This window comes from Phragmites australis, chromosome 16 (genome assembly GCF_958298935.1).
Source record: "Phragmites australis chromosome 16, lpPhrAust1.1, whole genome shotgun sequence".
NCBI classification, from domain to species: Eukaryota; Viridiplantae; Streptophyta; class Magnoliopsida; order Poales; family Poaceae; genus Phragmites; species Phragmites australis.
The window spans coordinates 26,794,390-26,862,664 of NC_084936.1; the positions used below are offsets into that span (position 1 = coordinate 26,794,390).

The 68,275-nt window shown below is 44.7% G+C and overlaps 9 protein-coding genes and 1 pseudogene across 10 annotated transcripts in view; 6 read left to right on the forward strand and 4 right to left on the reverse strand.

Annotated features, from left to right (window-relative positions):
- Positions 1-649, reverse strand: part of LOC133894815 (pentatricopeptide repeat-containing protein At2g03880, mitochondrial) — a 2,760-nt gene extending 2,111 nt beyond the window's left edge. The window contains exon 1 of the mRNA XM_062334985.1: positions 1-649. This exon is cut by the window's left edge and continues 2,111 nt beyond it. Within this exon, the coding sequence (XP_062190969.1) occupies positions 1-439 (439 nt within the window). The 5' untranslated portion in view covers positions 440-649.
- Positions 650-1,828: 1,179 nt separating this feature from the next.
- On the reverse strand, positions 1,829-5,594 carry LOC133895566 (uncharacterized). The gene is made up of 5 exons (XM_062335982.1): positions 5,101-5,594; positions 4,119-4,571; positions 3,221-3,358; positions 2,309-2,548; positions 1,829-2,196 (listed from the first exon to the last, which is right to left on the reverse strand). Exons 1-5 carry the CDS (start codon positions 5,533-5,535, stop codon positions 2,095-2,097), a joined length of 1,368 nt encoding a protein of 455 aa, XP_062191966.1. The 5' UTR covers positions 5,536-5,594; the 3' UTR covers positions 1,829-2,094.
- A 2,543-nt stretch (positions 5,595-8,137) lies between these two features.
- Positions 8,138-12,894, forward strand: LOC133894870 (DNA replication licensing factor MCM3-like). Its single transcript, XM_062335051.1, has 16 exons — positions 8,138-8,276; positions 8,357-8,469; positions 8,573-8,781; positions 9,258-9,388; positions 9,479-9,717; positions 9,813-10,049; positions 10,141-10,295; positions 10,370-10,578; positions 10,665-10,827; positions 10,915-11,114; positions 11,368-11,427; positions 11,511-11,603; positions 11,849-12,009; positions 12,178-12,246; positions 12,349-12,490; positions 12,587-12,894. Exons 1-16 carry the CDS (start codon positions 8,211-8,213, stop codon positions 12,641-12,643), a joined length of 2,304 nt encoding a protein of 767 aa, XP_062191035.1. The 5' UTR covers positions 8,138-8,210; the 3' UTR covers positions 12,644-12,894.
- A 631-nt stretch (positions 12,895-13,525) lies between these two features.
- On the reverse strand, positions 13,526-15,810 carry LOC133895184 (CBL-interacting protein kinase 28-like; annotated as a pseudogene).
- A 7,947-nt stretch (positions 15,811-23,757) lies between these two features.
- LOC133896320 (uncharacterized) lies at positions 23,758-26,759 on the forward strand. The gene is made up of 2 exons (XM_062336900.1): positions 23,758-24,300; positions 26,250-26,759. Exons 1-2 carry the CDS (start codon positions 23,906-23,908, stop codon positions 26,563-26,565), a joined length of 711 nt encoding a protein of 236 aa, XP_062192884.1. The 5' UTR covers positions 23,758-23,905; the 3' UTR covers positions 26,566-26,759.
- A 992-nt stretch (positions 26,760-27,751) lies between these two features.
- LOC133896341 (heavy metal-associated isoprenylated plant protein 44-like) lies at positions 27,752-29,228 on the forward strand. The gene is made up of 3 exons (XM_062336925.1): positions 27,752-27,880; positions 28,486-28,558; positions 28,766-29,228. The coding sequence occupies exons 1-3, from the start codon at positions 27,875-27,877 to the stop codon at positions 28,951-28,953; spliced, it is 267 nt and encodes an 88-aa protein (XP_062192909.1). The 5' UTR covers positions 27,752-27,874; the 3' UTR covers positions 28,954-29,228.
- Positions 29,229-42,272: 13,044 nt separating this feature from the next.
- On the forward strand, positions 42,273-44,827 carry LOC133896335 (geranylgeranyl transferase type-2 subunit beta 1). Its single transcript, XM_062336912.1, has 9 exons — positions 42,273-42,427; positions 42,525-42,678; positions 42,795-42,911; positions 43,124-43,190; positions 43,295-43,443; positions 43,787-43,920; positions 44,017-44,115; positions 44,214-44,289; positions 44,404-44,827. The coding sequence occupies exons 1-9, from the start codon at positions 42,365-42,367 to the stop codon at positions 44,496-44,498; spliced, it is 954 nt and encodes a 317-aa protein (XP_062192896.1). The 5' UTR covers positions 42,273-42,364; the 3' UTR covers positions 44,499-44,827.
- Positions 44,828-45,161: 334 nt separating this feature from the next.
- On the reverse strand, positions 45,162-49,180 carry LOC133895520 (AT-hook motif nuclear-localized protein 10-like). 2 transcript variants are annotated; one of them, XM_062335917.1, is made up of 6 exons: positions 48,961-49,180; positions 47,736-48,359; positions 47,213-47,265; positions 46,304-46,435; positions 45,935-46,096; positions 45,162-45,730 (listed from the first exon to the last, which is right to left on the reverse strand). In XM_062335917.1, the coding sequence occupies exons 2-6, from the start codon at positions 48,250-48,252 to the stop codon at positions 45,488-45,490; spliced, it is 1,107 nt and encodes a 368-aa protein (XP_062191901.1). In that variant the 5' UTR covers positions 48,253-48,359; positions 48,961-49,180; the 3' UTR covers positions 45,162-45,487. The 2 variants fall into 2 exon arrangements, with proteins under 2 accessions (XP_062191901.1, XP_062191902.1); XM_062335918.1 differs by having other exon boundaries at positions 48,914-49,180.
- A 9,001-nt stretch (positions 49,181-58,181) lies between these two features.
- LOC133896129 (psbP domain-containing protein 3, chloroplastic) lies at positions 58,182-60,510 on the forward strand. Its single transcript, XM_062336647.1, has 9 exons — positions 58,182-58,439; positions 58,537-58,646; positions 58,742-58,807; positions 58,946-59,026; positions 59,373-59,455; positions 59,720-59,795; positions 59,866-59,984; positions 60,066-60,110; positions 60,190-60,510. Exons 1-9 carry the CDS (start codon positions 58,309-58,311, stop codon positions 60,214-60,216), a joined length of 738 nt encoding a protein of 245 aa, XP_062192631.1. The 5' UTR covers positions 58,182-58,308; the 3' UTR covers positions 60,217-60,510.
- Positions 60,511-62,155: 1,645 nt separating this feature from the next.
- Positions 62,156-64,092, forward strand: LOC133896511 (cyclin-dependent kinase B2-1-like). Its single transcript, XM_062337141.1, has 6 exons — positions 62,156-62,747; positions 62,854-63,027; positions 63,120-63,213; positions 63,313-63,382; positions 63,484-63,622; positions 63,708-64,092. Exons 1-6 carry the CDS (start codon positions 62,331-62,333, stop codon positions 63,798-63,800), a joined length of 987 nt encoding a protein of 328 aa, XP_062193125.1. The 5' UTR covers positions 62,156-62,330; the 3' UTR covers positions 63,801-64,092.
- The last annotated feature ends 4,183 nt before the right edge of the window (positions 64,093-68,275 follow it).

Here is a 68,275-nt window from a genome sequence, read left to right on the forward strand (position 1 = left end):
CGCTGGCCAGCGCCGCGACGACGGTCGTCCACGAGACAACGTTCCTCTGGGACATTCCGTCGAACAGCCTGAGCGCGTCGTCGAGCAGGCCGAACTTGACGTACATGGAGACGAGGGAGTTGGAGACGAAGAGGCTGCCGCCGCCGTGCCCCAGAGCTCCATAGTCCCCGCGAGTGACGTGGCGATGGATGAGGCGGCCGTCGCTGGCCGTGCCGTGGCGCACACAGAGCTTGACGAGGCAGCAGAGGGAGACAGGGTCCGCACGGAGGCCCGCCGCGGCGAGGTCCAGGAGCAGCGACAGCGCGGCGGGGAAGGGCCCCTCGGCGCAGAGGCGGGAGAAGGTAGCGAGGAGAGGATGGGGGTGTGAGTGGAGGCGGCGGGTGCTCCGGCGAGTGGCGGCAAGACGGTTGCGAGGGAGACGTTTGAACAGGTAGTTCATTTGATGGCAGATGCTAAATGGGCAACCAGCAGGTGAGTGGAGTTAGCTTGAATACGAAATCCGCCGGGTCAGGGATTCTGCCAAAATTTCATGAGAAACTACACAAATTATGTTTGGATTATGTATCAAAGGGAGTATAACTCTCTCAATCAAAAGGCCCTGTTGGAAGAGGACTGTTCTACAAATTATGGAGAAAAGTCCATACTTCGTCTACACGGCTTTGACCCTAACTTTTGTTCATATCGATTTATGTATGACTCAACCCAGTTTCCTTCATCTCTCATTCTTTCCCTACTAAAAATAAAGTTTACCACACTTGATATGTTTTAGCCCTACCATCTTCATCTGAAGCCTCGACTCCTTTCTTCAATTTCCGGCTCTTCTCTTCTCTCGCTATTTCTCTCTTGTTGCTTGCCTCCATCCTGCCTACCTCCTCCCATCATTGGCAACATTCCCTCTACTGGATTTGTGACCACCACCCTACCGCACTAACCTGGCGTCGTCATTGCCTCCCTCACAGTCACTACCCAACCGTTGTTCCTTCGCCACCTGTAGCTAGCGACGTCCCAGCCGCCTCGCACCTCCACCCCACAAACACCACCAGGCCAACCCGCTCGAGCACATCTCGAGCCTGAAAAATAGCAAAAAAACCCTCTGAAACCATAATTTTGTCAACGAGAAATTCATCAAATGCAATAAATCAAAAAAACTGTTGTCAGTTCAATAGGAAATGCAGAATTTTTATTATTTGGTACAAATTTAAACTGATGATTTGAATTCCAGCCCCCCAAACCACAAACCCAAAATAGTCCGTCAATAGTTGCTACAATGTATAGAACCTATATTGGTTCTAAACTGAACACCGCATCTCGATTAAAAGATAAAAAATATCCCTATTATTGCTGTATTATGAGAGGGGAAGAGAGAAGAGAGAGTGTGCTTTTTTTTATTCCCTAGAACCAGATCTGATGTATGAGAGTAGTTTCTACATGAAACCAACTTTCAGTGTATGGGATCTGATCCTAAGCTGCATTAAATGCTTAGGATCAGTTTTCCTGTACATAAAAAAACGTCCTTCGACTATCTCTAACTATATTCTTTCATTTCGTTTACTTTCTGATTCCCCTCTTTATTCTCATTTGTTTTATTTTCTTTCATCCACAATAACTTCTTTTCGAAGATATTTGTGAAAGAAAATGAGAGATAATCTCATCATGAAGGAAATGACTTTGAGAATTTCCTCGTGACTGTAACCGTGAAATAAAACCATTGAAACGTTAAAAAGAACCCAAAAAATCCCTCCATAAAGGAATTCTAGGGTCTGACAGAAACCGATGGTCTTATAAGCAATGCAAGTGCGAAAAAGAACATAGCGCAGTGCAGAAAACAAGCTGAAAAATTCAGTGAATAACTGCAAGGTGTATACAGCAGTGACCCATCATGTAGCAATATCATGAATCCTGAAGCATGCAGAGGAACCGCAGCTGCAGTACAATTATTCTGAGCGTTAAAATTTATTGAAAATGTACAAGGAACGTGTTTGCTGTTTTGATTTCACCGTGGGAGCAGAAACATAAGCAGCAGCATTGCCTAAACATGATTTCGGCGCTCCAATCGAGTGGCAAGAATTGCAACAAGGCAAGGTCAAAGATTTCTCATAGCTCTGCCCTTGACTCCTCGTCTTTGTGAGTTGCCAGCGCCCTGATGATGGATTCGTATATCCCGATTCCTTTGAGGTACTCATCTTTGCTCAGAAACTGTGAAACACGAAAATGTTGACTCAACAAAGTTGGTAAAGAGAGCATTCACATCAAAGTAGTAACTTAATGACATTAATAAATCTCAAAAATGGGGATCAATGACACAAACCTCGTTATGATCGTGGAGCAGTATTGGTGTGTTTGCCATAGGAGAGAAACCGAATGCTGGTAATCCAATCTTCCGGAAGTAACGAGCATCAGTAGAGGCCGGAAATATCTCCGGCTTACCAAGTTTGCCGCCGGCACTCTTCACGGCTTCTTCAAACACCGGCCACCATGGATTCGAGCTGTCAGCAGGAGTCATGGATGGCTTCCCAAAGTTGTCGAGGACAGACATCTTCTGTTTAAACTGTCAAGCAGATGCCCAGAAGATATATCATTGGAGACCTTCTGAATTTCACACAACGAAGCCCACATATGGAACATGCAGTATTACTTGCAGAATCTAGACGTGCTCATTTGTTTGGGCATCAAATGCAACTATTATCTTTTGTAATTCTTGAATTCAACAAGATTTTTTTGTAAGACTCGTAAATTAACATGCCACATCAAAGATACACATGTCTCAATTGTTAACAAACTAAGTCCAAAGAATAACACTTCTAGCTGAAGCACACAATAAGATAAGTTAAAATTGATCTAGTAAACATCAATAGTTACCTTGGTTCATTAACAGAATGAAGAGTTCTGAAAAAAAAGACCCCCATTGAGAAACCCACATCCATTAAATTGGCAAGAGTTCTGAAATCCAGCATTCAAAGGTTTCATGAACTTTAGTATGAAGAAAAACTGCAAGATGGTTTTACACTCCTCTCCAATTATACTGAAAATCTTGTTGCCTTAAATGCTATGCCATTCTACTGTCCCGAAAAAGGTTGTCAGCGCAGTTATTTTTGTCAGCTGGGTTATCCCCCATGACAAGGAGCAAAACTCAACAAATATCTCAGAGGTATGCACTGAAACAGAGATGGGAATATGTATATACATGGCATCAATCATTGAACCATCAAGACCATCATACCTCGAAGGTCAAATTGCGTGAGGAAGGTGCCCATTCTTCAGTAAGACGCCTCTCTAGTGCTTCAACATGAGCGCTAGGAGGGATTCGGATGTCAAGACCCACCTCTGCTTCAGATGGTTGGAGATTCATGACAAAACCCTGAAAGAGTAAAAGCTACACTTATCAGCAGAAAACATTACAGCTCAAAACATGAGTCAACCTGGGTGCATTGAATGACAAACTATCCCCAATTTTACAAAAGGTATATGAGTAAGAAAAAAATTATTGTGCAGATCAAAGAATGTAAAGTACAAAAAACATCAGATTCTAGAAAAACGTGATTATCAACTCGTGAGTGTATTTATAAACAAAAATAATAATAACTTTGAGAACTGACTGAATTTATTGCTCCAAGAAAGGACTGTAAATTGTACTAAATAAAAAAAACGCTGAGAACTGTCGTTACTGAGAAACTACTCAAACTAGATAAGAAGAAAAAGAGCCAAAGTAGTTGAATTATGATGCTAATGCAAAATAAAAAGACCAGATAGCCCAAGCATATAATACTCCTTTTTTAAGCAGGTGTATAATTTCTGTATTGGTTATCTAGTCTGTAGGTTGAAACTGAACTCACAGTCCAGATTCTTAAATATCAAAAGCTACAAAATCAATGTGAACAACAGATATTAAGTAGTGAACAAGAATCCCTAATCGAATAAATTAATTGGTTAGTTCTAATAAATACCAAATAAGAAACCCATGCACCCTCTCAGTTTCAATCACAGTAGCAAACCCATGCGGGATCAGCTAATCAAGCTACCAATTTTTTTAATGGGATTCAGGCAAAGATCAAGCTGCAGTCCCTAAAAGACTAAACCTGCAACTTAGCACATCAGTAAAAGGGGAAAAATCAACTAACCGTTGGTGTCGCTGTGCCAGCCTTCAGGTATGCAAAATTCACTGACACAACATCTCCTTCAGCCTTCTCTCCGGACTTTACTAAATCAAACTGTGATGTCCTGAACATCCGAATAGCCTCCACGCTCTTCATCAAATTCTCCATAGCACTACCATCATACAATTTTGCACCATGCCCTGGTGCACCCCTTGCTTTTATAGTAAGCCACCAAGGGCTACGCTCCGCATAGAACACCCGGTACTCCTCCCTAGGAGATGCAAGACCCTCATCAAGAACCAACCCCACATTCATGTCTTTAAACTCCTTTGATGCAACAAATACCTCAACACCCTCATGCCCACCAACCTCTTCATCGGGAACAAATGTCATATAGATGTTTCGATCTGGGACAAAGCCTGCACCACGGAGATTGCGTATGGCTTCGAGATATTGCATCCCCACACACTTCATGTCCTACATGAGACACAAGGGAGTCCAAAGATCTATCAGATGAGATAAACATGTAAAAGCAGTGACTTTTTGCACAGCTTAGATGGTTTCAACGGATTCACAAAAGCATGGCTTAAAAGATTACCCAAAAGGATCATGCATATAGAGCTATAACAATGAATTGAGTGTAGCAAAATACTGGACAAGACATATAAAGATAATAAATTAGCATTTAGTAAGGGGAAAAGGACAGACTTCAGGAAGAGATGTACGAGGAACATGCACATACAATAAGTGGCTTCTTCAGATGTATCAGGTTACGAAGATCTCTTCTTAGTGAATTAAGTGTACTCAGGGAGTACAAAACTACAGATTTCTAGTATCCTCAACAACTCCAAAAAAATGATGTACCACAAAAGCATCTACAAGCAATTCTAGTCACAAAAGTGAACATCTGTGAGCAAATCCAGATTTAAGATCACCTCTTAACAATCACAAGAAACATGCTGGGCACATGTACACAGTTTACACGAGACAAGTAAATCGAACTCGCCTGAGAGCCGCGCGCGTAGATGCGACCGGATGCTTCGTCGAGGGCAGCGGAGAAGGGCGGGTGGTCCCACTTGTGCGGCTCCGACGGCACGACGTCGGTGTGGGAGTTGAGGAGTATAGAAGGGAGCGACGGCCGACGCCCGGGCCACCGCAGCAGCAGCAGGGGCTTCCCGGCGACGAGCTCCAGCGTCCGCGCCTCGAGCCCCGCGGCGGCGGCCTGGTCCCGCAGGAAGTTCACGGCCGCGGCGTAGTCTGGCGCCGGCTGCGCCGTGTCGATGCGGAGGTACTCCTGGAACCGGGAGATCGCCTCCGCGTCCGACGACGGCGAGGAGCCCGCGGCGGCGGAGGCGAGGAGAACGAGGGAGAGGGAGAGGAGCAGCCTGGTGGCTGGCGCCATGGGAGCGGGAGGTGCCTGCGTAGGGTTCTCGATTCCCATGGTGAGAAGTGGACTTGTGAATTTGTGATGCCGGGGGAGCGACGGATAGGGGTTGGAGTTGTTGGTGGCGACGGCCGGTAGTGGCAGGGTAATCGAAGTGACGTGGCGCACTCGTATTTTTCCTTTTCTTTTTCTGAATTGAGATATGTATTTTTGAACCGGAGCAAGTACGAGGCGTCTGAAAGTGGAACTTTAACTTTTCAGCTCTTTTCGAAAGTAATTTTTACAGATGGACACTTTAGAAAACTTTGTCCAGAATTTTTTAAAACAGTTTGGAGGGCGACAAGCATAAGAGTCTGTATTTACAATTTTTCAAAACAAATACTTATTTTTATCTTTTATTAAATATAAAAATAAAAAAGTTCGTGGGCAGTGGTTTGCTTAGGTAGTGTTTGTTTCGTAGGATGGGGTGGGACGGAGTGGATTTATTTTGTTTTTGAGTTGTTTGGTTGAAATTTAGTGGGATAGAATGGTTCTGAATTAAGAAATATTTTTTAAAAATCTGAGATAGAGTCATTAAAAAAAATAAACACAGTCATTCCACTTCGATTGTGATGCTGACGGTGGGTCCGAATACTAAAATAAACTCATTTTATTCCATCTACCAAACAAACATTTAATTCTAAATCATCACATCCTATCCTAAATATATAAATAAAATCATCACATCCTTCTCGCTCTTCATCCCTCTAGCAGCCCTAAGTGACGGGATGGCTCGCCACTACATTCGCCGTTGCTGTCGATCCGAGGAGCACTACGCTACTACTAGTAGCAGGGAGCAGGGAGTATGGAGTGGGCTGTGGCAGTGTAGTTAGCTTTGCTGGTTAGTAGTGGTTTATTTTTTAAGAACTCATAATAAATCGTACATGTGTAATTAGTTAGCTCTATGAAAAAATTGATAATCCATTTAGCAGCTACTCCTTGTTCTGGCCACAATTTTGGTGTTGAAGGGCCAGTGCCATGTCAAAAGATTCTTAATGTGACTGGAGAGTACATTCCATACCTGTGTGACTGTGGTGTATGTCAACAACTGCACGTAGGTGTGCCGCCGTGTCGTGGCGTGCTCCCAACATCAATCTATGGCCCGGATCATGTGTGCTCGGGGCCCTGGGTGTGGGGGTTGCTGCTGTTGACCGCGCCATTCGTGCAATAGTAGCCTACACCACGAGACAGGGATCTGATCAGCAATGAGCATGATGGTGTCCCTCGATCGTTGAAGCAATGATATCATTGATACGGGATCAATAGGTCCGAAGGAGATCCTATAACCTAATGTCACTAGTTGGAAGGAGATCCTCTGATATAATGTCACTGTGATGTAGTCGCTGATACATTAATCAATTCTCAATGGGTCTCGTGTGTTGTTATGTGAGAGTAACCCCTTCCCAATGAGTTATGGTCTCATGGTACATCGTTCCTTTGGAAGACTGCAAATATCTTCTGGATTCTAATTGTTTGGTGCCGGTGACCGGTGACCTGCTTCCATTATCATCTCTCCATTCTACTCCCACCACCGTCACAATCGCGAAATGTGCTGGGCACATTCGAAGGTGAGCCTACGCCGGGCAACACTCGCGTGCAAGATCGCAAGCCTCGTTCATCACATGCTCAACGTTTCGCCATCCTGTGTCCAATCCCTTGTCACCCGCACGTCATGCACGGTGGCGTCACAGGACACCTCACTGGCACACATCACTGGGAGTATGGGACTCTAGGCTTAGAGGAGCGCAAGTAAAACACGCGCATCGGTGGAGGCATGGCATCGACGCCACACAAGGTGGGGGAGCACAAGGCTCGTCGCACGGCACCAAGGTCATCTCTAAAGTTGGAACAACACGAAGGCCATGCTCCTTACTAGGCCGACTGTTGCGCGTGCTCGCCGATGGCTCACGTTAGTAGTGGGCCATGAAGGATGACCTTTCTTCCGGAGGATATCATTCACTTCATATTTGTTCGAACTTGCCTCTATTGACGTGGCCGAAGCTCATGAAATATGCAATCCACTGAGCTAAACTGTTTTGGGTGTATTGCCAGAATCTCCCCGTTTGTGGATGCGTATAATTTAAGAGAGACGGTAGATGCAAATATACGTCTTCATTCTGATCCAGCGAGCTTCACTTCGTAGCCTGGCCTGATGGATACATGCTTTGCATCCATTTATATAGGTAGACCCACTTATCAGTATTATAAAATTATTTTCATATAGATAATTAATCACAATTTCAATTCTTGCATCCGTTCATGTGGTTTCAGATTCAGTTAACCAAACAAAAATTCAGCTCAGTCTATCTAAACAAATACAAACAATCAAATATTTTTTTAAAAATATAGCTCTATCCAGCTTACTTACCTCAACATAATTATACAATAACACTATAAAATCTCGTGCGAGAAACCAACCACACCGTTTCTACTTCTGTTTGTCCCATACTCCACATAAGGCCCAAAATGACCCAGCAAAGACCAAGCAGCCCAACTAGCCCAGAGCCCGGAGCAACCGCGCGCGAAAACCGCCCGATTCCCGCCACACCGCACGCCTACTCTCGCCAAAACGCGCTCCCTTCGTCCCCGGCTTCACCCCCAAATCCAGAGCCACCCGCCCCATTCCCGCCCCCGCCCCCTCCTATCGCTCTCTCTTCCGGCCTCGCGCTCAGTCTCTGAAGCGACAGGCAGCCATGGACGTCAACGAGGAGGCCATGGCGGCGCACAAGCGCGCCTTCCTCGACTTCCTCGACCAGGACGTAAGTCCCCGCCGTTCCTTTGTACCCTGCCGCCGCCGGTTTGCCGGGTCCTTGGCTGACGTCCTTGCTTGCCTCCGCAGGTCGGGAAAGGGGTGTACATGCAGGCTATCCGCGACATGGTTCAGAACAAGCGCTGCCGCCTCATTATCGGCATGGACGACCTCCGCAACCACAACCTCGACCTCGCCCGCAGGTGCCCGCCGCCATCTTCCCTTTCTTGCTCGCTCGTTCGTTCGTTTCTGATCTTTTGCTGGGTTTATTCCTGGCTGATGCGGTCTCCCCTTGCGTGTGAATAGGGTGATACGGAGCCCAGGGGAGTACATGCAGCCGGCGTCGGATGCGGTGTCGGAGGTGGCCAGGAACCTGGATCCCAAGTTCTTGAAGGAAGGGGAACGCGTGATGGTGGGGTTCTCGGGACCGTTCGGCTTCCACACGGTCACGCCCAGGGATCTCATGTCCTCCTTCATCGGGACCATGGTCTGTGTTGAGGGCATCATCACCAAATGTAATGACACCCTCTTCCTTGCCATGATCTGGTCATACTGTTTATGGGTGGATTTGGTTGACATGGTATTAAATTGTGGTCGAGATATTTTGAACATGTTCCAATTGAATTCTTCTTGCTAGTGGAGAAAAGTTATGTGTCAGTTCAGTTCGTAAGTTGTGGTAAAGGAAAACAAGAAAACAGAAGGGGTAAAACATTGTCCTTGTCAGCTCTGTGTCAGTACACAAAAATTGATGAATGATAATGTCAAAATGGTCTGAGATACTTGATTATGTAATTGAACTTTAGTCTTGAACTTGTGTTAGGGCACCACTTATGCTATGCATATGGCATACTAATTAGTGCCAACTAGTTGGTCTATCAAATTTTTACTCTGCCAAGAGCTTACTAATACATAAGCACACATAGATATAAGAGATCTGTAGTGAAGTACCTTTTCACCTTTGAGGGCTAATGTTTTTTTAACTGGAAAACAGGCTCGTTGGTAAGGCCAAAAGTTGTAAAGAGTGTTCACTTCTGCCCTGCGACTGGGGGTTTTCTCACGCGTGAATACAGGGACATCACATCCTTTGTAGGCTTGCCTACTGGTTCTGTTTATCCAACAAGGGTACGCTCTTACTAATTGGTCTGCGCAGTTCCAGTCAATGGACCTCATTTGGTATTGTAGTTCTAATGCTGGTTAATCTGGAATGTTTAGGATGATAACGGTAACTTGTTGGTCACCGAGTACGGTATGTGTGATTACAAGGATCACCAGATATTGTCCATGCAAGAAGTGCCTGAAAATTCTGCACCTGGACAGCTCCCAAGAACTGTCGATGTTATTGTAGAAGACGATCTTGTAGATTGTTGCAAGCCAGGCGATCGTGTCTCAATTGTTGGTGTATACAAGGCTCTTCCAGGGAAAAGCAAGGGAAGTGTTAGTGGTGTGTTCAGGTTAGTTCAGCTATGACCCTCAGTCCCTCACCTAAGCTGGCTTAAATTTACCTGTTTCTGAAGTATGATGTAGTTTTGCATTACTATGCATGTAGAACTGTCCTTATCGCAAATAATGTGTCACTTCTGAACAAAGAGGCAAATGCACCTGTCTATACTCGGGAAGATCTGAAGCGTATGAAAGAAATATCAAGGAGAAATGACACATTTGACTTGCTGGGAAACTCACTTGCTCCATCCATATATGGTCATCTCTGGATAAAGAAGGCAGTAGTACTGTTAATGCTTGGTGGCGTTGAGAAGAATCTGAAAAATGGAACTCACTTGAGAGGGTTAGTGATACTTCCGATCATTGCTGCTGCTGCTACTTGATTTCATCGAGTGCAATGCATTTATGGATATCTATATTTCTTTGGCATGCAGAGATATAAACATGATGATGGTGGGAGATCCTTCAGTTGCCAAGTCTCAGCTCCTCAGAGCTGTCATGAACATTGCCCCTTTGGCTATCTCGACAACTGGTAGAGGTTCTTCTGGTGTTGGTTTGACTGCTGCTGTGACGTCTGATCAAGAGACCGGTAAATTATTCAGGACTGTTTCGTGCATTACTGTTGAGTTTCTGTAAAAGTATTGACCAAATTCCTTTGCTCAGGGGAAAGAAGGCTTGAGGCTGGTGCCATGGTTCTTGCTGATCGTGGTGTAGTCTGCATTGATGAGTTTGATAAGATGAATGATCAAGACCGAGTTGCTATCCATGAAGTTATGGAACAGCAAACTGTGACCATTGCGAAGGCAGGAATACATGCCTCGCTAAATGCGAGATGTAGTGTAATCGCCGCAGCAAATCCGATATATGGAACTGTTAGCTCTTAACGTTTCTTTCTCTCACAATAATCGCGTTTCATTGATGTTGCTGTTTCTGACAATAATTTCTCGCTGCATGACAGTATGATCGTTCATTGACACCAACAAAGAACATTGGGCTTCCGGATTCACTGCTCTCTCGTTTTGATCTGCTTTTTATTGTTCTTGATCAAATGGACCCTGAGATTGATCGTCAAATTTCAGAACATGTTGCACGGATGCATAGATATTGCACTGATGATGGAGGTAATTTTGTGTTTCACCGTAGCAGTGAGGTTTGTTCAGACCCTCAGTTCCCATTTTCTTAATAAAAGGCAAACTTGTGAATTGTAGGAGCAAGGTCTCTTGATAAAACAAGATATACTGAAGATGATGGTGATGCTAATCCAGCCATATTTGTTAAATATGATCGAATGCTCCATGGCCAGGATAGGAGAGGCAAGAAGGCCAAACAGGACAGACTAACTATCAAATTTCTGAAGAAATATATTCATTATGCGAAGAACCTAATTCAACCAAAGCTCACTGATGAGGTAATTTTTCCATACGAGATATTATTCTTCTAGTCCATCGGCTCAAATGGAATAATGCATTAGTACAGTTATTTACAAGAGCTGCTAATGAGTATCAAATTTACATTATGATGCTGTTGTAGCTGCTATCTTCAGAAGAAGAAAAAAATTGAATGCTTTCTGTATTTCACTTGTAGGAGGGAAAAAACTCTGCCTTTTAAAATATAAGAAAACTCGTTTCAGATTTAGCATTTAAACTCTTGTGCCCCTACAGGCATCTGATCATATTGCAACTTCATATGCTGAGCTCAGGGATGGTGGTGCAAATGCAAAGGTTTGATCTAAGTATGGCTCATCGTGCTTTCTTGTTAATGTTATATGTTCATAGTTCTCATTTGGTCACCTATTGTTTTACAGTCTGGTGGAGGTACACTTCCAATTACAGCAAGGACATTGGAAACCATAATTCGTCTGTCTACTGCTCATGCCAAGATGAAATTGAGACATGAGGTATGTCGTTCAACGCAGTTATCCAAGCAAGCTTACCCCTTGTCAAGAACTCTATGGATGAACCAGAGTTACTATTGCTTTACTATCCCCCCTCCCCCAAAAAAAAAGTTGACAAAATTCAAGCATTGCCACTCTTGACGTTCTGTTTTCGACAAACAGGTTGAATTTATTGTATAGGAGGATCGCTGGTGGTTATTTTCCTTTGACGAAAGAACTGATTTCATTGCCTGTATCTTGTGTTGCAGGTTCATCAAACTGATGTTGAGGCTGCATTGCAAGTTCTGAATTTTGCAATATACCATAAGGAATTGACTGAGATGGAAGAGCGTGAACAGAGAGAGATGGAGATGAAACAAGCTGATCATGATGCAGGGGCAAATGCTGGCACTGTGGATGGGCATGGAAGGTGATTTTATGACTATGCATAATGTTCTCTTGTCTCACTTTTTTTTAAAGTACTAAGTAGCTTCTCAGTTCACTATATTCCCCTGCAATATGTGCCCTTTTGTTGCTTTTAAGCTTTACCTTCTCTCCGTTCGTCTTCCCATAAAAATTCTGTCTCCACTCTTCACAGCTCTGGGAACGACCCGATGGATGTGGATGTAGGAAATGCATCAAATGATCAGGATGTTCCTGCGGAGAGGTTAATTCACAACCTTAAATTTGCAAAATCTGAATCTTCAGCTTTATTTTTTCTTTTGTTTGTGGCTGATTCTTTGCTCCCTTGTAATTCCGTAACCTGCAGAATTGAAGCATTTGAAGTGATTCTGGGTCAGCATGTGTTGGCAAACCATATTGATCAAATTTCAATTGATGAAATTGAGCAAACAGTAAATAGAGAGTCAGCTGCACCTTACACTAGACGTCAAGTTGAATTCATCTTGGAGGTATGAAAAAAAAAACTGGCTTTCTTTAAGGTTTGTCATGTAAAGCAGTCGTGATAATTTACTCTTGTATTAAATTTCATCTCCTTGTGCTTTCAGAGAATGCAAGATGCAAACAGGATAATGATGCGAGATGGCATTGTTCGAATCATCTAACTGCTACATTATTTGACATTGGAAAAGCTGATTGCGCTGTGCCGTAATGATTTAGTCATGTAGAACTTCTCTAGTTTGTCTGGGATCCCGCAGAAGCTCGACCTCTGTAACTTAGATATATTTCCTGATGCATTTGTTTCTTAATTTTTATGAGCAAGGATGATCAACAGTTCCCTTGTACTTTTAATTCATGTAATGTGATGTACGATATCTGACACAGTGATATTTAGTCCCTGCTCGTGTCTGGTTAATGTGCGGATTGCTTGCAACTTATTTTCTGTTGGAGTGTAACGAATAATGTTCACGGTGTGGTGACAGCCTAGGTTTATTGGTCACCCGGTTTTACTGAGCTCTATCAATGCTAACGAACGGGGATTTGGCTATTTGGAAGCAGCTGCTTATTGTTCATGGGCTCTAACGAGCAGAGAACGGTGCAAGCTTCATTAAGCGTACTCTGAATATCGTGAGCATGTTACTGAGATGGCGGGTGGCAAATTTTGAAATGAAAAGCAAATGGGCGGCAAATTCCTAAACTCTTATACAGGGGAAAGGAAGGACTTCCCCTTTAGTCTTTTCCCTAGCATAGCATTGATAATAATATTAAACTTATCAAACAATTTCTTGTTTAAGTGATGACAATTGCACAAAGCAGATAGCACTTCTGTACATACATGATTTACAATTTTAGAGAAAAAATATGAAGGAAAAAAGGAAAAATAGGCTTGCATTTCCAACAACGCTGAAAATCTATGCGAGGCCTACAGCTAATTACTAGTCTAAAAGCATGTTTACAGGTCACAGTGGCAATGGTGAGAAAAGCACTTGCAGCTAGTAATGTGGCTGCTGTGGTGGAAATGGCGACAGTTGTGGCAGTGTCGACTGCTATTGCTCTGCATGCCGGTGTAGATGTGAGTGCTGGTGATGGCCTTGCCATGCCCACACAACATCCTTAAGTGATGGCCTAATGTCATCTTTCATCAGCTTCTGATACTCCAATGTGTCGCCATTTGTCTTCTTCAACTCGACTAGTAGGAAGAAGGAGCAATCTCAAATATCTCCGCATCAAGCTCAAGAATACCAATTTTCCCTTCCTTGGTTGTGGCTGATTTCAACACTCCATTGCCTTTCTTTGTAACTTTAAGCTTCAAACGTCTGGCCAGCTCCTTCAGCTTCGCAAAGACAGCTGCTGCTGACTGTTTAGAAGTAAACCGTGCCTCCCTTCGGCCGTATCTTTCATCAAACAAACCGGATAGATCAAATCCTGTAGAGAGGGAGATGATGTCGAATGCGTTCAAGTTCGTCAGGCTCAATGGTCCTTGATTTCTCTGAGAACCAATGCCACCTGTCAAACCAGATGTAGTAGCTTCGCTTGTACAAGTCTTGCCGCCTGTTTCAGTTTTCAGTGTTGTTATCCCAATGGGCTTTCTGTACCAAGCAGTTCTCTTTATCCTTATCATGGGCATCCTGGAATTAGGATCTGGATCGAGGATTCCATAAAGGAGCTCCTTCAGCTCCGCAGAAAAATAACGAGGGCATCTGTACTCAACCTTTGAGATCTTCCTATACATCTCTACAATATTTCTATCATGGAAAGGAAGATAACTGACCGCAAGCACGAACATAATTACTCCACAAGACGATGCATCTGCTTTTGCCACTGTAGCCTTTTCTGCTGAACACTTCAGGAGTAACATAAGCGGGAGTTCCAAATGCAGTGTGGAGCAGACTAGGGATGAAAACAAAAACGATAAATTCTGTTTTACCGAAGCTCGTTTTCGAAGTCTTCCACCCGAAGCAGCCAGAAACGATATTCCGAGGAAACAGAAATAAAAATGATAAAAGTTCACGGAAACAATAACGGAAACAATTTTGGGCTCTTGCGATCATTTCCAACTTTTTCTGTTTTGGGGCAAAAATTATCGCCGACAATTACCATTTCTCTCCAGCACACGTATGTCAATTGCCAAGTGTCAACACACGAGGGCATAGGCTCAAGCGACCAAGCCCAACTGCTAGCCCATGTTGCACACTTCTTCGAGTCTTTTGTCTGCCGTCTCGGTCAACAGTCATAGCCCAAGGTTTTATTCTTTTGTGATGCTTTTTGGACTCACGGTGTAGACAAAACTCTTGTCTCTTAGTGACTTGAATGACACGTTATTTAATCTATGCATAATTTATGAGGCCTGTTGACTACTTTGTTAATATCTATGATGATGCATCTGCTACCTTGCTAAGATGCTAGTACTTTTTTAGCCGTTTATACTATATTTGTCATAGGAAGTTCATTTGCTACGGTTTGGTGCTTTCGGATTTGAATTATCGATTCCCGACTGATACCGATATGTTTCCGTCCCGACAATGCCATTTTCAGTTTTCTTGTATTATCGATGCCATATTCATTTCTGGTATTATTATTATCGACTTTGTTTTCAAGAAAAAGTATGAAACTAAAAATGGTTTAGGCCTTTTCCGATCGTTTTCATCCGTAGAGCAGACCATCTTGTCTCTTTGACTCAGCTAAGGCACTTAAACCAAAATCAGAGACCTTGAGGGTTTCATTCTCATCCAACAGTAGGTTTTGAGGCTTCAAGTCACGATGATAAACACCTCGACTGTGGCAATATTCCACAATGTTAGACAGGCATCCTGGTGCGCCCGTTTCGGACCAACGGCAGGATCGTTTTACACGGCAACAACTCCAACAGATATTTTTGCTTTCCATTTTTGTGCAAGCCAATCTTGGCATGTAATCTTCCTTTCTGTTTTTGCTGTTGCACCGTGTATATATGTCGATCCAGCCAATCAATCAAGTCAGCCTATACACTTTCATGGTTTCAATATTCTATAGTCCAATGACCTCCACCTTTCGTTAACCCACTTGGCAATCCATCTCCGCTGCTATCATGGATGCCACTGCCACCGCTACACGTGAGCGTGAGACTGCCGCTGCTCGGGAACAGGAGGCCGTCGCCACCTGCCAACATGAAGAAGCCGCGCATGCTGTGAGCGAAGAGGCTACTTGTGCTGAGGTCACGTGCGCCCTCGCCGAGGCAACCACGGTTGCACAGCTTCACGCCCAGGCTGTGAGTGTCCCGAACATCCACGCCCTCGTGTCGACCGTCCTCTACCCCCACTCCCCCAATTATACCAAGTGGCCACATGCTCATCACCCTCGGCAAGTTCTCCCTAACCAGCCACGTCCTCACCGATAAGGCTCATCCCGACGCACTCGACTAGCATCGCATGGACTACATCGTCATCTCTTGGCTATACGGTACTCTCTCCACCGAACTCCTCAAGATTGTGATGCAGCCAACCACCACCACCTGCATCATCTAGCTCGAGATCGAGCAACGATACATCAGCAACAAGGAAACTCATGCGCTGTTCCTCGATGTTGAGTTCCACAACTTCATGTAGGGCGAGCTCTTTGTTTCCGACTATTGTCGCAGGATGAAGGACATGGCCGATGCCCTCGGTGATGTGGACGAGCCCATCCACGATTGGACTCTCGTTCTGAACGTCCTACATGGTTTGAACGAGAAGTACGCTTACATGGCGGCCTTCTCAAGCGACAGCGGCCGTTCCCCATGTTCCTCGAGGTTCGCTTCAACCTTCTCCTTGAGGAATTGAAGATGGCACCCTCCACCGCCCTCATCACCACGACCCCCCTCCAACAACAATGTCTTGGGTGCCCCACCCACCAGCGATCCACCTCCCCACCAGCATGCGCTGGCAGCCGCCCACTTCCTAGCAACTTTCTCGTAGGTGCAGCACACAACTCACCCTGCGGCCTTGGGCGCGCCTCCTGGACCCCTATGTCTGGCCTTGGCTCCTAGGATCAACAGTCACTGGCAAACATCTTCAATACCATGACTCTAACTCCGCCTACAACCTCGAACTGGTACATGGATTCCGGTGCAACTTCGCACATGACATCCGACGCCGGTAACCTCTCCATGTCCCATCCGCCATGTTCCTTCACTCCTTCATCTATTATTGTCAGTAATAGACCGCTGTTACCCGTCACATCCACTGGCTCTCCAACTCTACATGGTTCTCTCTATCTTAATAATGTTCTTGTTGCTCCTAACATTATTAAGAATCTTATATTTGTTTGCCAGGTTACCATTGACTATAATTGTTCTATTTCATTTGACTCCACTGGCCTTTTCATGAAGGGTCTTCAGTCTAGGAATGTGATCGTTAGGTGCAATAGCTCCGGGCCCCTCCACCCTTTGCGCTTGCTGGCTTCCATTCCATCATTGTTTGCTCTTCTTGCCGGCACCCTCGCCTCCTTATGACATCGTCGACTCAGGCCCCTTGGTCATGAAGCTCTATCCTATTTAGACAGCATTTCTGCCATCTCTTGTAATAAAAGTGATATTGACACTATTTGTCACCCTTGCCAACTTGATCGCCATATTCGTTTACCTTTTGTTTCGTCTCATTCTCAAGCTCTCAAGAATTTTGAGTTAATGCATTATGATCTTTGGACATCGTCTGTCGTTAGTGTGTCTGGTTATAAATATTACTAAGTCATTCTTCATGATTGCTCGCATTTCCTTTGGACTTTTCCTCTACGTCTAAAGTCTAACACTTTCTACACCATCTTCAATTTTTCTCTTATGTGGCAACTCAGTTTGGCAGGAAGATCAAGAGTCTTAAGTGCGACAATGGCTGTGAGTTTGACAACTCCTCTACTCGTCACTTCTTCCTCACTCATGGGGTCATTCTTTGCATGTCATGCCCGTACACCTCTCAACAAAACGACAAGGTCGAATATGTTCTCTGCACTATAAACAATATCGTTCGCTCCATGCCTTTTTAGGCTGGCCTTCCCCCCTCCTTCTGGGTTAAGGCCCTCCACACCACAAACTACCTGCATAATCGCCTTCCCATTAAAACACTAAATGCCTCTACTCCTTTCTATAAGCTCTATGGCGTACATCCCACCAACTCCAACCTTTGGGCATTTGGCTGTAAGTGCTACCCTAATCTCTCGGCCACATCTCCCCCACAAACTTTCTCCTCACTCCACCATGTGTTTTTTCCTTGGCTACTCCTTGGACCACAAAGGCTATCAGTGTCCTAACCTTTCATCTAATTGGGTCATCATATTGTGTCATGTCATGTTCAACGAGGTCTCTTTCCCCTATGCTGAGATGACCTCCCCATCAGCCACCCATGAGTTTGATTTTTTATCTGACTTTGACACTGTGCCGGTTCCTATCAGATCGCCACATCTGTCTTTACATGCAGGTAACCTAGCTCATCCGCCCCCTGACATGGCTACCACCCTTAAGGATGGTGCGATGCCCACCGTGCCCCCGTGTGTGTCCCTCCTGATTAACGCCCGTGCTGCACACGTGGTGCCTGCACCCCCGCCCTCTTGTAGTTTGCGTGTGGTGCCTCCTGCACGCGTGGTGCCCGGAATGGCAAGCCCATCATCGCCCATGCCTTTCTCTCCCCTGCCCAGCATGTCATACTCATGAGATGCTTCACATGGTGTGGCGGGTCTGCCTTTGCCAGTGCCTGTGCCTGGCTCTCCCCTGCCTAGCACGCCAAGCTCGCGAGATGATTCGCCTGGTGTGGCGAGTCTACCTTTGCTCATTACTAGCTCGTCCCCGTGAGCCACCTCCGCTAGGGCGGTCTCTATCACGCAAGTCGACAACACACATGTGATGGTGACTAGAGGCAAGGAGGGATTTTGCCAACCAGTGCACCACATGAATCTTAATGCCACAACTTTGTCTCCCATTCCCAAGTCATACAACTTGGCACTCGTTGATCCAAATTGGTGGAGTGCCATAGAAGAGGAGTTCTCCGCTTTGTAGGCTAATCACACGTGGGATTTGGTTCCATGACCCTCCAATGCAAATATTGTCACCAGCAAGTGGATCTTTCAGCATAAAATCAACTTAGATGGCTCTCTCAACCGCTACAAGGCTCACTAGGATCTTCGGGGTTTTACACAATGTCTTGATATTGACTTTGATGAGGCTTTCAGTTCTGTTGTGAAGCCCACCACAATTCGCACTGTCCTGTCTCTTGCTGTGTCTTGGGATTGACCCATCCACCAGTTTGATGTCAAGAATGTGTTTCTTCATGGCACATTGACTAAGACAGTGTATCGCTCCCAGCCAACTAGTTTTATGGACTCCTCTTGCCCGGATTTTTTCTGTCGCCTCAACAAGTCGCTTTATGGCATGAAGCAAGCAACTCGCGCATGGTATAGTCATTTCACCTCCTACTTGCTATCTCTTGGGTTTGTGGAGGCCAAGTCAGACACCCCACTATTTGTCTGTCATTGCAACACTGAGATTGTTTATCTACTGCATTATGTGGATGACATCGTCCTTATAGCTTCTTCACCTTACAGTATCTGTCGGACTATTTCTACACTTCAGCAAGAATTTTCTATGAAGGATCTTAGGGAACTTCATCACTTTTTGGGTATGCTTGTACAACATCGTATCAGTGGTCTTTTTCTCTCATAGTGGCAGTGCATGTTGAACATCCTGGAATGCGCAAGCATGACAGATTGCAAACTGTGCAGCACTCCTGTTGACACTCAATCCAAGGTTTCAGCTTCTGCCGGTCCCCTAATGAGTGACACCACCCACTACCACAACCTTGCTAGTGCTCTACAATACCTCACCTTGACCAGGCCGAATATTGCATATGCAGTACAACAGGTCTGCCTCCATATGCATGATCCTCATGAGCCTCATCTTACAGCTATGAAGCGCATTCTCCAGTATCTACGTGTCACTCTAGACCATGACCTCCTCATTCGGCAGTCTGCCTTGACAGATCTCGTCGCCTACTCCGATGTTGACTGGGTGGGTTGCCTCGTACTGTTCGATTTGATACGAGTCGTGCAAACAACAGGAATCACATAGTTGGAATCAACTATTTCCCAAATTACACTTCCTTAACTTAGAAGATAAGTCTCCATACGCACCTTTCAGTACGAAAAATCTCGACCATCAAACAGAAGAATATTCCCACTTCTCTCCATTGTCACCTACGGATCACAAAGCCGGCAAAGCTCAACAAGTGATCAAACTAACTCTGATACCAATTTTAGGAATGAGATTGGCGACTAGAGAGGGATAAATAGACGTCTCAACAAATTTCTTACGAAATCGATGACCTTCTCCTATTTGGATCACCCAACACACCTCAAAACTCAACTGGAAGAAAAAAATAGAGAGAAGTTTTAACAAGCGAAAATCTAGACAACACGATTCCATAGATGATATATGAATCATAGGTTCCACTTAAGATCAATTCATGTGTCTTAGCACTCGAAAGATCACAACTTGCAAAGAAACAAGAAAAGATGAACACCGAGCAACGAAACTCTACAAGTTGATTCTCTAGAGACAAGAGAATTTAAGTCTCTATCACATAAGCGTGTGTATACGAATTTTATACCTTTAGCAACAAGAAGAATAACCTCACAAGGTGCTAAAATTTTAGCCCAAAAATCAAAACAAAAATCAAATCCGGAAACTGAAAAACTTGCAAACTTGCAAGGGAACCAATAGAGGGAAACTAGAAGGAGGTGAGCACAATAACATGAAGAAAAATAAACTTCATTACAGCAGAGATCAGTCCTATTTTAGGCAAATTATAAATATTTTTCTTCATAAAGCTCTCACTTAATACATAAACTAAGCACTACTCTTCCTCTCCTCTAAAACCCTAGCACAAGGCTCTTATATGGATGACACAAGGAGTTTAAAATAGCTGGTTCCACTCCTCCCATAGCCCTACCCCTCTATTTATAAGTCTAGGAAACTTGAACCCTATGCTTCTTAGCTTTTTCCCAAAATATCTCTTTTGTAGTACACTCCTATCTATCACCGAGTGTATTTTGGTTTGTTTTCTTCTCGATTCATCAGACGGCCACGGCTCCTTCACGACTTAGCTTCGTCTCGATGCAAGTTTCGCGATGGTGCCACGTACTCCTCCAGTCCTTCCACGGTTTTGAGGTCAAACCGTGAAACCCTAGAACACTTCTCAAAGCTTGACTTCCCACTTTCTTACACCTTAAGCAAGTGCTCCAATATCGTTGCGTGTACTCCGTCATGCGATCCTGGCCGCCAACAAGTCTCTCCCGCTCTCGATCCCTCGGGCTACCTTGTCACTTGTACTGGCATCCGCTTCGCTTGACTTTGTCAACACATCATGTTCATCCGTCTTTCATAGTTTGCTTGACTTTCACGTGTTCAGCTAGGATCACTCTTGATTTCGTTCAGCCTCCTTGATTGTCCGGCACCAAGCACTCCGTTTGGCCTCGATCATCCCGCTAAGTTACATCCATCACCTGTACACCATAAGACAAGCAAACACATATCTACAACTCTAATTCCAGGTAGTCCATAATCAATATGCTCAAATGAAATTCTAAATCAATTCAAATCACATCAAAACTCATGCAAAATCGAAGATCATCAAACCAAATAAATACCAATATTAATCACACATCACAAGTAAATCAAGATACATTTCAACTTGATTTCTCAGATAGCGGACGCCTTCACCAAACTATCTACTAAGTAGATGCTCAATCATCTTCGGTACAATCTCAATCTTGTGTCAGGTAGTTGAGATTGAAGGGATGTTAAACTAACCAATATGCATCTATTTGTGTTTGTTAAAATTGTATAGCTCCTGTATCTTATCCAGCAATAGGCCTTGATCCTAATCTCCTGCACAACAAAGTCATAATTGTATCTTATTTGTACATCAGTATATACAGCACCAAGTCTCGAAGTATTCCTCACTGTAATCCATCTATTCCAACTATTCTCGATAAACTGACACAAACATCACTAATAACCACTAAAATAAACAATAATTAATCTTATTAATTGTCACTTATGTTGAAACAAATAAAGAGAGAAATTGTTTCGAATTTGTTCAGAAGTATGCATCTTAATAAGTTAAATTCTAACAGGCACCACCAGCGACACGACACGCGGAAACACATGCGAGATGACACTGCGCGCGCACCGTCACGGGCGCACGTAGCCGAGCTCCCGAACCGATGATAACAGAAGGGCTCCCGGACACGGTTGGTTGGAGCAGCAGCCACGCTAGAGCGGCGCGGTACGGCGTGCCTTACCAAAGTAAACAAAACGCAAAACTGATTCAGTTCCACTGACGTGTGTTTGGCTGTGCATGCCTTCCAATCCATCCCCACCGCTGGGCCGCCCTGGAACAGCCTACGGCTAGGTACACACGCTGGGCAGTCTGCAAGAGATTATTGTTCAGGCTCCGCTGACAGGAAGCCCCACTTGTTTATTTACCGACACATGATTGAGTTTACATTTTAGAAGCTCCAGTCTAGAAATTGTCGGCTCGATGCTACATAGCATAAGATAGATCTTCCAATGTGACAGAGGACTAAGTAGTTACTACCGGATAAGCAGAAACGCAATTTCAGATCACTTCCTAGACATGGTCGCATTTACCATCTCAACGGAAACGCACGGGCATCAGCATTGAACTTTCGCTCTGATTAACAAAAACATTTTTCATCACTGGCGGACGACACTGGCATCATTGCCGCAGGTACCTCATCATCCTCGTCTGTTGAGAGATTTAGAAGGAGCGTAATACCCGTACCTTCAACAATGTAGAGCACTCTGTAACCTTTGTGGTCAACTGTATCGAAGATGAAGAGATGTGCCGGGATTTTGCAGGTGCGCAACACTTCATGAGGGGAGAGTAGTTGTGTGCTGACTGTTCTTTTTCTTTCTTTTCTTTTTTCTTCGCCTATCCGTCTTCACTCCTTACTTAATAGTAGCAACCATGTATATGTTTCATACATGTGAAATCTATAATATTATGATGAGACAAAAAATATATGAAAAAAATAATAATTAAAAAACAATAGCTGAGGATGCACCTCTATAGATAGAACGGAATAATGGTGTATTAATATTTTTTAATGTCGATTGCGTCTATTAATTGCATATTTCTAAATTGATTAGAAGTTCCTAAACAATTTAGAGAAGAGGAGATGGGTCGCTAACTTTAATTATGACCATTTAATCGTGTAAGATATAATGAAGATTTATCACAATATATTTATTTTATAAAAGTATAGATAATTCGATAGCTCTCCTGCTAATTTGGTTCAAAAACAAATACATTTTTTCCAGCTTCACGGTGACCGAGGAGAGGACTCGCTCCATCCCCCAAATGCCGATTGAAAGTAATTTGACGGTGGTGTTTCGCACGTGAGGTGAGCCCTGTATTGGAAGTAATTTGAGCTGCCAATTGTGTTTGCTTATTTGGCAAGCAGTACTGCTCTCTGAAACTCAAAATATCTTATATCTTTATAGGGCGTGGCTTGATACGACGAGCGCTGAATGCACTGGCGTCGTTCACCAAGCTTCCCGTTTCTGTGTGACTTGAAGCCTCTTCCGGGGAGGGCAGACACGGTCCATCGAGTACGTAGCTCACGCATGGTTGTTCCGGAGCCTAGAAAACACATCATAAGCTGCCATCCTTGATCAGGTCGGTAGTTCATGCGGTTTGCGGGAGGCCATTGCACATTCCCTATTGACATGACCTCTCACTTATTTACCTACACGAAGAATTTAAATTGTGGAAGGTCATACATGCTACGTGACTTAAAAAGTTAGATGTGGCTAAGCATTGGAAGTGATGGTTTGAAATTGCCTTGCTTGCTTATCTAGTAAGTATCGGTTCTCGATACCTTTAGAACATCTCACTCTTTTAATACAACAGCCTGCCGGTTCGATTCAGACACTTCTTCAAAGAAGTGGCATTGAAACGACGGGTCCTAGCATGGTAAGACATGTCGGCTCTGAACAGATGATACACTGACGTTGTTCATTGAGCTTCCGTTTCTTCCGTTACAAAGATGACACGATTCATCCCGTGTACAGCTCACTAACAGGTTACATTACACCAGACTCCAGATATTCTAACACAACACGAGAGGCCCCACCTGTCAGTGCCACTGTTTGCAAAGCGTTTGCACGGTGTGCTGGTGCGGGAAGCGTTTGTTCGTCCTTCAAAAATATTGCCATGCAAAGAGAATCCCAATGCATCGCCCCTCTATCTCGTCCAACGCCCCCACCCCTCCTCCTTCCTTTTAAACTTGGCATTTTCTCTCTCCTTTGATTCGAAACAATCTCTGTTTTGCACATAAACAACGCGAGGAGTCGTCTCCTTGTCCCTCTCCTTCCCCACCATAAACCCAAGAAAAGCCCCATGGCGTCGTCGGCCCGCGCCGGCGCGGGAGGCAGGGCCGAGAGGGGCGGCAGGGAGCTGCGGATGTCCATCGAGGAGGTGGCCAAGAAGCTGTCCCTGTGGCACACCGCCACGTTCCGGCCAATCCTGACCCACGACGAGCTGGAGCCCATCCTCGCCGCGGCCGGCTTCGTCGCGCTGCCGGCGCCCAAGGAGGAGCGCCCGCCGCCCGCCGTGGCGTGGCGGGAGTACGCGTTCCTCGGGGGCAATGCGGCGGCGCCGCGGTGGCTGGGCCCGCGGCCGCGGCTGCCGTACCCGCGCGTGGACGGGCTGCACCTCAAGACGTACGAGGCGTTCCTCGGCGCCGTCGAGGCCTACCTCGGCGCCGGCCGCGTCTCCAACCTCTTCCACGTCAGGTGCGTCCGTTGCATCACGCGCGCGCGGCCGAGCGATCTTTGCCTCCCCTTGGTTGGCCTCGCCTCTGCTCCGTTGTTTTGTTCGCTTCTTGTTCGGATAGGCTCAGGTTTGTTGCCAACGTTTAGCCTTTAGCTGTTGCACGTACGCTCGCTTGCACACATCGCCGTCGTCGTCGCTCCGCTCTTCTTGTCATTTCATCGCGTTCAAGCATGACCAAGGAATATCCGAACACGGGATTTTTATCAGAATTTTGCCAGCAGCGTCCAATTTTATTAGAATTAAAAAAAACGAATAGCGGGAGAGCTGACAATTATATTAATAGAAATCTGGTAAAATTCCCGCATTTCGAATTCAGGGCACCTAATTGGGTGAAATGGCAAGTTGTTGTGTTTTTTTTTTGGGCCTGTCTACCTCTCACCCAGGCAAATCTAGTCCAATTCTCACTCGAGTTATGGACCGTCCGATCTTACCAACCATTTTCTTTCTCCTCGAACCGCTTCCTTCCTCCTCCGACCGATCTCACCAGCCGTCCGCTCCCTTGCCCCCGCCCTGCCCTCCTGCCGCGTCTCTGGTGGCTCCCCACCGCTGGATCCACCTCCGCCGCCTGCTCCCTCACTAACCCCTCTTGTTTTGACTCCACTGCCACCAACCCTTCCCATCGGACGTCCTCCACCACCCCGACCAGCGGTGTCCTCACTGCCTCGCCGCACCGCCCACCAACCGCCTCCTCCGTCGGGCCGGCCTCCCTCCACAACAACTCTTTCTAAGCCCAGGGACCCCCAACCCCCAACTCCGGCCCCGAAACCCTAACCCTAAAGGCTCGTCGGAGTTCGCCGGAGCTACAGAAGAAGGGCTCGCCGGAGGCAGAGAAGGCGGCCGAGGCTCGCCGGAGAGGGAGAAAGCGGATGGAGAGTAGAGAGAGAAAAATCAGGTGAGAGATGACTCTGTTTTGCACGAGTAAAGTTTAGCAATAGCGTTTTTCTTTTGGAATTGATATGGAATTGAAAGATTAGGTAGACGTTAGTGAAGTCACATTTGGCTCTGACGCTTTTGGTTAGCTTTCTTGGTCGGCGTGTTTCGTTTTCAAGATTGACTAGCATAGCATGAGGATTTCTTTTCCCCGAAAAAAAAAAGGTTCAGTTCATGAGCTGCGATTATGATCGTGATCAAATTTGGTCTGTCCCATCAAACTTGCTGCTCGTTCGTAGTCACCAACGAAGATCGAGTCCGGTGTCACTGCATCGAAGCCTTGTTATCATCGAGGATGGATACTGCATGAACACTGAAATGTTACCGTCGTGTGTTTTATATATGGTTGAATTATTGGTCTGTTGCTTGTACTGTCCCGTTTTACCAGCTCAAAACCATGATAAATAACATGTATCCATGGAATTGAAAGATTACGTAAGTGTGAGTTTTAAATTTCTGTACAGTACATTTGTCGAAATCATTCAGAAAGTTCAAATAAGCGTTTTGCTGTGTGAAAATTGAACTATGATCGAGTAGCTCATAAGCATTTGTAACCGGAGGAGGATGTTCTTTCCCGTTTCCGCTTGGCATTCTTGCGTTGGGCTTTTTGGCAGGCCCGGCCCGGCCCAGACTCTGAGAAAGTAGACCCAACCTAAACAATGCCAAATCTTGTTGGGCCAGAGCCCAATTTGGCATTTTTTTGAACAAAAAATTGGCATGGTCATCTCATCGTTTACTTTCCCTTCTCTTTTTCTTTCTTTTCTTGTTTCTTGCATGATAATCGAGCATATGTTTTCTTTAGCATATAAAAAAAGATAAATTCATGATATGTCATCGAATAACTATCTAATCCCTAATACACCGTCAGTTAGACCCACCGGTCATTGATAAAACGATGGCATGTCAAGTTATTCAGTGGCACATCTGGAATTTCAAGTTCCTTATTGATCTTGCACTAAACATCTTCTTCCTCCCTCAGGCTGATGCCTGTGACCAACCCCGACCGGGTGTTCGACAAGTTGTTCCGGCCGATGCGGAACTTCAGCCCGGAGGAGGACGGGCTCATCGTGTACCGGGAGGGCACCATGGATGACCTCACCTTCGAGATGTGCAGCCACCACACCGCCATCGGGGACGACGGCTACCATGTCATCCCGGGCATCAGCTGCAGCGACCTCGGCTACCTGCGCAAGGTGGACGGCAACTGCCACCAGGAGGGCTGCTGCGCGGCCAGATACCCAGCCGCTGGCTACGACTTCTTCCCCGTCCCGCTCAAAGATCTCTTCCCTAACTGATTAGCTGAAACTTGTTGTCAGCTGAATTGGTGCAATCTTGAAAAGGTGATCAAGAGAGTAAGTATTAGTAGCTGAATTAGCAGCTAGTGAGGCGTCAGGTGCATGATTGCAGTGGACATTGTGTTGTTCAGGTTGTTCGTTCCTTTTTCTCCGAGTGTATAATCTGTTGCCAGTTGCCTGTATGCATGTTGATGAGTGAGTTTTGTCAGCAGCATAAAATTTGGAAAGGTGTCTGTAGCTGGGTCAGGAGGATAATCAAAATTAATGGTATGAAGAAATGGAATCATGTAGTGACAAGTTTCTTGGTTATCCCTTGGTGGTTGGTGCCAATTATGTGGAGTCTGGGCTCTGGATTTCATGCATGCATCAGTTCAGTAGCTCACCGTTTCATATTGATACAGTTTCTTTTACCTTTCGAATTAATTTGATTTAGTACTGTTAGATGCTCTCTCTTAAGTCAACTGAAGGTAGGCTGCATATGTTGCGTCATGGTCCGGACTCAGGAGCATGTTGTTCTTGAAGATTCATCGCTTCTGCTTATGCGTGTGGAGCCAGGGCAAGAATACAAAACTTGCGTCATGGTCCATTTGCTGTCTGATTGCCCTCTTTTCTTCCCCTCATGCCTTACTCTTTTACCTTTTGCGCTTTTGCTCTTTTTGTAACCATTATGTCCTGCAGATCTCCAGACAATCCAAACTGTATTCGAAGCCTCCGCCTGACTCTCTCTGCTTGACACCTCAAAAAGCATGCTTGGACTCGTCAATGGCGTCCATGTCATCGCAGGTCAGGAGATCCTCTACAACCAATCTCTCTCTACCACCTAGCCACCTACAACTGAGCCAGTGCATGACATAAGGCACAGTAGAAGCACATCTACATGCTGATTGCAATCGATCAAGACTCAATCAACCTCTCCTTTCGTGCCATGCATGAGCCTGCATGCACCATTGAGAACTGAGCTCAGGAAGTAATCAAACCAGTCAAGAGACTGATCAGGCCTCGGTGCGGTCACCTGTCGCTCTTCTCCATGTAGACCTAGGGCTCCCTTTGGGAAAGTAGAGGAGATCACTGTTCCATATAGGCAGGGCCTTAGGTCTTAGCTTAGCTTACGGTACACCAAGAATCTCTTGAACACCGTCGTCTTTAATCTTTTCCCTTCATCACATCCTGTCGGTGCTCTTTTCGCCTTTGCCGCCTCGTGGGTTGCTTGCCGCTATAAGAAGGCTGTACCGTTCTCATCTTATTCCCTTCTCCCCGTCTGGAAAGCCGGCGATCGACGGAATAAGATCATCCAACACCGGTTTCTTCCATGGAGGTATGGGATTGCTCTCATTGGAATTCATGGCATAAATGTGCTTCGTTAAGTTTGAGTGTCGTTCATGTAGAGATGATGATTCAGTGAGGTTCTTATGGGCTTGTTATTCCAAGTGGATGTCCTGCAAAACATAATATGAGTTTCAACTAATTTCTAATTAAGGTGCATTTTATTGGTCTCTAGCCTCTGCATTCACCTTTTGTTCATCAGTTTCTACTTGCTAGTACTAGCAGAGATTGAAAAACTGTCAATATAATGGAGATGCATTAGGATTGCAAACTAGAGCAATATTGATTCTTCGCTTTATCCTACTCCTACCTTGCCGTGGAACAACATAGCTAGAGAGATGACTCGATTGTTGTTGTTTGTGATGCATAGTCGATTAGAACTTCCCTGTGTCTGATCATGTTTTGTCAGCAACGAGAAGTCTAGCTTGCAAAAAAAAAAAAAAAAAAAAAAAGTGCATCGATCTCTTCAGATTGAGAGAAATAGGAAGTTATTACGTACGATCACGGATTCATGATAATACCTTTTGTTTGCATTAGCTAGCTAGCCATGCATGCATGCAAATCCTGTGCACATTTCCTCATTCCTGCCATTCGCAGAGCACCGAGCTGAAAGTAGAGATGGTGGCATTGCATGAGAAGAGGGTACGGAAATGCCTGTCCAAAGTGAAAGGTAAACTAAAGGCCGGCCGGCTTATTACAAGCCTTCCCCCACAGCAGCTCAGCCATGTAGCTAGATCTGATCCTTTCTTCTTTACCAAAGCCATGTCTTCCTTTTCCTTCCTCTTCATTGATGTCGCTAGCTAGCTAGATTTGCTTATGGCTGCAATGATTAACCATTAACGTAACCGGTGTGCATGCGTTTGTGCATGGCATGCAGGCATTGAGAGAGTTGAGGTGGAGGCGAGCATCCAGAAGGTGATCGTCACCGGGTGCGCGAACCGGAGCAAGATCCTGAAGGCGCTCAGGAGGGTGGGGCTCCGGGCGGAGCCGTGGTCGCCGCACAACGAGCTGCTCAGCGCCTACGCCGCCGGCAGCCTCATGTTCAACAACTACAGCTTCTTCTGAATCCTGATACCTTCGAGCACCTCTAGCCAGTCATCGATATGATATTTCTGCTGTTTGTTGGGGATTTGGGTGTTGCTAAATTACGTAGTTTTTTTTTCTTCTTCTCTTTCTTCATCTGACCGGGAACGGGATGGCGTCCCACATGTACACATGGTCGCGTTTCTCCTTCTTTTGGGGCCTTTGGGGATCGTGGAGTGGTGAGGGAGGCAGCAGGCAGATGTAAAATGTTCTGTTCTGCAGGCAAGAAAATTAAGCCGGTGTCATGAACCCATGATTCGTGATGATCGAAATGAAACAAACGTGCAATGTTACAGTCACGCATGAACGACGATCGGGTCGGGCCATGAGTGAATCTTCGCAAGACCAGCACAGGATGCTGCAGAAAACTCGCAGGATCGTTTCGAGCCTGATGTGTTTCATGGGTGTGTTGCTGGGAAAAAAAAATTCTATATAGTGTGCTGCAGTTATCTCCATTTGTAGCATTGTCCGGATGAACGGCATCTGTTCTCAATATAAATCACAAAGCGGTAGATCTTGTCTAAATATAAAATTATTCTATATGCTTATTATTTAACAAATATGATTAGCATTGAGTGGATCCCATCCACCACTTCGAATGACGTCATCGGTGCTACAGAAGAAGGTGTAGGACCGAGAATGGCGATTAGAGGGGGGTGAATAGGCGCCTCAACAAATTTCTTTCGAAATAGATTGACTTTTCCTATTTCTCACCCAACGCACCTCAAAACGCTCAAGCGGAAGCAAAAGAATCAGAGAGACAAAGCAATAAGACTAGTTCCATAGCAACATGACTCCACGGATGAAATATGAACCATAGGTTCTATTTAAGACCATTCTATATGTCTTTGTGCACAAAAACTCGCAACTTCCAAAGAAACTAGATAAGATGGACACCGGACAAGGTTATCCTCCAAAATGATAGTCTGATGGTAAGGGGACTCAAGACCCGCTCAAATACATGAGTATGTGAGTGTTTAAGCCACTAGTATCAAAAAAAATAACCCTACAAAGATGAAAAACTGCAGCTCAAAGAAAAGATCTACGAGCAACGAACCTCTCCAAGTTGATGATCTAGAGGCAAGGGTACTCAAGACCCATAAATATACACTCGTATGTGAGTTTTTATACCTCTAGCAACAAGAAGAATAATCTCACAAGATGCTGAAATTTCAGCCCAAAAACCAAAACGAAAATCAAAACCAAAAACTGAAAAACTTATGAACTTGCAAGGGAACCAATAGAGGGAAAATAGAAGAAGGGGAATTCAAGCATATGCAAAAATATAAACTTAATTACTCAAAGAGGTCAGCTCTATTTTAGACAGATTACAAAGATTTATCTCTTAAAACTCTCACCTATTACATAAGCTAAACATTCATCCTTCTCTCCTCTAAAAACCTAGCTCTAAGGCTTTCAAATGAGTGGCATAAGGGGGCTCAAGTGGCTGGTTCAAAGCTCTCTCTAGTCATACCCCTCTATTTATAGGCTTAGGAAACTTGGCCCTTAAATTTTCTAGCTTTCCCCCAAAATACCCATCTCTTGTAGTGCACTCTTACCTACTACCGAGTGTATTTTGGTCTATTTTCTTCTACATTCATCGGACGGCCGAGGCGCCTTCACGACTTAGCTTCGCCTCGACGCAAGCTTCGCGATGGTGCCACATACTCCTCCAGTCCTCCCACGGTTTTGAGGCCAAATCGCGAAACCGCCTGCACACTTCTCAAAACGTGACTCACCGCCTTGCTTACACCTTAAGCAAGCGCTTCGATGTCGACGCGTGTACTCCGTCATGCGATCTTGACCGCTGGCAAGTATATCCCGCTCCCGATCCCTCGAGCCGCCTTGTCATTTGCACCGGCATCCCCTTTGCTTGACTTTGTCAACACGCCGTCTTCATCCGCCTTCAATGCTTTGCTTGACCTCCACGTGTTCAGCTAGGATCACCCTTGATTCCGCCCGACCTCCTTGATCGTCTAGCACTAAGCACTCCGCTTGGCCCCGATCATCCTGCCATCGACCATCAAATTGCATCCATCACCTGCACACCATGAGACAAGCAAACACATATCTCCAACTCCAATTCTAATTAGTCCATAATCAATATGCTCAAATGAAATCTCAAATCAATTCGAATCACATCAAAGCTCATGCAAAACCGAAGATCATCAAACCAAATAAATGACAATATCAATTACTCATCACAAGAAAACCAATGCACATTACAACTTGGTTTCTCAGAAGGCATCTGTAACACCGCTACTTAGAATTTTCTTTCATGTTGATGAGCCTATTCTTGGTAGCACGGCACCACACAACTCAGCGAGGCACATGACCGGGTAGACTAGTTTGGTATGTTCGCGTGGCCTGTCCCGCTTCATGTGCGCAGCACCACTTTCTCGTGCCATTTCCAACCGACAGCCTCGCCTATCCGACACACCGCGGTTCCCAGCACCCCACGCACGAGCGACTGAGCCCTGATGGGCCTTCATGCTGATCCAAATGCCGTCTGTCAAGTTGCACCCGGGCGAGCCAATCAACATCGGGATCCTCGCCTGTCAGGGACGTGCAGCGCGTGAGGGGATGTTGGAGGGGTGACGGATTCCCTAGGACTTTGAGTTGTTGAAGCAGCATCCATCGTGGTGATGTGTGTCATGGCTGCGCACCAGCCTGACGATGAGGGCGCGAAGCCTGCCAATTCTGTGCTTCAAGGTGGGAAGGAGCTGACGGGCCGCAAGCGTGAAGCAAGGGAGTCTTGGCTCAATACTCTATACCTAAGGTCCGAATGGGCCATGTAATAGGCTAGAGGAAATCCAAAGTCTGAACCTGGCTCGTATAAAACCGGACAGACGCTTGAGAGACGGAGGCAAACAAGATAGAATAGAACTCTAAAACCTGTGAATACAATTCCTTCGTCCTCTAAAACCTCTCCATTCTTCCTCCTCTCCTATCCCAGTTCTCTCTGCCTCTTCCTTCTTCTCCGACGAGCCACTGGGATTGTGACATCTGGTATTAGAGCCAACATCCTGGAGCCATCGAACTACCTCAAGAAGCCGTAGTACCACATGTGTGAGCAGCGACGGGCCATGGAGTCGGACAAGCAACTGATGGAGATCTCAAAGACTCTTGCTGCTCTCCAGGAATCAAATCAGATCAACTCAAAGGCCCTGGTCACTCTCCAGGAATCGAACCAGACCATTATGGAATTGATTCGAGATTTGGTAGGCAGGAAGCCGAAGGTGGAAGCAGCGGTCGATGAGGTGCGGGATGAACTCAGAGTTCTACACATGCAAGTAGAGCAGATCGCCAAGAATCCAGCACTGAACGTGAAGCCCCCGCTGCTACCGGCTACGCCACCCCCTCTCACACCAATCAGGGGGGGAGGATGGCGATAGTATTTTCTACAGGGTGGATCAAGTGCCTGTGCCGGACAGCCACCGCTACAATCATGGGAATCGGGGGATGACAATTGGGGAAAATATTCCACAATTTTACCTCCGGAGAAGGGTACATGTTTCTTGCCAAAATCTCATCGCGGTTTTAATACTCGAGGGGATGGATTGCATCGATTTGGGCCTGGGTTTTCTCCAGTTACTCCTCCCTGTATGGATTTTCCCTAATTTGATGGAGACAATCTGCAAGCGTGGCAACTCAGATACAAATCTTATTTCCATGTGTTCGACATTCATGAGGATCTCTGGGTTAGTATCACAATTTTGTACTGTGGGGGTAGTGCTGCTCTTTGGATTCAGTCCAATCTGAGAGTTAAGAGCATGGAATGACGAGAGTTCATATTTGCTTTGTGTGAGAAATTTGGGAAGGGAGAGTTTCAGAGCATGCTGAGACAGTCTTCGCACCTCAAACAAGTGGGTAGCGTCACACGGTACACTGAGAGGTTTAATGATATGATGCATAGCTTAATAGCTCATCATTCATCATGGGATCCTCAATTTTTTGTGACTTAATTCTTGGATGGGCTTACAGAGGAAATTCATGCTCCATTTATTTTACATCGCCTTGGATATTTGGATGTTGCCGTGTCTCTCGCTTGCTTGCAAGAGGAAGTGGTGGACGCATCCAAGCAGAAGGATCATCACCGTTTTTATGCACTCACATCTAAGGCATCGATTCGAATGGAGTATCCATTACCACCGCCACAAAATAAGCCAAGAGCTCCATAGGCGGATGACCGTCGAGGAGTTGAATGAGCACGAACACTTACTAGAGAAGATCGATTGGCGGCACTACGCATTCACCGACGAGCGCAATGCCTCTACATGAAGTGTGGAGAAAAGTGGGCTCGCGATCACTGTTGGTCTCCAACCGTGCAGCTCCATGTGATTGAGGAGATGTTGGATTTCTGGAGTGGACAAGAACACTACAACCCAATTTCAGATGATGAACACTCGCAGACAACATAAGGTAATCTCATGTCTCTGTCGGCAGCAACTATTACTGGAATTGAAGGGCCCAGGACAATTCGCTTGAGGGGTATGGTCCAGAAGAAAGAAGTACTAATGTTGACTGACTCTAGGAGCTCACATAATTTTGTGAGTGCCAATTATGCTGATAACTTGTCAGGCATCAGAAGATGTGTGACATCTATGCCAGTTAGAATTGCTAATGGAGGCATTTTGTATTGTCAGCAAGAAATGGTGCGGTGTGAATGGTGGGTCCAAGGGATATCATTCTGCACAAATCTAAAAGTGTTGCCTATTGGAGGTTATGATGTGATCTAGGTATGGAATGGTTAGAGTCACACAGTCCTATGATGGTTCATTGGAAGCACAAGCTTCTTTCCTTTGAGCACAATGGTTCGTGGGTTACTCTACACGACAATCAGTCAGAACTTGGCACTTGCAATATGATCATAGCTGTGGAGCTGTCTCACATGATGAGAAGGGATGCGGTTGCTCATAGTACAACTCTGCAGCATAGAGTCATAGGAACAGTCTGATCTGCTTCCACCAGCTATTGCTGCATTGCTTCAACAATTTGCAGATCTGTTCATTGAACCCAAAGGGCTCCCTCCTCAGAGGGCTTATGATCATAAGATTCCCCTCATTCCAGGAGCACAACCTATCAACCTAAAACCTTATAGGTACAATCTAGCACAAAAAACTGAGATAGAAAGGCAAGTTGCGGAAATGTTGGAACAAGGAATAATCCAAAGAAGTAACAGCCCCTTTGCTTCACATGTTTTGCTGGTACAAAAGAAGGACAAGACTTGGATATTTTGTGTCGATTATAGGAGATTGAATGCAATAACAATCAAAATAGGTTTCCTTTCCCTATCATAGATGAGCTCCTTGATGAGTTAGCTGGGGCTTCCATGTTTTCTAACCTAGACATGAGGGCTGGATATCATCAATTTCGAATGGATCCAATGGATGAAGCCAAAATTGACTTTAAAACTCATCATGGCCATTATGAGTTTAAGGTAATACCATATGGTTTAACTAGAGCACCAGCTACTTTCCAAAGTATCATGAATATCCTACTTGCACCATTGCTTAGGAAAGGAGTTTTGGTGTTTATAGATGACTCATTAGTTTATAGCTTCTCTCTAGACACTCATTGTCAGCTATTGCATCAAGTTTTTCATATCCTGCAATCTCATAACCTGAAAAATCAAAAGGTCCAAGTGTGCTTTTGCTAAGGACAGCCTCACATACTTAGGACATGTGATTAGTGCAGTAGGTGTGAGTACCAACCCCAAAAATATTCAAGCTGTCACAGATTGGCTGGTACCTACTACTGTTAAAGAAGTAAGGGGAATTTTGGGATTAGCTGGGTGTTATCACAAGTTTGTGCATAATTTTGGTATTATATGCAAGCCTCTCACTGATTTACTCAAGAAACACTCAGTTTTTCATTGGATATCTACTCACCAAGCATCCTTTCAAGACCTGAAACAAGCATTGATACCAACACCTGTTTTGGCCTTGCCTGATTTTTCTTGCCAATTTGTTATTGAGATTGATGCCTCTAGTAAGGGAATTGGAGCTATTTTTATGCCAAAGGGTCATCCTATAGCATTTCTCAGTAAAGCATTAGGGCCCAAAAATCAGGGATTATCCACTTATGAGAAGGAAGGGTTGGCTGTTATTCTAGCTGTTGATCACTGGCGGCAATATCTGCATAATGGAGAATTCTTGTTATGCACTGATCAAAGAATTCTGGTTCATTTTGGAGGATCAAAGGTTGACTACTGGCAATAAAAACTCACGACCAAGCTATTAGGACTTCAATTTCAGCTGGTTTACAAAAAGGGGTTAGAGAACAAGGCTGCTGATTTTCTTTCCAGATGTATCTCCCACTTTGTCACTGAAGTTAATGCCATCTCAACTATTATACCAACTTGGTTGGCCAACATTGCAGCATGTTACAAGGATGATCCTATTACCCAGAGCATTTTGACCCATCTCTCGACTACTGGAACATCTGAAAAAGGATTTCGAGTCAAAGACGGCCTATTAAGATATAAAGGTCATATTTGGGTAGGCAGTAACACTGCTATGCAGCAGACCATCATCACAGCTCTCCATTCCAGTGCTTTGGGTGATTACTCAGGGTTTTAGGCTACTTATGCTAGAATTAGAAGATTGTTTGTTTGGCCAGCAATGAAGAAAGTGATCAAGGACTTTATTGCCAGCTGTGCAGTGTGTCTTCAGTCAAAAATTGAACGAGTGCGCTATCCAGGCTTACTGCAGCCTCTCCCTATTCCTGATGCAGCTTGGCAGATTATTTCCTTGGATTTCATTGAAGGTTTGCCACGGCCTTATGGATATGATTGTGTGATGGTGGTAGTTGACAAACTCACTAAATATGCGTACTTTGTGGTTGTCACACACCCAATCACAGCAGGTCAGATTACTCACCTCTATCTCAATCACATTTATAAACTCCATGGCATGCATCAATCGATCATATCAGACCGTGACCGCATTTTCACTAGCACATTGTGGAGGGAACTGTTTAGGTTGGCAGGAACGCAGCTTTGCTTAAGTTTTGCCTATCATCAGCAATCGGATGGACAAATAGAGCATGTTAATCAGTGCCATGAAGGGTATTTGCACTGCTTTGTCCACACATGCCCCATGAAATGGTATTCTTGGCTATCCTTGGTAGAGTATTGGTATAATACTACATTCCATTTAGCTATTGGTTGTTCACCATTTGAGGCTCTATACGGTCACGCCCCTCGGCATTTTGGTATCAAAGATGTTTCAACTTGTGCCCTTCCAGATTTAGCGCAGTGGCTCAAGGAACGTCAACTGAAGACCAGTTTGCTAAAACTTCGTCTGGAAAGGGCACGACAGCGTATGAAAGATCAAGCTGACAAGCAACGGTCTGAATGGTCGTTCCAAGCCGGTGATTGGGACTATGTCAAACTACAGTCGTATATCCAAACTTTTATTGCCAATCGAGCTAATCATAAGTTGCCTTTTCGCTATTATGGACCATTTCAGGTTGACAAGTGCATCGACGAAGTGGCATACAAGCTCAAGCTTCTGGCTTCCAGCACATTCATCCGTTCATCCACATCTCACAGCTCAAGTGTGGCTTGCCTCCTACTACACCAGTTCACGCATTGTTGCCGCTGCTGGATGACAAGGAGGCGAACATGATGGTTAGTCCAGCCAATGTGGTTCAAACTAGCCTCTACCGTTGTGGATCAAAGGCTGCCAAGCAGGTACTGATCCAATGGGAGGGTATGTTGCCTGAGCTTTCTACATGGGAAGATGAGTCAGAGCTTCGTCATTGGTTTCTGCTGGCAACAGCTTGGGGACAAGCCGACTCTCTAGGAAGTGGGGATGTCATGACTACGCACCAGCTTGATGATGAGGGTGTGAACTGTGAAGCCTGTCAATTCTGGGTGTCAAGGCGGGAAGGAGCTGATGGGCCGCAAGCGTGAAGCAAGGGAGCACCGACCTAATACTCTATACCCAAGGTCTGAATGGGCCGTGTAATAGGCTAGAGGCAATCCAAAGTCTGAACCTAGGTCATATATAACCGGACGGACGCCTGAGAGGCGGAGGCGAACAAGATAGAACAAAACTCTAAAACCTCTTAATACAATTCCTCCATCCTCTAAAACCTCTTTGTTCTTCCTCCTCTTCGATCCCAGTTCTCTCTACCTCTTCCTTCTTCTCCGAGGAGCCGCTGGGATCGTGACAATGTGTTTAGGGGAGAACGAGGAAGGAAGAAGCAGGAGCTGAGTGAGATGGCCATGAGGGACAAGGGCATGTGGAGATGTGGAATGCACGGTCGGTTCTTACAGGGCCACAACGGCAAGAACGGGGAGGAATCAAGTGCCGACTCACCGAGTTGTATCCTATATGTGGTGACATTGAGATCCTTCGTTGTCTCTGGCCATCGCACGTGTGGCTGGAGACTGCGGCTGAGCACATGAATCTGATGTGCGGAGGTGAGCGTGGGATGCTTGGCGATGGGGGCTAGCAGAGGTCGCCAGTGACCTCACCAGGTGCCAGGTCGCCGAATCTAAATATTTCCAAGTAGCCCTTGTTTTTTATCGCAATCAATAATCACAATCCAAACATTTTCATATAAACCCCTAGTATCAAGAAGGGACCTTCAAAATTCAGGCGCTAGCTCCTGACCCTCGCGTCGCCTTCGAAGGCCACACGAGGGCGACCCTCAGCCCTCGCCTTCCCACCTCGACGCGGTCGCCGCTGTCATCGTCGGCCGGCAGTGGCGGTGGCGGCTAGCGATAGTGCCAGGCGGCGACCATCGCGGCTTCCTTTTCTCCTTCCCTCTCCCTCTCCTTTTCCCCTTCGCGTCCGTTTTGTTGTGGCTGCACTCGGCGAGTTTGCGGGAAGATCCTTCGTGCAGCGTGATGATCGGTGTGGGGCGGTGGCCAAATCTGTGCACCTGATGGCGTGATGGACTGTTCCGTGCACTTGTCGGCGCGACACGACTGTCCGACGGTGCACCAGCTAGATTTGTACCCCTGATGGCCGCTTTCCGCGCCCCTAGCGGCGCGGTGTGGCTGTAAAATCCCAAATTCCTAAAAATTGCATTAAGCATTCATGAGTATCATTAGCATCATAATTAAGGTTTTGAGTAAGAAATTGAGTGCATTTAAATTTAAATGTGAATTATTAAATCTATTAAGTAATGCATTGTGAAGGAACTATCAAATATGCTATGCAACATAGGGTTGAATACAATATTAGAAATTAGTCCATGGCATGTAAATAATATTTGTGATTTTTCCTAAATTTTAGGGATTTGAATTGAAGCCTTAAAATTTTGCGCAAGTTAGAAAAGATTGCAACTTTGAAGAATTTTCATTTAAATTTGGCTCAGGCTTTATGCGGCAAACCACTTAAAATGGGTTGCATGTGTTTTATAGTATCATACAAAAATTGTCCTAGAATTTTTGGAGTCGTGTAGGACATGCATTTGGATCAGAGAAGGGAAGAAGATTTTTGTTTCCTATCTGCCACTATTCAAGGGCCCACCAGTCATCTCCTCCACCAACCTCCTCTCTCTGTCTCTGTCTTGGCCGTCGTTGTTGTTGACTTTGTGACCAGCCACTGAGCCATGTCACTGGCCATCGAGGCTTCTAGTGAATTCGGCTGCCGCCTTACCCCCCCCCCCCCTCACTCTCTCTCTCTCTCTCTCTCTCTCTCTCTCTCTCTCTCTCTCTCTCTCTCTGCTCAATCTCTCCCCTCCTAGCTGAGCGAGCAGAGCACACGCACCACCACTGCCAAGCTCAAAATCCACCATGCCCCCAACGAGACCCCTCGAGCCTGAGCCCTGGGAAGCAAAGAGGAAGGCTGTCACTGTCTCACCGAGCTTTACCCCACCAAATCACCATCTCTCTGTGTCAAATTCATCGCGCAGACGCTTTCTTCCTCGACACCGGCCAACCTTCTCCACCCCTCGCCATCGAGCCGCCCCATCTGAGCTCATCCTCGCAAATTTGTACCGTGGTGAGCTTCCTCAAGTCCCCTCTTCCTTTTGCGCATGTTGGTTCTCCTTTGGCCCGACGCCGACATGGCTCTTCACGGGAGTTGAATGACACTGCCTGTCCATGCTCGCCGTCGGCCGTGCTGCGGCTGTGCCAATCGGCCAATAGCCGCACCGATGAATTTGATAGCACACATAGAAGCTCTAGGTGTCCTTGGCTGGCCCGCTTGCGCTGTCGTTCGTCACCGGCATGCCAGGATTGAGCCGTCGTAGTCTAGCCGTCGCCGTCCGTCGTCGCTGGCCGCTTTCTGGTCATTGCCGCCATCCACTTTTGCTTCAAAAAGGTTTGTGTCTTGCATTTCGAAGAACTCATGCGTTGAGAGGCAAGTGGGTAGTTTCGGGTATGAGAAAGGTTGTCTCGGAGGCCAAGAGGATGAATCCGAGTCATGTGGGTAAAGATGTATCCCTACAGGGTGTAAGAACAGTTTGAATTGTCATGCTCTCGATCATGAGCATACTTAAGTTTCATCTGCATCAGTCGTAGAATTTCGCTCAGTTTGGGACTTGGAAAGTATGTGAGCTTCTAGGAGAAGCATGTGCTGGTACTCATTTAAGTTGGGCAAACTTACTTTATTGAAGACTATGTTTATTGCCGGTTAATGCTAGATGTTCAGGCCATCATGTTGGTTAAAGTGTTTTTTCGCTGAGTCAACTTAACTTTGTATCCACTCCTTACTATTCATCCAAATGTATTATCATTGGAGTTAGGATAGTATATACCCATATTGTGTAAGTCTTGTAAGTATCTTTGTACTCGGGGTGTTGTCCTTAAGTTGATGCAGGTATCGACGAGCTAGTTTGTGGATATTTTTATCCCTCTAACGTCGGTGATGGGCATGAGTAGAGAAGATCTGCTTAAGTTAATCCCGGTGGTGCCTTATGGGCAATGGCACTACTGGCCTTTTGTTTTATTCATATCCTTTCGCTGCATATGAAAACTCTAATATAAGTAGAAATTGGAATTGTGAACAAGATACGTAATATAAGTAAAGTCTTTACACTCTATTCATATCTTGTGATGAAACAATGTTATAAATGATATGTGTTGTGATCTTGGATTTTGTTGAGCATATATCGGGATTGCCAAAATTACTCTCATTTTAATCGACTAATTTATCGATTAAGCTAAGTGTAATTTTGATAGGTTTGACAGTGACGGTGCGGCATGATGTGGCGGCCTACTCCAACTCAAATCCGTGTGCCTGGTGGTGTGGCGCGGCAGCCCAGCGGCGGTTCCCGAGCACCAGATGATGCGGTGGGGTGGCCCTCCGGGCAGCCCGGTGATGCGCCGCCACGTCTCCATCCATCTCGACCACCACATCGTCGTCATCCCTCACCGGCTTGTTGCCCACCTCCATCGTGCCCATGCTGTTGTCGCTCTTGGAGCTGAGTTTGAGTTGTTGATGTGTTGCCGCTTCGGCTTCGTGCGGTGGGTCAGTGGTGTTACGTGGTGGTTCGGTGGTGTGGTGGTCCGTTGGAGTGGCGGTGGTGGTGGTGCGCAGCGGCCCGACAGCCTTGTTGCTCGTCGGTGCGCTTCCTTCTGTTGCACTGGCACGGTGGGTGTGTCGAGGGCACTGCTCGTGTGTTGCGTCGAGATCAATGCCCCGCTGCATCGTAGCCTCATCCGTCTTGCTGCCAAGTTGGGGGGCTGGTTCTTCTCTCCTGGGCGTTCAGTTGTCGCTGGTCAGGGATCCTTGATTTGCGTGCCACTTGTGGTTCGTCTTGACCATGGGCACTTGTTGGTTCATCGTGTCATTTCTTCTATTATGCTCTCTTAAGCTTCATGCGTTGGTGATCCGCTGCAAAGTCTAGGCCGTCTGTGATCTTGTTGCGCCTGTGTGCCTTTAGTTGGGGCTTGGCGGTGCTCTATTTGGCGGTGTTGCGGGTTAGGGAACACCAGGCGAAAGCCTAGAATTGTGTCCTGTCGATGCCAACGCCGGCGATGCCCTCAAACGTTGTTCCCTTCTTAGAGGTGGTGCTGCGGTGTTCCCTGCCAAATCTCGGGATGTTCTACGGGTGAAAACCCTTTTTCCGATGCTTAGGATTGGTTGACGGCAGCGACTTTGGGGTTGTGCCCTCCTTGGAGGCGTCGTCTAGAAGTGACCCTCCCCGCGGGTTTGGTTTTTTCTATTTTGTGGCGTTGTCATCCATCTCAAGCCTAGTCTAGCTAGGTACATGGTCATGTGTCGAGGTCGTCTCTACAGTGCGTTTGGCCTAGTTTAGCTAGGCGGTTTGCCCATTGTGTATCGTAGTTTTTGCTCGGTTGTTCCTTAATTAACCGAGCATTCATGTCTGTTGGGCTTTCTTCTTCATTAATGCAATGGGTAGTTTTGTTGTCGGTTCCATTTCAAAAATTAATATAGACCCCTAGTTGATACAGGAACTTTACAAGTGCCCCTTGGTTTGGCTCTCTCTTTTTCCCCTCATCGGCTCATCCACCGCCCCTTACTCTAACAGTTGCCGCAACCGTATGTCTCCTTAGGAAGCACAAATCCGTACCCCTCTCGTCACCCTACGCATGCCCTAGCACCGGATCTTCACTCCCCTCCTACGCTGCTAAAGAAAAAGGACCGGAAGATTTTGCTCAAATAGCAGTAGGTGAGGAGAGGAAGACAAAATATTTTTTATTTTTATATATTTTTAAAAAAAATTGTAAATATATGCATCTATTTTGAAAAATTACAAATATAGACTCATGTCGCTAATTGGAAGAGCGACAGGCCATTGGAAGGGCGAGTGGCATGTTTGAAAATTAAAAATATCACGTTCCAATGCTCTTAAAATTCAAAACACTATCAAAATAGCATGAAAATTCTAAAAAAATCTTTAGGTCAAAAGATGTTATCATCTAGATCTTCAAAAAAAAATTATACAAAAATATGATTTGTACAATGAGAAACAAAAAAGACATTTTCTTATTGCACAAGTAATTGTTTGAGTTACAGTTTTTTGAGAGCTAGATGATATATACTCTACACCACAAAATATTTTTCCCAATTTTTCATGACAATTTCTATAGTGTTTTGAATTTTGAGAGCATTGGAACACAAGATTTTTTTTATTTTTAAGCCTATCCTTTTCACCCTTTTGGCGGATGACAAGAGTCTAGATTTTTAATTTTTCAAAATAAAAGCATATGCTTGCAATTTTTTATTTAAAAAATACAAAATTAAAAAAACGTTCAAGACGGAAGGGACTACTGCCATGACAAAATGGGCCTTGGCCCCTACCACGTCCATGTTCGAACCGGGCCTTCCTTTGGGCCTCCGATGCCTTCCTAGATTCGTCTGCTCGCACTTGACCATTCACGTGTGAGGAGGAGCAGCCATCAAGCACCGTGCTCTGTGCTCCCCTGTAGAGGTCGAAGAAGGAGCACGAGCCGAGCGAGGCGGCCATGGGGGACGAGGGGGACCTGGCCGCGGACAAGCACGTCCGCTACATCGTCACCGTGGAGAAGGTACGCACCCAGCCACCTCGCCCCCATCTCCTCCCACCCGCGGCGCGAACTCTTTCCGGTTCCAACGGCCGCTCCCTTTGCCTTCTCCTCGCCGCAGAAGAAGGACTCGTTCGAGTCGCTGGTGATGGAGCACATCCGGCTCAACGGCGCCTACTGGGGCCTCACCACGCTCGACCTCCTCCACAAGCTCCAAGCCGTCGACGCCGCCGAGGTCATCGACTGGATTATGTCCTGCTACGACCCCGAATCTGGTACGCTCTCTCGCCAATTCTCGATTTATTATTTTTTGTGGTGTTTGGGATTTTGGGAAAAAAAATGGTTCTTGATTCGTATGTGCGCTCCTCTTGGGATGCACGTGGCTTTGCAGGTGGGTTCGGAGGGAACGTTGGGCACGATCCGCATGTCCTCTACACGCTCAGCGCCGTGCAGGTCCTCTGCCTCTTCGATCGGCTGGATGTCCTCGATGTCGATAAGGTTGCTGATTGTATCCTTTTCCAGATTTTGAATTAGGTTCATGCTTTTCCAGATTGAAGTGAATCCTAAAACTTTGGTTTCGTGAGCTGAGATTTGCATGAATGGACGAATTTGTTCAGTGGTTCTTTTTCTCAAGCTCTCAATTCTCGTGCATATATTGGAGTAGCCACTCCCTGAACTTGAAATCTAGTCCCTTTCTTTTCCTTATGTAAATTGTGTCAGATGTCGCCGGACTTCAAAATGAGGATGGATCATTTTCTGGTGATATTTGGGGCGAAGTTGACACTAGGTAAAAACCCTTTAAACCTATCCTTTAGAATTCCCACTTTTGTGGTTCCAACATATCAATCCATTTGGGCTAGTAATGCAAACTTAATGTATTTCTTTCTGTAGGTTCTCGTATATTGCCCTATGTACCTTATCATTACTGCACTGTCTGCATAAAATTGATGTGCAAAAGGCTGTAGATTTTATTGTCAGCTGTAAGAACTTGGATGGTGGATTTGGAGCCATGCCAGGAGGGGAGTCTCATGCTGGGCAAAGTATGTACCTTGATTCCACTCTAACTCCTGCTTTGTGGTATTTCTGAGTGGAACTGGAATTTTGTTGTTTCTAGAGGATGCTTTATCAAAGAAGAATAGTGGGAGTACTGATTATGGAATGCTTTAGGCTAGCTTAAAATAAACATTACTGAAATTTTATACTCCTATGATTATTGGTGGCATTTTCATTGACTTGTTGTAGCGTCATCCTAAGAGTAGCATGTCTAGGATGGCCTGAAATTAGCTTTCCTGGATGAGATTATTTCAGACTCATGTATTTTTCTGCAAGTTATCGCTTTATATGGTTCAGGTAACCCTGAACACTATATACATTTTCATGCAGTATTTTGTTGTGTTGGTGCTCTTGCAATCACCGGCTCTCTGCATCACATTGATAGAGATCTCCTTGGATGGTGGCTCTGCGAGCGCCAGTGTAGAGACGGTGGACTTAATGGGCGACCTGAGAAACTAGCTGATGTGAGATTTACTTTCTTCGTCTCAGGTTGTATATTATTTGCATCCCTCACTACTCCTTGCCACCCTGGATTTAATTGAACTGTTCAAATTCTGAAGGTTTGCTACTCGTGGTGGGTGTTATCAAGTTTGATAATGATTGATAGAGTGCACTGGATTGACAAGGAAAAACTTACAAAATTCATACTAAATTGTCAGGTAACTGTTTTATTATTCCCAACTCTGCCATTTGGATAACCATATATCCCTTGACTCATGGATCAGTTCCAATTATTTTCATGTATGTGGATCGGCAGGACATAGAAAATGGTGGCATTTCAGATAGACCAGATAATGCGGTAGATATCTATCACACATACTTCGGAGTTGCAGGTGCTTATTCTTAACGTACTGTGGTATTTTTATCATAAGGATCTTGTATGTGGCATGTGAATGAATTAGAATTATTAACTCTTCGCTGAATCAGTTAGCCTCTATTGCAAACAGGGCTTTCACTGATGGAGTACCCTGGGGTGAAGCCTATGGATCCTGCCTATGCGCTGCCGTTGGATGTTGTCAATCGGATTTTCTTGAGAAAATAAAACATTCCACGGATGATACCATCGAATTTGGATAGTGTGGTCCAAAACTTAGAAATTCATAGTAGCAAGCCGTGGAAGAAAGGTAGTTGAGAGATGTAGAATCAATTTTAAATGGGGTCAGGGATAACATGTCCGAATATCACAAGAGCACATCTTAAACTTTCTTGACAGTCGACTATACAATTTTTGGCTGTTGTATTGTCTACCACGGCAGCAAACGTTGGTTGGCCGACTATTGTCCTCTTGTCGCTGTGTGTTTCAGGAATGTTTTTCTAGCATTTGGCACTTGCTGCGTTGGACATCCAATGAAAGTTTATTTTGTTTCTTGATCTGATTCTCTTATTACTTAGTGACATTGTATTGGCCAAAAGAGAAAAGAGACAGATATGACTACTTGAGTCATCGAGCCACTTTAATGAACAGTGGTCTTCTTAGCAGACACACACAGCATAAGCATGTGACTCTAGAAGCCAAGTGTTCTAACGAAAATGCGCATGAATGATCGTGTCAAAGAGTTGTTGTAACAATATTTGACTGCTAACGTTTTAGCTAAACGAAGCAATCTATAACCAGTGTGAGAAATTTTGAAGCGCGGCGACTGCAGCAGCAAAAATTGTCAATTGAAACCAACACGTTCATATAAATCTTCTGAAGCAATCAACGGGCAATATATCCTGGTTTCTTTACTCAACTTGGTAGAACATAAGACTAACAATATTCGATAACGCTGTTAGGATCACATGGTCATATCTCAATACATAATCTCGAGATAACAATAAACAGCTACCTAGCACAGGAATTCAGGCTGAAACCTACGATAAAGCTACAGACTTACCAGCTACAATCCTCTCCCTAATTAAGCTTCAGATTTACACTGCATAGCAGCTAGTCAGAGAATGAGCGCCACTGAAGCGCAAATTGCTCCTTTTCTGCCCGGGAGGCAGTTTGCAAACGGTATATGGAGTCGGATTCGGTCAAGGATGCAGAGCTCATTTCCACGGCATGCTAGACAGGATTGGCGGTTGGTTATTGCTGCAGGAAGCCATGCCTTGATGCAGTGGTCGTGGGCTTCCAGCGCCACCAGATGATTCGCTCAATGTACCTCTTGAAGGGGGGCTGTTGGGCCCCATCCCGGTGGTCGGAGCGACCTTCAGTGGTGCCGATGAGGGGTCTGAAGGAGCATGCTGTTTTCGCTCTCTTTTTCCATCAGCATTGAAGCTTCCCACTACTATCTGCAGATAATATATGCAATACTGATAATCAATGTCATTGTCTTGAGTGTATAATAGACAGTAGAAATTATGCAGTGATTCCAAACTACTTATAGGATACCAACCCTAATTTGGAACACATCTACATTTCAAAAACAGAAGTAGGAATATTGAACTGGAGATGCACTGTTTCTAATAAATCACTGCAAGGGAGAAAAATAATACCTGAATTGGCGAAGCTGCTATGAGAAGACCTGCAACTCCACCACCCAAGAGACGACCATCAGGACCAGCCAGTGACACACTGAGCCCTCCGGTTCGACTATGCTGGCCTCCATTCTCCGTTAGAAGGAATGACCCAGACAGTGATAGTATCTCGAATCGACCCTACGGAAAAAAAAAGGAATTATTAGTGTTTGTAATTAAAGTATTCTACATTGTACAGTGACAACACATCTGCGACTAGACAAGAAGTTTACACCTCTCACAATCCAATCAATATATCTGGAAAGTTTACGATTAACAGCTTGTGACAATATTTCTATTTCACAGAGAATTATTATCTATTGGTTTCCACTGGCTATAAGTACAAACCTCGTATGTTACGGTTCCACCTGAAGTAGCAGTCTGGCGAAGTGTTACATTTGATATGGCACCATTTGCTGAGAGAACGCAAACTGCACGTGTTCCATGCTGAGAAAACGACATAATCTTTGCTGACACATCCTGAAAAGAAGAGTGCAAGTATTTGTTTCATCAATATTCAGATAACTCTGCAAATAAAAGATCCTGGAACCTTTAGCTTTGCTTTAATGAACAGTCAGAAGTTCAGAACTCAACACCTTAACATTTTCTGGAAAAAAAATAAGAGGCAATTTAGCATTTTTAAGCTATGCAAGTACCACTAATAGCAAAGTCACAGCAATAGAAAATTAAGTAACATAAATTATGGTCAACTACAGAGCTTCTAAAGCACAGTATCAAAGCTGGTCAATTTGGAATGAATTAGTCACCGATTGGATTTTCTAAATGAAACATTTTTTGAATGATAATAACATAAAGCAGCCAATCATATGCACGCGCCAGAATTGCGACAACAAAACTAGAAATGTTGCAAATGATCAAGAGGAGATTGATAATCAGTTACCACAGTACAAAATGAAAAAGTTTACACTCATAATTGTCATCAGCACCATATGATAGAAAGAAGACATCTAAACACAATGATATAGCTTAGTGCAAAATAGGAATTAGTTCGCGCTTCAAATTGCATTTCTGAATTAACAATTTGGCAATTTTCAACTTACTGAAGAAATGGCAAACCATACTTTCTTTTTTTCTGGTTAAAAGATTGTATAGTGGGAACAGTATAGAAAGAAAAGTAGTGACAAAATGTAAAACATGTGCAGAGAATCCAGGAAAAATGAAGGTGAGAACATATTCTGAGAATAGAACAAGAAAAGAAACTATCAACATGTTGAAATGCAAGATAGGATGCTATACCTCCCCAGCTTGAACTGTAATAACATGAGGTGTAAATCCAACTCCTGATGACCCTACAAGATGACTTTAAATTAGGGCTAGCTATGTTAATCATAAAGAAAAATAGAGTTGATGCACATCAACTTCACACAATTTAGCATACATAATACATGTATTTCATAATTTAGCAGAGAAATAACCACATGTCCACCATTCTCAAAATCAAAGCATGAATAGTTAAATACTGACATAATCGAAGATAAACAAGGCCATTCAAAATCAATCATTTTGTACAGTGCATTAATAAAAGCTAGATGGATAATTTTCATAGAACTACACCCTTCAACAGTTGTAACATGGTAAACTGCGAACCAGATCTAACCTCTACACGCATCTAATAAGAAACTTGAGCCAGCTAAAGACAATTTTTTTCTAATATTCTACATCGACAACATCCATAAGGAAAACAAGAGCAATTTTTTCTTCTGCTCCTACTGAAAAGGCAAACCGTCCAACAGAGCGAGCATTGGAGTAAAGATTTTACTGATAGCATCAATGCGCGGCTTGTTGGTAGACCCCTTAGGCCGGCCCCGCTTCTTCATTCCGTCCGGCGACACCACCGTCAAAGGGTTCGCCGGATTCAACCCCTCCGGTGAGAACGGCCCAGAAGAACCCTGTGTCATCGCCGGCGACCCTGTAGCCGCAGGCACCAATGCCAGCGACATGGACCCGTCGAGCCCGTACTTCCTTGGCCGCCCGCGCTTCTTCTTGGCCACTGGTTCCCCCATGCCCGCCGACGCCGCGGCGCCATTGCCTCCAGCGACCACCGCCACGGACATGCTAGCGCCGTGGACCGCGCCTTGCGGCTGGTAAACCGGCGGCAAGGCCGAGGAGCTCACTGGGGCGAAGACAGGTGTGCCGTCCGCGGTGTACGCCATCCGCACACTCTGCATGGCTACGGACGACGGCGGCCCAGGCGCCGGCGCCGGCGCCGGCGGGCTCTTCGGCATACCGAACAGATCCCTCCCCGCCATCAGCCCTTGCTCGGACCTCACCTCCATGGTGGAATAGAACCCGTTTCTTGGACTTGAACTCTAAAACCTGCAATTTTTATCACCGGCGCTAGCTCACGAGCGCTCATGTGAGGTCCGGACTAGGGATTGCAAGGCTGCAAAACAAAAACCCATAAAACCCCTCAGTGCTCAAAGACGAGATCTTTCTCACGACGAACACACAGTTTTACAGCAGAAGCAAATTACTGGAAGAAATGGAAGATAAAAATAGGTAGAAACGAAAATAAAACCGAACAACTCGGTGCTCAAAGACGAGATCTTTCTCACGACGAACACACAGTTTTACAGCAGAAGCAAATTACTGGAAGAAATGGAAGATAAAAATAGGTGGGAACGAAAATAAAACCAAATAATAATAACTTAAGGAAATGGAAGATAAAAATAGGTTAAGAAAATGGTAAAAGCTCCAGGAAAAGGTAGGTTGAAACACCAAGCTTGGGTCAGGATTTAGCAAACAGAGCACAGAAGCTGCAGATCCCCATTTTTGCCCGGATTTCGCAGGCGAAAAAACCAACAAATCACCAGAATTTCGGGACCCATAGTTGCAAAAGAAGAAAAATATTAAGTTGAAAAAGGATAAGGAAAAACAAGAAGCCAGCACAGTTCCAAACTGGAGCTCATGAGCTAGGAGAAGACATCACAAACTCACACTAGCACCACACAAGGAGACGAACAAACTTGGGAGATTTCAACTACCTAGCACTCATGGTTTCTTGCTTATAGCCTCCAATTTATCTCTCTCTTTTTTTTCCTCCTTTTCTTCGCCTCTCTAGTTCACATGGGCTCTTTCTTTTTCACAATTAACAAAAAGGATTTTTTTCAGGGAAAAAGAAAAATAGGATGCAGGTAAGTAGAGCACGCCAAAATTGCCTCGGGAGAAATATATAATTGCTGTAGCAGATAAGAAGAGGAGTAGATGGATCACGGATGCAGGGGTCCATCTCATTTGACCCCAGCACTGGTGCAATTTACTTTGAGACCCCCTCTAGCTTTTGGCCTTACTTGAGTGATTGTCTGTGCTCTTTTTCTGTGTTTGGTTTACCCTGGCCGCTGGGGCAGATTGGCCTAAAACACAGCTAATAGCTATTCCACCAATCATTTCCCAGCAAGAAAACAAATGGCATGCAAAAACCAGATTGCCGTTTTTATTTTTGGTCAGATTGCCGCAGGAAGTCTGAACTCGTCGTCTCCTCCTGGTTGCAAAATGAGAGATTTATAAAGACCTTTGCTTATCTATAGAAGTGCCTCCGTAAAAACCGTCGTGGTAAAGTTTGTTTCCATTCTTGTGCTAAATTTAGAGTGCCAGAAATTGGCCATAACGTAAGTACGTTTTTTTTTTCATAAGAAATATTGCCTCTCCCAGAACTTCAGCATACCTACTTTGTCGTTGGTCCTTTGTAACAAAGTTTTTTTCCCTTCTACTTGCAGGTTGTAAAAACTAAGGGTATGTTTGAGCTTCTGTTTTTGAGTTTTTTAAAAACTGTATTTTTTTTATCTGAAAAATTATTTTTGGAAATAGATTGTTGGCTTCTACAATAAATTTTTAACTTCTCGACACATACCTTCTAAAAAAACGTCTCTCAACGAGCTTCTCAGCTTTAATTTATTTTCCTTAGAAGCAGATTTCTAACTTCTCCAGAACCCTATTTGTTTTAACTTCAGGCTTCTAACTTCTGGTAGCAACAGAAATAAAAACAGAAGTAGAAAACAAATAGGGTGTAAGCTAATAAACATGATAAAGTTTTTAAGGCTACATAACTTGTAAGCAGCAAAGTTTAGCTATATCATTACAATTTTGGAAACTGTTCTGAGAAATGCTTGTGACTAAGCTAACAAAATTGAATAACATTTCGTTAACCCTATGTTTGTGAAAACAAAAAAGTGTGGACAAGGAACGAATATATGTGTGGAACATGCATTTTATTAATTCTTTTTTAATATATAAAGTACATGAGTTTGTAGCAGTTTGTCTATTCTATCTTTTGCGTCGATGCATATGGAGATTATTTGACTGGAGAGATTGCGTAATTTGCCGATTCTCGAAGCCTAGATAGGCGCATTCGATTAATTACATATGCAGGGCAAGCCTGTAGAAAACCTCTGATTAAACTACGTTTTGGTTGTCGTCATATAGAATATTGCTCGTCTATATGCAAAGTATGGCGTAATTATAGGTATGGGTGGTTATCGTTATGCCAAAGCTCGATCATAACTATGCCATCACCACGTCAATTTGTGAACGGAAAGTGTTGATGAAGAGGATGACTTTCGTCTTGTCGGTGCCCAATCATGTGTACGCCTGCCTTCATGAAGTGCCGACGGATGTGTCACCTTCACCTCGTCGGCGCCTGGCAACGAAGTGTCCGATCCCATAAACTTGGGACGTGTCGATAAAATGCTGGCTAGATGGAAGAGTGCACTGCAGTTAGTAACACCAATATAATGTTTGGACAATGCTGGCTAGATGGAAATTTTGACATCATTTCGCTCCTCACGCATTTACCACGACAAAGGTGTGTGTCTGATGTAGAATTAATCATACTCTAACGGGGATAATCGTCCACGCCTCCCAGGATCGTGGCCATCCCATCGCATTAGGTGGAACATTTGATCTTGCATCAACGGGGATAATCGTCCACGCCTCTATGTGTCATGGCCGTCCCATCGCATTGGGGCGGAACACTTGATCTTGCACCAGCAGAGATAATCATCCACACCTCCATCGGTCATGGCTGTCACATCGCATTTGGCATAGCACTTGATATCTCACCAACGGGGATAACCGTCCATGCCTCTATGGGTCGTGGTTGTCCGATCGCATTGGACGGATGACTTGATATTATACCAACGGGGATAATCGTCCACGCCTTCATGGGTCGTGGCTATCACATTGTATTAGGCAGATGAATTGATCTTGTACCAATAGGGATAATCGTCAACACCTCCATGGTGGTCGTCCCATCGTGTTGGACAAAACTATATGTAAATTGATCATTGAATCTCTTAGAGTTTCGCCTTATTTAAAAAGTTGTGCAATGTTCTCATCAACACAAAAACTTCCTCTTCCCTGTAAACCACTCAAATTTTGAACTTCCTTTATCGCCACCGATTTTATCTTTGGTTCTTTTCTTTCCATTCCATCTACATTTCCTTTCATTCTGTCAGCTACCATCCAAAATCATCCGTCAAATTCACTGTTCATCGATTTTGTTTCTCTAAAAATTAGTGTCTTCTATTTCTCTAAAAATCCTAAAACTTTTTTACACATTTTATAATCCATGTATAACCCATTTTAATTGGATTCACCCAAAAAGATTGTATAGAATTTAAACTAAAATTATTCCAAAAAATACTACTTTATAACTTCTAATAATTGTTAGGGTCTCAAATAAAATCCCAAAAATCTGGAAAAAAAAATCACCAATATTCTTCTTATGTGATGGAATAATTTCTAAAGTTATTTTCAGCCATAGGTTATATGGTCAAAAAAGAGTTCCTTTATAATGTTATATTTATATGCAACATGATAGAATAGATGAAAATACAACTGTCATATAACCAAATGCTTTGTATGAGTAAGGCTTGGCCTCACACCTCACTAGTTGTAACTTCACAGAAAGGTCTAAGTCTGTTGAAGTTCACTGAAAAACAAGAATTTGAGTTGGGGCATGTGCCCTCGCTGGGCCTCTCCTAGATCTGCCCCTGCCTGATATCCACTCTTAGACAAAAATGCAACGGGGATCAAGAGAAGACTTCAACGATCTAAGTGAAGTCACATGATCCGATTGGGGTTCTGAGTGAGTCATGGGAAATTCCATGTGAACCCTCTTGTTATAAGCTCCTGGTAGTCTTTCTGTAGGTGGATATTGTGGCAAAACTCGATAGGTATGGGGCCACATTATGCCTACTCTAGCCATGACAACGGTGAATATTGTGCACATCTTGTAGATAAAGTGTAAAACTTCTACATAATGTAAATCTATTCAAATTGTCGTGTTTGTGGTTATGGATGGGCGAAGCTACGGCCACACAATGGCATACGTACCTCCTTGGTGTGTGTGAGAGAGAGTAGGCTATGTGCCCTTGCTTTTATAAGTGTAGGCTACGTGTCATGCGTTGGATATGACTATATGCCTGCTAGCAATAAAACTTAGGGAACTGGTAGGATTGATGTGTCTTTTATGGGGCCAGTAGCTATAAATTTGACTTAAAAGTTGTTTTACCCAAATACTTTCAAACTTGCTTGTAAAACCAACGTTGCATAAAAATCGGTTTTCCGTTAAAACTAAGCCATATGGTCTTATCATAGGTTATATCGCTTATGCATCTATTAACTCATTAAAGTAGTATTAGGACTTATTGAGTACTCTAAGTACTCACTCTTGCTTACTTTTAGATGAGGAACCTGAGTACGACTTCACTAACAATAAAGACGAAGAATAAAGAAGACTAGAGTTACATCCGTACCCAAGTTGTTCGTAGGCATTGTGCATATCTATCTACTGTTATATTGTGTTTTTGTTTTGTGTTCCAGCCTTATGGCTATTTATGTAATAAACTCTTTGATGTAAGACTTATGTGAGACCTTTACTATAGTACTGTAAATGAACGATATATGGTTGTGATGCCATTCTATGAAAAAATGCACGTATCAGTTATTGATCCGGAGACGGATACGAGATACACATGTGATAAAAAAGGTCTGACAATATGGTTCAAATTGACCATGTCAAAAAAAATGTTGATTTAGTCAAAGTTTGATAACTCTCTTCACATAGAATAACTTGAGATCCCAAAGAACCAGGCGTTGGTGATGGTTCGTATCACGGCACATTGGTTTGGATTGTAAATTTGTCATTCCATCAGAGATTCCTTAATAACTACGAGGAGACAACGAAATGGAACCACCAAGAATATACTTGATATTTTCCCCTTGAAATGTTATAATGAAGAAAAAATATGGAAGAACATATATCATGGTCTGAATCCTTATACCTAGTAAAAACCGACACCCAACATTGAATTAGCTCTCCGTCTAGTCACAAATACATGACGGTTTGAACAAGCTTCTACTCAAACTTTTGAAGTTTTGATAATTAATATCTTTTGAAATATATAGAATGATAACATAAAAAATAATATAAGATGTACTTTCATACTATACTAATAACTATTTGAATTTTATAAATATATTTAAATAGAAAGTAATGTTAAAGTTTCATTTTGAAAATTATGCCATTATACAAAATGTAATATTTATAACCAGAGGAAGTAGTAAAATACAGTTCGAATTCAAGGACATATCTAAACAGTAGGACTATTAGAATTTTTTAATAATAAAAGGATAACTTCCGATCTCTGCACCAACTAAAGATGCACATTGCTATTTTTTTTTTAAAAAACAAGTATTTAAATTCATGTCTAAGAGAAATCAAATTTAAATGATCTAGACATATAGCCACACCCTCGATCAACGCTCAGTTCCTAAGGACTATTAGAAATTGGAACCTCAGAAAAAAGAAAAGACTATTAGAATCTGGAATGCCAAAAAAAAGACATATTTATGCTGTATTCCTGCATGAAGTATGAACCCATTCAACGTGATCCATAAAGAGACAAAAACATGTCCAAACAGGGACGCGTCGGCCGGGAACATGCGTCCTGTTTTGCTCACGACGCACAGAACAGCCTCAACGATCATGAAAACAATTTTTTTTAATAGCTATGCATGCCTCCAAAGTTCCTGATGGGCACGCCATTTATTCAATGCATATCCTGTCGCCCCCGACTTTTTCAGCGTGACACTATTCTATTAATCCAAGTGGTGCCGAACTGTCTGTCTGTTCATCGAGCTTATCCCAAAATGACCAAAAAAAAAATGAAAGAGAAAAAATTAGAGAAAAGAAAAGAAAAAAAGGGAGAGTTATTGTCGGGTAGAAATGGAGGCCAACAACTTTGCGCCAAATCGCCCCCTGTTTTGGAATCTTTTGCTGTTTTTGAGCAGCTCATTGACGCACGGCGTCGTCTTGCCGGCATCAGAAAACTTGCTCATCTCTGCGCTGCTGTTGTGTCTGAAAGTTGGGTCGCTAGTGGAGGAAAATTTAAATCAAAGAATAAAAATAACAAGCATAAAAAAAAAGAGAGAAAAACTTCACCAGCTGATACATATAGGCGTATTTTATGCGAGTTTTGTAGCTAACTTCTTGATCAAGAAGAGCAGCAACTACGGTTTACCCATTTCATTTTCTCATGGAAGACAGAAATTCTTCAGAGAACATACGAGAATATAAAGTCGATGTGGGACCATTTTTGCCTGGTAGGCAGAATCATGGAGAAAAACGTGCCCTCCTGGAATGATTACTCCAAATTGGAGATAAAAATTGGCAAGCGTGCATCAAGCAGTTTACATCAATTTTTCAACCAAGTTAGAATGATAGAATCGGAAGACTAATTAGTACCGAAAAGAACACATATGATGTGCGCGATTGTTGACTCTGAATATCTCCCATCTCTTTACTGATGGAAAAAAAGAAGAGAAAGGAAAAAAGAGAGGAGGTATCCCCATGTGCCCCCTCTAAATGATCAACTTCGCTTCACCTTTCACACAAAGTCTAATATCATAGCCTTCGGACCCTCGTGACCTAACAATCTCGCCTCTTCTCACCTCACAAAGTCCAGCGCATGAAGATACAGCCACTTCGGCAAAGAATTGATAGCTCATCTCTGAAAGACACCCCAACCGTTTCTACCAATAGTATTACTTCACTCAACCAAAGAGCAGTTTGAGTAAAATTTTGAAATTCATCAGTAAAATAAAAACTGAAAGTCGTATGCAGCAGTGCAGGAGAAGCGTTCTTTGTTTTTAGATCAGGTTTAGAAATTTTAAGTCCTTTAGATTGAGCTGCGTAGGAGGACTCGAGGTCAAGTTTCACTGTGCTACAGTGGAAGTTCGTGCGTGTGGTTTTGTGAGCGTGTATTTGTGTCTGCACATAGTACTATGTTTACTTTAAAAAAACTTACATTGCGACAGTACAAAAGGGAATTTTTTTATTGTATATTTTCAATTTCCAAATTTAACAAAAATAGACGTCTATTTGAAACCGTATTGGAATGGTTAAAAAATTAATTGCAACGGTGAGGAGGGCCACGGTGGTAACAACGGACACCTACTTTTATTAAATCTGAAATTTGGAAATAAAAAATAATAATAAAATTCTACAGAAGGGGGCCTTCGAGCGAGCGTTCTTTGGCAGCCCAAGAGCATCGGTGTGCGAAATGGCGATGGCCTGCCCAGCTAGCCCATCAACTGATTAAACGAAAGGCATCCTGCTCCGGGCCTCCGACGAAGACACGACCCTTTTGCCTGCATGATCGGTCCAGGCCCGCCGGCCATCCCGTCCGCACCCGGTCGCGCCCCTGGCCTACTCCTGATTCGACGGGCCGGAGGCCACCGGAGACGGCAACGGCGGCCGGCGACAGGACGACGGAACGGTGGGGCTGCGGCGGATCGGGAATACAGCGGCGGCAGGAGGCCACGAGCGGCCGAAAGAACACAGATGGAGAGACGGCCGGCGTGCCGTGCAGGGCGCGAGAATTGATTCAATGACACTGTTGGTACATGGCTAAATGGTAACCATGAGACAAAAGACAACCAAGAAACCAATTTGTCCACCACCATTATCCTGCGAGCCAAGCTAGGCATGTGTCCAAAACTTTGTGGCGCTGAAAACTCACATGGTGTAAACACATGCACCAGATTGTGCAAAATTCTATTATGGAGAACGAGTAGCCTTTCTTATTTAAGTGCTACTCTACTAGTAACAGAGTTCGCAAGAGAGGAATTCTAAAAAGAATAGCTTCAAATAACAATGTTTCATTCAAGCTGCAAATCTCCTCTTCCCCGCAGAATCACAATATAGTTAGCAATACTACTGCCAGAATAATACTACCTTCAGTAGAAAAGATAAGGCAGAGGTTAGACACTTAGGCCAATTCTAGACATCTTAGACTTGGGCATAAGTCACCTTACGCTTAACTATCTACAGGAGCTCATGTCTAAGGAAGCCTTGAGAAATCCGTGTTCTGTTCTAAACAGTTTTTAAAATTTGAGCTTATTATCTATGTACAATTGTAAAAAGTCTATATTACCCCTACACCAGTTAAAGCAATGAGTCATTTGGGTCCAACTCCAGACGCCATTGATGTCGTACCATTGGTCGGGGAGCATGGCGAGCGGGAGGTGGATCAAGCCGCGGGAGATGGCGTGGCTCCACACATCCGTCCAGGGGTGGGAGAGGCCATGACCAGGAGATCCAAAAGAGCTAAGCGCATGGTCGTAGCTTATTGACTAAAATTAAGCATGAAATATGTTGAAATCGATCGACCCATCAAAGGACCAAACAAAGGAACCAACTGCCACAAAGTATGGTTTATTTGGTTCCAAACCAGATCATGCATCAGACGAGATGATGGTTGACGTCAATTCAGAACAAGTATCTCCGAACATTTACAATTTCTCTAAACATATTAAATTTTTTGACCAAATACATCAAAAAAAATAATTCATCAAGGAATCCCCAAAATCCAAGCCAATCTTCTCCTAGGATCATAAGGTAGGCCATAAGCTGTCTAGGAGGGGGACTTATTTATCTTTCTTCTTGGCTTCTCTCGTATCACCCATACGCTATCATCACCTCCATGACAAGACGAGTATATATAATTGAGAAGATGGATCATATGAAGCTGCAAATCCATGGAGATCAACGTTTCTCAAATGTCACTATTAGAAGCCTGCAACATTATTGCCACCGCAAAATCTCTTAATGTGAGGAAAAACCCCATTGAAGGGTCCTTTAGATCTACACAACAGTTATTCAAGCGGCTAGGATAGATAAGAATGTTATGGGCAACTACCTCCCCCATGGCACTTGAAGGGTCCACCTACTCGTGGCTGACTAATTTGCCTATAGAATTGGTCTACTTGTGAAAACACCTGTGCGATTTGTTCTTGGCTAACTTTCAAGGAGCTTACCCAGCATCCCAAGAAGGAGGATGATATGCATCAATTTTGCCAACAGAACAATAAAACTCTGTGGCAAATCCTCAAAAGATTCAATAACACCAAGACATAGGTGTGTATCTAGACAAAATTTACATAGGGTGATTGTTATAGGGATTTTGGGTATTTCTACTTCAAAATTTGAGAAAAGGTAATGTTTGGTTTGAGTATGTGAATGCAATAGTGAATGGTTTGACAACACACTGAATTTGGAGTTGAACTAAGCAAATACCGTATTTTGTGCCCTTGTTACGGTAAGAACCTCTCTCTCCTCTCCTCCGGTCACCACCTCACCGGCTTCACCATGGCCAATGAACTCTCCGAGTGGTTTTGTGCCCTTGTTGTGGTAGCCTGTCGCGGCACAAGACCATTACTGACTAGCATCTGAAGATACTAGCATTTCAGCGGAGAATCGATCTCTTGAAAGACATCCAAACTGTTTGTTCCAAAACTATATGAATGAAAAATTTCACTAGCCCTTCCGTACGCATAGGCTATCCAGATCGTTTATTTATATTGATATTCGTGCTTAAGAGATATGTAAAAAAATATTAAGATAGAGAGAGAATTAATGAATGAATAAATATCATATGAAAATATGGATCATGTATACCCTATACGGAGTTGCCTTTCCCTAAAACTACGCTGCGATTTTGCTCCCACTAGACCAAAGTTACAGTTAGAGTGCAGCAAGGATGGGCATGCTTCTATCGTCTGATCAAGATCGGAAGTCAGGCTCTCTCTCAGGCCGCACTTGGTCAGTCGCGGCCGTGGTCCAGTCCTGATAGGCTGATAGCCCGTGCCTGCAGCAGCCTGTGTATCCTCGCCTCGTGGCCACAAGTCCCCGGCGCACGGCGCCCAGTAGCCATACAAACGGCTGGAACAAAATGTGAAGTCAGGTGATCCCGTTCCGAACAAAATATCCCGCAAGAACATCGCGCGAGCCAACCACTCAGCACCGGCTGAATTCGGGGAAGCGTCGCGCCATGGCTGCCGTGACCAGCACCAGCTCCCTCTGCCCCGCCGGCCTCTCTTCCTTGCCGTCCTTCATTCGGCTCAAACCCAGGAGCCACCGGAAGCTGCCGACGACAACAGTCTGCCACTGCCGCCCTGCTCGGTGCAGACCTCTGTTTTGATAGTTTCGCACACCTCGCTGGCATATTTCAGTACCAGCAATTACATGATAGATGCCGTGTCCTTGTCTGGCTGATCAGGATGGAGGGGCTGGACCGGAGGGAGGCGTTGCTCGGCGTCCTCCTTTCCGCCGCGGCTTCGGCTGCGGCGCCGGCGCTCGCTCCTGCCGATGCTTTGGCCGACGGCACCGGTACAGCAGAGTCTATGTTCTTGCCTGCACCGCATATGTTTCTTGTTCCCGGTATTCGAGCGATGCTTATGTCTTCAGCTTGGTCCACTGATAAGAGTTGCAGGAGGGCTTCAGTACCTACGAGGATGAGGCCAACAAGTTCAGCATTACGATTCCACAAGGTAGCTCTTTCCCTTCAGTGGGAGCAGCTTAATTAGCTCAAGCTGTCCAACGCAAAGGAACTTAATCAGCCACTCACTGAAAAACAGTAGGCAGAATTAGAAGGCAAGCAGTGTGAGTAGCTAGCTCTATGTGTGTAGGCTGGCTGGTCGGCGCAGGTGAGGCCAGCGGCATCAAGTCCGTCACGGCGTTCTACCCTGAACAAGCCGCCGACTCGAACGGTACGCGTTCTCCCATCACGGCACCATCGGTGAAAGCTCAGTGGTGTAGAATTTTAGAGGATTTAATCCCTAGAGGAAAATTTCTTATGAGGGCTTTTGGAACAAATGAATGCTTCCTAACAAATCCTTTGAAATTCCTATCGAATAGGCTATTCCTGAGGAATTTTGAAGGAAATTGCCATTGTGTCTTGGGTTTCCTGTATTTTTTTCATGTATGATTTCAAGTGTCTAGGCACTCCAATCCTATGTTTTTCATATTGCTGCATTTTAAGAATCCTACGTTCCAAAGAGGATGTTTGGTTTACTTCGGTGAAAATTCACGGACTTGTGCATCTACCACTCTCAGTCAGCGTCGTGATCACCGGAATTGGGCCGGACTTCACCAGCCTCAAGTCCTTCGGCGACGTCGACGCCTTCGCTGAGACCTTGGTACGTGCCCTCACTTGAAGAACCATGTATTCAGCACATGTCTATGTGCGATGAGCGAATGAAAGATTCAAAGAAGAGCCAACACAGCTGCGCATGACACGGTCTGAACTCTGAACATTGAGTAGTTCGGATGCGTTCTAGAAAGAAAGAAAAAAGTAGTTCGGATGAACAATTTCCTCGTAGCAGCAGCTCATTGCATTTATCAGGTTCCTGCTTGCAAGTCATGCTCTGACGAGTGATGACTATTTGTGCCTTCTTGAGCAGGTGAACGGCCTGGACAGGAGTTGGCAGAGGCCGCCGGGGCTCGCCGCGAAGCTCATACATTCCAGGGCAGCAAACGGTGAGCACACGCATATCCTCTTGAGAAAATTGCGTCATCTCTGAACGTCCGAACCTGACCGCGCACGCAGGTCTGTACTACGTGGAGTACACGCTGCAGAACCCCGGCGAGAGGCGGCGGCACATCCTCTCGGCCATCGGGATGGCGTTCAACGGCTGGTACAACCGGCTGTACACGGTGACAGGCCAGGTGAGCAGCTCTCGCATCGCCTAGTAGACACGCCTCCACAGCTCACATGCTAGCCTAATTCTCCCGGTGTCTGTCTTGCAGTACATCGACGACGAGTCAGACAAGTACAGGCCTCAGATAGAGAAGGTGAGTGAGAGATCTCGCATCAATTCTGCCTTCTTCTTGTTCCGGTTATCGCCGGAGTGCTGAAGGATGGGTTTTGCAGGCTGTCCAATCGTTCAAGTTGACATGAAACAGCGCTCTGTGTGGAACGATCAGCGGTCGACGGTCTGCAGACAAGCCAAGGTAGACGAAACCAAAGTTCAGTAGCGAACATAAACTTTGCGCCACTTGTGCATGTAATTGCTTCTCTTTTTATTGATACATAAGCCGGCAATGTTTGGGTCTTTCGGGAAAGAAAAGTAGCGAACATATACGCATGTGAATAGATGAGTTGCCATTTCATAGAGTAGTGGGCGATCAATTCGATCAAACACAAACATGTATTCCACATTCAGCTCGAAAAGAAAATCTATGTCTACGATCACTGCGGCGTTGCTGAGGTGCAGTACGGACCATCTGTGATGAGATGCTGAGTTACAAGAAACCCTTTTTTTTTCCGACCGACAAAACTCAATCTTTTTTAAAATATCAGTACAACCCATAAACGTACACACTTATACCACCACATATACGTACTCACATAATATTTATTGGACTAGATATGCAGAGCTTGGAGATTGACGAAGACACCACAATTGCCGATTATTAACGCCTCAATGGTTATGTCGTTTACTACTTAAAAAAATTCCGCTTGGTGAGACAAGCAATGAGAAAACATGTGATTTGTTCTATGGTGGGCAGGGGATATAACAATATCCACTAACCATCATGCCAAGACTTGTTTATAGAAACTCAATCGTTACACTGTAATAAATGAGCGATTATGTTTTCTAGAGATGTAACAGGTGAATGCTTTAGCTGGATAACAAGTGAATGTTTTTTTCTTAGCTGGATAAAACGTAAATTTAATTTATTCTTTATCTGGATAACAAGCGTAATATTGCGAATTTGTGATGCGTCGAACCTGAAACCGTACAGCCAGTCGTGGGAAGGGGGAAGGGGGAAGGCCCAGCTCATGTTTTTATTTTTTTGACACAGACAAAATTGGGCCGCAACTTAATAAGGTCCGACTTACTTTTTGGGGAGGAGAGACATGAACTTGTTTTAGGCGTAGAAAAGGCATAGGGTATGAAAGATTGATTGAAAAGAGGCATGAAACATTTTTTATATGAATGGGAATCGAATGGCGAACTTTTTGACCACAGCTAGCGCTAGGGACCTCAACACGTCGGAACTCCATGCTGTAAAAACACAGCGGACTTTTGGCTGTACCGTTAGGTTGGTGAGTCCCATGCTTTGGTACGAGTTATGGGCCGGAAAAAACAGGCCTAATAACGTAGATCATATAGCCTTTCTTTCGCCAATAAATGTAAAGCCCCGACCCAAGAAGTACAGCAAAGCAAGTCGTCTTTGATTTGGAGCGAAATTCCCGAATGTATAGGCTTGGGCATGAAACTTGTTGATTTGATTTGATGATTTTCATCGAGTGTTTCGTTGCTAAAGGGGAGATAGAGACCTCTGTCGGAGCAAGCTGAAGAGCCCACTTTAGATCGTCGCGTCCATGCAAACAGCGGCCAACCATGCACGCACGTGCAAATTGGTGAATCCTATTTATTTTAAATAATAACACTATTTTTTAAATTAAGCAAAATTTTAGAAAACTAGTATAATTGATTCAACTAAACAGATTTGATGGGTACTCTTAGGTTAATAATTTGCACCTCTACAAACGTGCGTTGCGTCCACCCAAAGCAATAGTAGATTTTATATTTTATATTTTTAAAATCTAAAAATTGCAAATATATTCGCCTATATTTTGCAATATTTTTTGAGTTGAAATTTTTGGAGAATGTTTTTGAGATTTTTTATGACTATTTTGATAATCTTTTGAATTTTCAGAGCGTTGGTACGCTGTATTTTTTTAAATCTATCGTGTGTTGGAAGCACGACAGTTTAGAGTTGCAAATTTTAAAACGAAAGCATATATTTATAATTTTCGGATTTAAAAATATGAAAATAAAAAATGTCAGCGTACGGGATTCGAAATTCGAAATAGAAGCCGTTGGAGCGCCTCCTCGGTGGCGTCCCCTCAAACGGCTCTCTTTCCCCCCGCTCCCGCATACAAAACCTCCCCCAATTCCTAACCCTAAATCCACGCACCCACCCCAAATCCACCCACCACCATCTCACGCGCCGCGCCCAACCGGAGAGAGAGAGGAGACAGGAGAGAGGCGGATCCGCGCGATGGCGACGCTTCAGCACCAGCAAGCGGCGGCGGCGGCTGCTGCTCCGACGACGACGACGGGGGGCGGGCTGCGCGCGATGGACCTGTACGAGAAGCTGGAGAAGGTCGGGGAGGGCACGTACGGGAAGGTGTACAAGGCCCGGGAGAAGGCGACGGGCCGGATCGTGGCGTTGAAGAAGACGCGGCTCCCCGAGGACGACGAGGGCGTGCCCCCCACCGCACTGCGGGAGGTCTCCCTGCTGCGGATGCTGTCGCAGGACCCGCACGTCGTGCGGCTCCTCGACCTCAAGCAGGGCCAGAACAAGGAGGGGCAGACCATCCTCTACCTCGTCTTCGAGTACATGGACACCGACCTCAAGAAGTTCATCCGCGGCCACCGCCAGAGCCACGAGAAGATCGCCGCGCAGACCACCAAGGTACGCCGCGCCGATGCTTGCCGTTTTTCTTTTCCTGAACCGTGCGCGCGAGGTGTTTGTGTGAATGCGCTACCCGTGTCTTATTTGGTGGATGGTTTGTTTGCAGATCTTGATGTACCAGCTGTGCAAGGGCGTGGCCTTCGTCCACGGCCGCGGGGTTCTGCACCGCGACCTCAAGCCGCACAACCTGCTCATGGACCGCAAGACCATGGCTCTCAAGATCGCTGACCTCGGGCTCAGCCGCGCCTTCATCGTCCCTCTCAAGAAGTACACTCACGAGGTCTGGTTCCTACGGCCCCCAGCCGCATGGATATCTCCGCTTGATCCCTTCTCTTGGCTCTGATTAACAACGGGTCTGCATCGTTTCCTCAGATCCTGACGCTGTGGTACAGAGCGCCCGAGATTCTTCTTGGCGCCACGCACTACTCCACGCCGGTTGACATGTGGTCCGTGGGCTGCATATTTGGTACGATTGTTTCTGTGGACTCAAAGATCCTTTGCCAATGTAATCTGCTTTAGAATTCACACTGACATATACAAATGCTGATCTGGTTGTAAATGGCAGCTGAGTTGGTCACTAACCAGCCACTTTTCCCCGGGGACTCCGAGCTGCAGCAGCTCCTGCACATCTTCAAGTAACTTCCCCAGTGCCTTATCAACTGATCGTTGTTCTTACGCTGAAGTTCTTAGTGGGTATCAGTATTGATGACGATCCAACTTGTTTTGTGACTGCCAGGTTGCTGGGCACCCCAAATGAGCAGGTGTGGCCAGGAGTAGACAAGCTCCCGAACTGGCACGTGTACCCCCAGTGGAAGCCCTCAAAGCTGTCCACTCTTGTCCCTGGACTCGACGCCGACGGCTACGATCTGCTAGGGGTTAGTAGTGAATCATGCAGTGTTCTGAAAAGAAGAGGTGCTATTTTGAGGATTGCATTCTTACTCCTATTCTAACTTGCTGCAGAAAATGCTGCGATACGAGCCGGCAAAGCGGATCTCTGCCAAGAAGGCCTTGGAGCATCCGTACTTCAGTGATGTGAACAAGGAGCTGTACTGAAGCGATTCAGCTAACAGGAAATCCATCCGCGGAGAGCCTTCACGACTTAAACATGAAGGCATAGCTTAACTTGTGTTTTAGCTTCTTTGGTCGTGTAACTTGGTTGCCCTGAAGCAGTGCTTTTGCTCCCAGGGCGGGCGAGCTCTATCTCTGTTTTCTAACTGCTGTATTGTGTGCTGCGCCATTCACTTCGGTTGTGATGGATGACGAATTGCTGTGACGAATTTTGACATGATCGAACTCGTCTACGTGAGTGAAGTGATGCTTCTTGCAATTGTGATGCTTCTTGCAATTGTCTTTTGGTGGAATCGTCTTTTATTTGTTTGTTTTTTGTTTGTCGTAGCCGGGAGGGAGGGGAAATAGTTCTGGTCGTCTGAAGAATGTATATGCAGCACCTAGGCTTCACACGAATGTTGTCAGAAACCCCGGAGGCGCACGGTATCCTGCCGAAACAACCGCGCGGAACGGGTAAAAAAAGACAGGAAATGCAACTCCATATCCACTTGCGCATATAATCTATTCTCTCATTTAACTTATAATTTTTTTACTCATCCCTCTAACATAAATATCACATTAAATAAAAGGTTATCATAACAACGTGAGCAAATCGAGACCTGTCGCGCTCGCGGCACATCCGCGCGTCAAAGCGAGCATAATTGGCGCGGTCGAGCTCGCTGTCGACCTCGCGCGCCTCCCCCAACTTCCCGGCCCGGTCGCTAGCTGCACGCGGGCGTGGAAGCACGAGGGCTTGCCAGAGCAACTGGGCACGCGTCTTGTACGCTCCACGCCTCCACCTAAGCTGTTGCCCTAGCATAGGAAGGCGACGGGTGTCACTAGCTAGAAGTCTCGGCCGAACTAGAAGCACAAAGTGGGGCCGCGAGTCCGCTACGAGCCGTTGATTTGGATGGAGTACAGTGCTGGTCCGAAACCAACCAGCACGCATGGATATCAAGCTCAGTCAGGTCGACTGATTGAATTGGCTCGCACTGTACTGACCAGTATGTTACTCTTTTGACCATAAATACTTATAACTTTGATTAAAATCTGATTAAATTTTTAAAATTTTGACCTCAATAGCTTCTAATGTTTAGTTTTGAAATATAAAATCATATACGTAGATTTGTCTTAAAAATAATTATATAATATTATATTTGTATTAGATATTATAATAATATTTTAATAAAAAATAGTCAAAATTGCATATAAAAACTGTAAAAAATTAAAAATGATAAATATTTATGACAGGAGTAGTATACTAGCTAGTATAATGATATCGTATGGGGATCCATACCATATGAATGCACAGGGCAAAGCTAGAGCTTTAAAGATCTGAGTGCACATTTTAATATATTTAGATTTAAGTGGTGTACATGTTTATATCTAGATAGTGTATAAAAAGACCATATTAACTAATCGATTACGAAAAATTAGATCGGTAAAATTAAATTATTAATAACTGAGATTTTATTTTTTTCAGTTGCCTGTGCACTCAGACGGGAATATGTAGCTTCGCCGCTGCGATGCATGCATGCCGACGTACCGCAGAAAAACAAGCGCATCTCTGTGTAGAATTATGGTTTTATCCGGTGTCGACTTTAGGTGCTGCCGTGCCGCACGTCCGTACGTAAGTCATCAGAGAAGTACGTTGCATGCCGGTGCGACACCAAAAAGGAGCCCAGACATGCGTGCACGAGGGCTTTTTTTAGACAATGGAAGTAGATGGTAGCGATTTGCCGATATGCATGCTTCTGCAGTTCTGCTGTATGCTAGTTCGCTCGTCGATAAGGCACATCTCGTGTAGCATCTTTGTTTGCTAGAGCCTTATCTATCTGGTTTCGTTCAACCGTGTTCGTGTTCGTTGTGATCGGATCCGCCCGGTCCTTGTACACGATCATATAATCGCTAGATATCAGCAGAGAGTTCATGTGGTGTGTTGGTTCGTGTTGCATGGATCGTTGACTCATAGTAGCTCAGCAAGGCGACAAGTGTCACTTGGCTGAAGACCTCGAACTAGAGAGACGATTAAAATAAGGACATTGACTCATTGAATATCAGCGCATGGGTATCGGTTCCTTTTTTCTCCCGAAGAGCATGGTTACCGGTTTTTTTTTTTTTTGCAAAAATCTAAAATTAGACAACATATATGAGTGTATTTGCTAAAATAGATAATATATTATTGTATTTACAAATTTAGTATCCGTATTCGACGTATCACACCGAAAAACCCATATTCGGCACACTGTGTGCTGAATACGGCACTGTAGCCCTATATACGACACACAGTATGCCGAATATGGGCTTTTGCCTACTGTGCGATCTCCAATGGCGTGCAAAACCTATATTCGACACACCATGTGTCGAATACGGCACTATAGTCCATATTCAGCACACGGTGTGCCGAATATGACCGGGTCCGTAGTTTTTCAGCGTACGGTGTACTGAAATTTTATTTTTGATAAATGATATGCCGAATACAAATGTTAAAATTATAAATACGATAATATATTATATATTTTGGCAAATACGTATGCGTATGTTATCTAATTTTAGATTTTTATCGTTCTTTTTTCTAGAAGAGGATGGGTACCAGTTCAGTTTACTCGATCAATGGAATGGGCTCACTGTACTGCTTAGCTCAATTAACTGAGTATTTTCTTATGATATGGATGAGAGTTAAGAGGAGAGAGAGGAACATTGTCTCTTAAGCAAGAGATAGTGTAGCAAACGAAGCCAAATGTCTCTGGTATGGTATTTATTATGAGTCGGTATTGTTTCTCCGCCGGTGCCCCCTCTCTCCCGACTCATTCCCCACCCTGTGTTGGTCCATTTTCCTATTAGCCATGATTCAATTCATGAATGTGGTTCGAATCTTCGCTCTCTTCCGGGCTGAGGAGAGGGAACGGGAAGGGGCTTCTGGCAATCCCTTCCGCAACAACTCAATGGCGGAGAAGGTGAGGACGGCGTGGGCTCGGCTTCTTACTCTCGATCGGCGGCCAGAGTGGTGAAGTGAGGGAGAGAGGGGAAAATGGAGCTACGAAAGGCAGAGCGGGGGCATTTTGATCCATACAGAAGTACGGAAGCCTAAAAGTGGTACCAATGATGACGTATCAGGATTTGTAATTTAGATGTACATATTATATCAGTACATTATATATAGCTATTTTTTTATAACCATAAATATTAAACTTCAATCTGAGGTGAACCATAGACCCCTAGTGGAACATCACTAACCTTGATTGCAAGTTTTAACAAAATCTACTCCAAAGTAACACGCAAACCCAGTCAAAATTTTGCAAATAATAAAAGCCAAAAACCCAGCTAAAAGTTCAAAGTCAGAGATCACACAAAAATGATTCGTGTAAGGGGTTCTCACAATGCTACAGGCTTTGTCCGTGGCCGCCAACATCGAAGGAGTCGAAGCCATCACAATCACCTGCACCATCTCGGTCGAGGACGAGCCCAAACCGTTGCGCCCCGCCGACGCCACCCCACATTGGCGCTACGGACGCTCGTGTCACTGCCAGCATGCTCCATCTTGATTTTTGTCAGGGACGTGTATCAGCCGATTGGGCCGGTGGTGAGTGGCGACACGTAGGTCGAGTAGTGGTCTGATGACTGATGGAGTATTGAATGCTAGTTGACAGCTCGTGGTATTTTGGCTGGCCGTAGCCGCATCTTGAGCTTGATCACTTCTGCTGGGCTCATTGTCAACTAGATGTTGTAGTATATGACCCTTGATAGGTCCGCCACTGCAGACCAAAGGCATCAGATGCATATATAATGGTATGGTTCAAATCTAGGCAAAAATTATAATAATACTAGTTCGATTTTAGTTTTTATAGTAATATTTTTTAAAACAGATAAAGTTGTAATGTCATGGATTTCGTTAACCCTTCTTTCATACTCGCTCGCTCGATCCTACCACGCTGTTGTTAGCTAATATATAGCTAGCACGAGTGCAACAAAGCCACACTAGTTACTGGCCATGGGAGAGACGACGTGCGCACGTACGTGCTAGCTCCCATTGGCTACTGCAAAACGTGCGCGCCAGCATTTAGCTAGCGGGCGGTAATGGTGCTGGTGACGGAACAGACGTACGGTGCAATGGCTCGGTGCACGCATCGCGTTCGCTACTGATCGTTGTATCGCTCTTTTTAAAAAAAAGAAAAAAGAAAAGAGCTGGATCGTCCCTACTGTACAGGAGAAGAATTACAAGCCAAAAATTAAAAAAATAAAAAGAAACCTATACAGGTTATTCTAAAGATACAGGTCATTGAAACATTAATTTTGCATAACAAGTTCAGCACGATGGATAACCAGAGCAAATTCTTTCTTGAAAAGACTCCACACAGCCTGGATTGAGGAATGAACACCATTGAAGATAAATCATTTGTAATTTTCCAAATACTCCAGCTCATAGCTAGAACTAGGGCATTAAGTAAGGATATAATAGAATGAACGTGTCTCGAAAGTGT

What these genes read in the sequence shown, in the direction of transcription:
- LOC133896335 (XM_062336912.1), top strand. Translation starts at nt 42,365, where the DNA reads ATGGGGGACGAGGGGGACCTGGCCGCGGACAAGCACGTCCGCTACATC. An exon ending in ACATCGTCACCGTGGAGAAG is followed by an intron (nt 42,428 to 42,524) that starts GTACGCACCCAG and finishes TCCTCGCCGCAG; the next exon opens with AAGAAGGACTCGTTCGAGTC. An exon ending in TGGGGCGAAGTTGACACTAG is followed by an intron (nt 43,191 to 43,294) that starts GTAAAAACCCTT and finishes TTCTTTCTGTAG; the next exon opens with GTTCTCGTATATTGCCCTAT.
- LOC133895566 (XM_062335982.1), bottom strand. Translation starts at nt 5,535, where the DNA reads ATGGGAATCGAGAACCCTACGCAGGCACCTCCCGCTCCCATGGCGCCA. An exon ending in CACGCAATTTGACCTTCGAG is followed by an intron (nt 2,549 to 3,220) that starts GTATGATGGTCT and finishes TCTGCTTGACAG; the next exon opens with TTTAAACAGAAGATGTCTGT. An exon ending in TGCTCCACGATCATAACGAG is followed by an intron (nt 2,197 to 2,308) that starts GTTTGTGTCATT and finishes CGTGTTTCACAG; the next exon opens with TTTCTGAGCAAAGATGAGTA.
- LOC133896129 (XM_062336647.1), top strand. Translation starts at nt 58,309, where the DNA reads ATGGCTGCCGTGACCAGCACCAGCTCCCTCTGCCCCGCCGGCCTCTCT. An exon ending in TGCTTTGGCCGACGGCACCG is followed by an intron (nt 58,647 to 58,741) that starts GTACAGCAGAGT and finishes TCCACTGATAAG; the next exon opens with AGTTGCAGGAGGGCTTCAGT. An exon ending in ACAGGCCTCAGATAGAGAAG is followed by an intron (nt 60,111 to 60,189) that starts GTGAGTGAGAGA and finishes TGGGTTTTGCAG; the next exon opens with GCTGTCCAATCGTTCAAGTT.
- LOC133895520 (XM_062335917.1), bottom strand. Translation starts at nt 48,252, where the DNA reads ATGGAGGTGAGGTCCGAGCAAGGGCTGATGGCGGGGAGGGATCTGTTC. An exon ending in GTGGAACCGTAACATACGAG is followed by an intron (nt 46,097 to 46,303) that starts GTTTGTACTTAT and finishes TTTTTTCCGTAG; the next exon opens with GGTCGATTCGAGATACTATC. An exon ending in TAGCAGCTTCGCCAATTCAG is followed by an intron (nt 45,731 to 45,934) that starts GTATTATTTTTC and finishes TATTATCTGCAG; the next exon opens with ATAGTAGTGGGAAGCTTCAA.
- LOC133894870 (XM_062335051.1), top strand. Translation starts at nt 8,211, where the DNA reads ATGGACGTCAACGAGGAGGCCATGGCGGCGCACAAGCGCGCCTTCCTC. An exon ending in TCGACTTCCTCGACCAGGAC is followed by an intron (nt 8,277 to 8,356) that starts GTAAGTCCCCGC and finishes TTGCCTCCGCAG; the next exon opens with GTCGGGAAAGGGGTGTACAT. An exon ending in ATGGTGGTGCAAATGCAAAG is followed by an intron (nt 11,428 to 11,510) that starts GTTTGATCTAAG and finishes ATTGTTTTACAG; the next exon opens with TCTGGTGGAGGTACACTTCC.
- LOC133896341 (XM_062336925.1), top strand. An exon ending in ATGCCTGTCCAAAGTGAAAG is followed by an intron (nt 28,559 to 28,765) that starts GTAAACTAAAGG and finishes CATGGCATGCAG; the next exon opens with GCATTGAGAGAGTTGAGGTG.
- LOC133896320 (XM_062336900.1), top strand. Translation starts at nt 23,906, where the DNA reads ATGGCGTCGTCGGCCCGCGCCGGCGCGGGAGGCAGGGCCGAGAGGGGC. An exon ending in TCCAACCTCTTCCACGTCAG is followed by an intron (nt 24,301 to 26,249) that starts GTGCGTCCGTTG and finishes TTCCTCCCTCAG; the next exon opens with GCTGATGCCTGTGACCAACC.
- LOC133896511 (XM_062337141.1), top strand. Translation starts at nt 62,331, where the DNA reads ATGGCGACGCTTCAGCACCAGCAAGCGGCGGCGGCGGCTGCTGCTCCG. An exon ending in TCGCCGCGCAGACCACCAAG is followed by an intron (nt 62,748 to 62,853) that starts GTACGCCGCGCC and finishes GTTTGTTTGCAG; the next exon opens with ATCTTGATGTACCAGCTGTG. An exon ending in CAGCTCCTGCACATCTTCAA is followed by an intron (nt 63,383 to 63,483) that starts GTAACTTCCCCA and finishes TGTGACTGCCAG; the next exon opens with GTTGCTGGGCACCCCAAATG.